Source organism: Solanum dulcamara, chromosome 5 (genome assembly GCF_947179165.1).
Source record: "Solanum dulcamara chromosome 5, daSolDulc1.2, whole genome shotgun sequence".
Taxonomy (NCBI): domain Eukaryota; kingdom Viridiplantae; phylum Streptophyta; class Magnoliopsida; order Solanales; family Solanaceae; genus Solanum; species Solanum dulcamara.
The window spans coordinates 74,294,229-74,364,763 of NC_077241.1; the positions used below are offsets into that span (position 1 = coordinate 74,294,229).

At 31.2% G+C, this 70,535-nt stretch overlaps 6 protein-coding genes across 7 annotated transcripts; 3 read left to right on the top strand and 3 right to left on the bottom strand.

Annotated features, from left to right (window-relative positions):
- Positions 1-608: 608 nt before the first annotated feature.
- LOC129888495 (expansin-like B1) lies at positions 609-3,652 on the bottom strand. The gene is made up of 4 exons (XM_055963459.1): positions 3,469-3,652; positions 2,741-2,850; positions 1,480-1,788; positions 609-1,024 (listed from the first exon to the last, which is right to left on the bottom strand). Exons 1-4 carry the CDS (start codon positions 3,596-3,598, stop codon positions 824-826), a joined length of 750 nt encoding a protein of 249 aa, XP_055819434.1. The 5' UTR covers positions 3,599-3,652; the 3' UTR covers positions 609-823.
- Positions 3,653-10,209: 6,557 nt separating this feature from the next.
- LOC129888497 (expansin-like B1) lies at positions 10,210-12,133 on the top strand. Its single transcript, XM_055963461.1, has 4 exons — positions 10,210-10,346; positions 10,468-10,577; positions 10,843-11,151; positions 11,759-12,133. The coding sequence occupies exons 1-4, from the start codon at positions 10,211-10,213 to the stop codon at positions 11,957-11,959; spliced, it is 756 nt and encodes a 251-aa protein (XP_055819436.1). The 5' UTR covers position 10,210; the 3' UTR covers positions 11,960-12,133.
- Positions 12,134-13,354: 1,221 nt separating this feature from the next.
- On the top strand, positions 13,355-16,247 carry LOC129888498 (expansin-like B1). Its single transcript, XM_055963462.1, has 4 exons — positions 13,355-13,484; positions 14,214-14,323; positions 14,987-15,298; positions 16,047-16,247. Exons 1-4 carry the CDS (start codon positions 13,355-13,357, stop codon positions 16,245-16,247), a joined length of 753 nt encoding a protein of 250 aa, XP_055819437.1.
- A 2,411-nt stretch (positions 16,248-18,658) lies between these two features.
- Positions 18,659-20,793, top strand: LOC129888496 (expansin-like B1). The gene is made up of 4 exons (XM_055963460.1): positions 18,659-18,820; positions 18,912-19,021; positions 19,360-19,668; positions 20,371-20,793. Exons 1-4 carry the CDS (start codon positions 18,682-18,684, stop codon positions 20,569-20,571), a joined length of 759 nt encoding a protein of 252 aa, XP_055819435.1. The 5' UTR covers positions 18,659-18,681; the 3' UTR covers positions 20,572-20,793.
- Positions 20,794-26,470: 5,677 nt separating this feature from the next.
- On the bottom strand, positions 26,471-29,874 carry LOC129888499 (uncharacterized). The gene has a single exon (XM_055963463.1). It carries the CDS (start codon positions 29,846-29,848, stop codon positions 26,678-26,680), a length of 3,171 nt encoding a protein of 1,056 aa, XP_055819438.1. The 5' UTR covers positions 29,849-29,874; the 3' UTR covers positions 26,471-26,677.
- Positions 29,875-45,499: 15,625 nt separating this feature from the next.
- LOC129889790 (GATA transcription factor 26-like) lies at positions 45,500-52,551 on the bottom strand. Of its 2 annotated transcripts, none has more exons than XM_055965239.1 (8): positions 52,033-52,548; positions 49,642-50,010; positions 48,701-49,130; positions 48,302-48,374; positions 47,795-47,898; positions 47,334-47,520; positions 47,105-47,225; positions 45,500-46,116 (listed from the first exon to the last, which is right to left on the bottom strand). In XM_055965239.1, exons 1-8 carry the CDS (start codon positions 52,070-52,072, stop codon positions 45,827-45,829), a joined length of 1,614 nt encoding a protein of 537 aa, XP_055821214.1. In that variant the 5' UTR covers positions 52,073-52,548; the 3' UTR covers positions 45,500-45,826. The 2 variants fall into 2 exon arrangements, with proteins under 2 accessions (XP_055821214.1, XP_055821215.1); XM_055965240.1 differs by having other exon boundaries at positions 46,032-46,150; positions 52,033-52,551.
- Between the last annotated feature and the right edge of the window lie 17,984 nt (positions 52,552-70,535).

The following is a 70,535-nucleotide window of genomic DNA, read 5'->3' on the forward strand; positions in this document are numbered from 1 at the left end:
TGGTTATACTTTTTCACAAATGATAGAAAATAACATTTTATTTGAAATTCTAAATATGAAGTAGTTGAGAAATTTTTCAAATTCATATTTCAACTTCAAATTTAATTTGAAATTTTCATGGTCAAAATAAATTTTTAAATAAAGTAAAAATTATTCTAGAAAGAAGATTAATTTATAATTTTTTTATAACCAAATGGGTCATATAGTTCTTTTACTTCGCGCGAAGTGCGGATAAGTTCACTAGTTATTTTAAAAACGTAAAAGCGTATCATTCTTTCTCCAACTCACTAAAAAAACATTATTAGAGAATATAAAATTAGCTATGAAATTTATCGGGAATCTCCAGTTTATCGTCGCTAAATAGCTCTTAGCTAATTGAATTCTTTTTTTATAATTTGTTGCTAATCCATAGCTAAATGAGATTAACATGAATATTTTACTGTTTAACTACAAAATTTTATCCGTCACTAATTCCTTATTTTTTTTTAGAATTAAAAAAAGTATCATATAAATTAAAATAGAACATAGTAATAACAAATCTAAAATGGTTAAAAAATAATAATCTAAAATGGTAAATTGACTTATACTACTAAAATGCAAATGGCGACTTTTTATTCATAAATCTCACGAAAACAGAAATACATAACATACACAACCCTTAACAACTTACAACTATCCATGCCAAAAGTACAACACACACTCCACAACTTGAAAACATATTTTTAAAGCTAAATTATAAACATGCAGTTTAATTAAGAAATCGCCCACATTAATTACTAGTATATAAGTACATATATAATATAAGTTGTACTTAATTAATTACTTAAGTAAGCTGAATGTCTGTTTCAATAGTAAGTCCAGCTTTCCACTGAGCAGGAATAACAGCTTTGTCTGATTGTACCCATTTTGTTTCAACACTTGTACTTGTTAAGAACCTTACTTTAAGGTCTCCACATGGTGGACTTGACATGTCCCACACTGCCCCATATGCCTTTCTCATTGATATCCACTGTTGGCTTGCTTCCTGCGTACATACGAATTAATAATCAAATATTATTAAAGACGAGTTCAAATAAATATATTATTTTGAATTAAATTAAATAAGTTAACATGTCAGAATGAGTCGGTCAAAAATCTAATATGATCCAACTTGTATCGTTATATAAGATCTAAAAAAGGGAGTTAACCGTAAGATAAATTGTCTACACATAATTAAGTTTTAGGTTGAACAATCTCAATTTTACTATAGGATTTACCTCTTGGATTCGGAATATATTTCTTATTCATTAGGTTATATTCTATTGTGATCCGATTTAATTAATTCAATAATTTGATTAGTTATTTCGAGTTCAAATGTTTGATTTTGCTACCTCGAATGCACACTCATTTCGAACCTAGGTATTAACACTAAATTAAATAACAACAACAAATTCAGTGTAGATAGGGTCTGAAAGATTAGAGTTTGCATAGATTTTATACCTCGTAGATTTCGACAGCATGGATGTCAGTGGTACCACCTTGGTTCAAAACAACAATAGCAAGGTAATCAGAGTACTTGCTGTGTTCATGAATTTTAACCATAAGATTTCCATAACCACAAGAAACTCTTCTATATTCTATGTCAACAACCCCTTTTCCACATAGATGAGCTGCCAAACTTGGGTTTTTAGCTAATTTTGCATAGGCTTTGAAGCTGAGAATTAAGTCTGTTTCTTGTCCATCTGCACTGTCTGTCACCATAACCTTTGTTCCCTGTTCACTACACAATGCATTGTTCTTGCACCTTACCTGTAATTACATTAATTAATTAATCTCCATAATAAATTGAACAAAATATACTTGTTATAACGTAATACTTTCCGTGTCTCAATTTATATGATGTTGTTTGACTTGACATAGAGTTTTAAGCAAAAATGAAAGACTTTTGAAATTTGTGTTCTAAAATAAGTTATATATATTTGTGAGACTATAAATCAATTCATTAAGGATGAAATATGTGTTTTAAAGTAAAATTGTTACTAAATATAAAAAAATGTCATTCTTTTTTAATCTAATTAAAAAGAAAAGTGTGTCATATAAATTGACACAAAGAAAATAAAACTAATTGATACTTTAACTTACAGTATATGACAGTGTTATGAATTTTTATATTGATCGACGTATAGTCTGTTTGGTCAAGCTTTTGAAAGGTCAAAAATACTTTTATTTTTTTCTTCCAAACAATGTCTATTTTAAGAAGTACCTAAGGTGTTTGCCCATGTTTTTAGGAGAAAATAAGTGTTCTTTTGATGTTGGAAACTGTTTTTCAGAATTTAATTTTTTTTTCTCCACAAAATAGTTTTTTAAAACGCAATTTTGAGAAAGTATTTTTGAATTTGATTATCCAAACATAAATTGTTTCTCACCAAAAATACTTTATTGAAAATATATTTCAAACTAAGCTGATTTTAAAAACTTGACCAAACATGCTATTATAATTAATCTGCTAGCTATACCAGGTTACTCATTACAATCAATTATTATAGGTTGGGAATTTGAACTATCTACAATTACCATTTAAATGACCTGATTGTCTACAAATTATATTTTCATATCGTTGGTGAAATTAAACTTAAAACTTTGATGGAAATATTAAAGGGGTCCAATTTCAATAGTCACTGTGACAGTATAATATATAATGTCATCTAAAAGATAACCGCTAACTAATATAATTGTGGATATAAATGAAATTAGGACGTACTTGATAGCATGCACCACAACCAGCTCCATTTCTGTAGAGACGCCTAGAGGCTGTGCACACCTCCCCATTGTTCACATCTTTGCCATAGACTCCATAACCACATGCTCCAGCTAATCATATATACACATACATCAAAATTAATGTTAAAACAATTGTAGTAATAATCGATGAAAATTTTGTATTTAATTTGTGATATTCACATGTTCTTGGTAATTTGGTGGAAAAAATAAACAACAGAAAATGATCAAAAATATCCTCTGACTATCCCATAATGTGATATTCAAGTGTTGATCATTAGTCAAAGGGCATCAGTGAGCCAAAAATTTAAGCATATGGGTATTTTTAGCAAAATAGGTGAATGAAAGGTATATTCAGATCTCTTGCGATAGTTCAAGGGTATTTTTGTCTCTTTTACGAAAAAAAATATTCCCTCTGTTTCAATTTATTTGTTCTACTTTGAATTGATACAGAGTTTAAAAAAATAAAGAAGACTTGTGAATTTTGTGGTCTTAAATTACAGATATGCCGAATATACTAAAATGTCATTTAATCTCGTGATTTTAAACATGTTATATGGAAAGTTGGAATTCAAGAGTTGTTAAAAAAGAAAAGAGTAGTCGTTCTTTTTTAAACGGACTAACAACGAAAGTAAAACAAACAAATTGAAACGGATGGAATACTCAATAAGTCACTTGAGGGAAATTTAAGGAGAAGGTTTGGTGGCATACATGGAGTTCCCATGCCATCAGAAGTACTATAAAATGATGCATTGGTAACTAAGCTTTGGCTGTAGGAAAACGCTGGCAGAAGCATAATCATGCACATAAAAATGCAAGAATATTTAAGAGAATGATCCATTTATTTTTTGTTCACAAAATGAGAAAGATCAGGAATTAGCAAGTCAAAAATTAATTAAAGAGTTCGTGTGATGGAAAATGAAGTGAAGAAAAGTCCAATATTTATAGTGAAGTTTCTAAGGAGTTGACATTCATATTAGGAGCCACGTTTCTTCTCCACTATGGTCAGTGGAAACCAAATGTAAATCAAAGAATAGCCCCAAATAATCATTGATGTTACACATTATTAATTTCATTTTGTTCATTTCAATTATTAAACACTTTAAATCTACATAAAAGGACTATATGAAAAGGACATATTCAATTTGTGCACTTCTACTTTTGTTTAAGCTTGTTGGTGCGTGAGTATATACATTTCATGTCTACTTGTAGGGTAAAAATGAAGTGTGGTGTTGGTGTGTTTCTGTTGAAGTTCTTATGCAATTCATTCATATGATGCCAAGTGGTGCATGCTAGAAGCAATTTAGCGATAGAACAAAATATTTGAGTAATAAATTAAAATTAGTTCAAGAAAATATGATACGTCTAATTCTTCAAATAATTTTTGGGTGAGTTAAACATACATATACATACATGTCCAATCACCAATGTAATATACAAACTTTATATTACCCTCATCTTGGGGGGTCAAGAGATTATTTTTAATAGACTCTCGACTCATGAAAAAACATATATTCTCAATTTATATACAACTCATATCAAAATAAAAAATATCTGACCCGCTCATTTATTAATTCAATCGATCATATTTTTTTCGCCCCCAACAAGTTATTTGATTAGGGTATCCACCTTAAAATTTTAGCAATCATCATCAATTTGGAAGTTTATAGAACCTAGCAAGTCATTACAATATTCTTGATGTTTACTTTGTAATGAACTGAGGCAAAGCAATTAAACCTAGTGCCTTTGCATTTCATATAATTTAAAAACACATGTAGCCATGTGTAGTTTAGGCAAAGAATTTGTGGTTAATGCGCTACATAATGGAGTAGTAGTAGGGAACTATAGTTTCACACTGACGTAGTAGCTTTATAATTGGTAGAATGTAACTACTGATTAGTTTTTCTAATCGGTACACATAAATTATACATAGATTATTTACGATTATACACATTTTATATTTGGGTTATATATATATATTACACATCTGACAATTTTTTAATTTAATGAATTGAGTGAATGACTATTTAAGTTAATTCTCTATTTTTTAAAATTATTTATGTGGGTATGCCTATGTGTATGAAAACAATAAAATTTTAAAAATATTGTTATATTCTAAATACATAACTTCGAAATGGTCTCGCGAAGCCGGTCAACGGTAGCCTAAGAGCAAGTCAAAACTACGAGAAGGGCGCGACCTTCTCTTTCATTCTCAAAAAAACTTCTCTCGCTCCATCCCCCCAGACACAGGAGCGGGATTCTCTGAAAAGCCAAGGTCGTGGGTGGCCAAGAGTGCCCACTTGGAGACTTGGGATCTTAGTTCTCCGACCGCTGCTGCTTCTGCTACAGCAGAGGATGGTGGAAAAAAAGACCGGTGAGATCTCTGCTTGAACGTAATCATTCTTGTTTTGGATCGTTTTGAGGGCTGTTTTAGATGGATGCACCACAAGACCTTGCTTAGCGAATTTTCTCTCTAAATCCCTTTCCTTACTGTCAAGTGGTTGAACGCCCCTCTCCCGTTTGTTCTGCTAGCTGGTGTCGCCCTCTCACTTACTTATCTATTCCCATCCAGTATAAGAAATTTAACGAAAGAGAGCCAAAAATATTCTTAACCTATTAAATGCGGATCAAAAATACCTTCCTTACACTTATTGGACTAGATCAATATTCCTAACTTATTCAATTTGATTACAGAAATGCTCTTTCCTCTGCCTATTGGACCAAAATGACCTCAACATTGGATGGATCAATTGTTTGATTCAATAGGTGGAAGGAACATCAATTTCTTGGGTCAAATTCAATAGATTAGAGATATTTTTTAACACAAAATTTTAATAATTCAAACCATTCAAATTCAAAACTTAGATATGCTTGTGTTCATGACATTTGGCCATCCACTTTGCCTCAAAGAATTAGAAGAGAAGTGCGATATGCATCCCATTCATATGCATTAGAGTATCTAGTGAAAAACGTATGGAAAATTCCGTAATTAAAGCAAACATGTGATATGATTTATAATGCACCATTATAGTTTGAAAGAATTATAATTTATAGTTATAGTTAGAAATTTATAGTTATTTTTCTCTCCTCTCTTCCTTTCTCCCTCTCTCTCCACTCTTTCTCTCAGCAATCTCTCCATCTCCTCTCTCCTCTCCCTCCCCCTCCCCCTCTTTCTCTCTAGCCTCTCTCTGCCTTCTCTTTTTTAATACAAATATAAATGATAGCAATCAATTATTAAATATAAATATTAGCAGTCAATTATACAAATACAAATGATAAAAATCAATTTATGGAAAACTACCTAAATACACAACTTATTTTATTATATTCTCTAAATTTTTCTATCATTTGGAAAAAATTACAAAAGTCCCTACTCTCTCCTATTTTCAGATACATCATTTTATGTGATGTACCAGGACGTTTTGGAGGTATCCGGATTCCACCAAATTTAAATTTTTTTTATAATTTTAAAAAAATAAGAATATGATGTAATTAGTTTTTAACACTATAAAATTTGTGTAATCCCTCCTTTATATATTAACTAGTCATTACAAAATGTGGCATGTCTTCTTTGTGTCTAATTTGAAGATTCATTAATAATGGCTCTCTCTATACTTGGAAAAAGTTGAGTATGTATCAATGATTGTATTTGTATATTGTATCACTAAAAAAGATCCGTATAGTTGACACTTCTAATTTCTATTTGTATAATTGATGTATAACTTACATAAATCTCATAGTGTTAAGAGACAATTACATCATATCCCTATTCTCTTTACAAATTACAAAAATCCCTTATTTTTTGAGAAATTCGATACATAAGCCATCTTCTCTGATACATCACTATGCCTTTAATGTTGTTGCAGTAACAAAGAAAAATTCATGGAAGATATGTTAATTGAATTTTTTTACATTTAAAAAAGGAAAAAAGTAAATAAAGAAAACATAAATTATGGGAAAACTTTATTGGCAATGGATTCAATCCCTGGCAAATTGAAACATGCTAGTACAATTCAAAATTCGTTTTTTCATTCTTTCAAAAAAAATCTCAAATTTTTTTGAATCAAAATTGTCGACAAATTGTACTGATACAACATGAACCTGTCTATCTTGTTGAGACATTTCGAAATCTGAAAAAGTGAGGTGAGGTATGAACGATACAAAAGTGATGAAATTATTGTTGGTCAAAATACGGGAGTTGGTGGTGTCTCCGGTAAAGACTTTGAGTCAAGATCCATGTATGGCGTCACTGTTGAAAGTGAAAAAAAGTTTTTGGAGCTGATACATAGCAAAGAAGAATGTGTAGAAGGATTTCGTCATCATGTTTTTTATTTTCAACAAATCAGATTGTTGATTATTTTTTTTGATTTTTTGTTGTTTATCTTTTTGTGATACATATTGGTTTAGATTTTTAATGTATCTAGTTGTTTTTTCTTTCTTAAATTATTGTATCATGTCTTCGTTTCAATATTATGATACATTACATTTTTATCATGCACAATATATTATGTTCAAATATTAGTTTTGATACATAAACTTAATTTATTGTTCATAGTTATTTATTTGATACATAACTATTACAAATTTCGTTATTTTTTACTACCAGATACATACACCTTAGCTTATTCAACTAGAAGGTCATGTATCTGTAGAAAATATCTAATTTAATTGTTGATATATAAACACTAATATTTTTATAACAATATCATTTTGTATCATATTCATAGTTATGTATATGACAACATTTATAGAACAACTAGTTGATTTTTTTTTATTAATCTTTTTCTGATACATATGAGTTTCGGACATGATACATAAATTTGAATTTATAATAAATGTATCTGTTACATAATGACAACCAGTAATGTATCTATCTCAAATATTACATCTTATGGGCAACAATTACCTATTTAATGTATCTAGTAGAAATAATGTACTTAACAATTCAAACAAGGTACACAAATAGTAATGTATCATGATAAATCTATACATCTCGAAAATACAATTCAAATGTAATGTATCATAATGTTGAAACAAAGGCATTATACATTAATTTAAGAAACAAAAACTATTAGATACATTAAAAATGTGAACTTATATATATCACAAAAAGATGAACAACAAAAATCGACCTTCATTTATATGTATCAGCAATTTTTTAAGATGAAAAGACTAAAAAAAAATTAAAAAAAAACTTAAGTGATGGAAAGAAATCTACCTCTTGAATAACTTGAAATCATTAATTGGGAAGAAAAAATATTTGAAATTCAAAAATAAATTAATGGATGTAACTGTGGAGAGATTTGTGGAGTGAAAAAAAGGAAGGAAATCATGAATATGATATTTTGAATTGATGTATCTGAAAAAAGAAAATGATGGGAGCAAAAAAAGAATTTTTGATATTTTTTGAAACGATAAAAAAAATAAAAAAATATGATAAAAAGACGTGTGTAGTTAAAGTGTCTCATTCAATCTATATATGCATGCACTAATTAATTCCTAATTCTAGATGAATCTAATCTTTTAAGCTTTCGAAGAAAATTAGATAAAGCGATAAAATAATGAAACGTAAAGCAATAAGATATAGACTAATCATATATATATACTAGTGTTTAATTGTTCATGGTTTTCATATTTTATCATTCATGTTCTATTTCTAGAAGGGTTTTTTGTTTTTACTAGCTCCGTAAACAAAGCATGTATATTATATGCGATACTATACTTTCACATTAAGTATGATTTATACATCTAGATGAGTTTTATTGTTTTCAGCTTTTCACCATTTCCAGATGAGTGAATTTTTTTCAGTTTTGGATAAAATGTTATACGTTCAAACCTTTCTATAACATGTTGATTTCGAAAAAAAATTGGCTTCTATAACGACCAGACGTTATATACCTATAATATATTTTCCATTTAAGTATTACTATTTGGTTGTTATAAGTAAAAAAAAGAAAAAAGAAAGAGAGATACATAAAATTTATTTCTTTATTTTTTAATGTTATGGACATAGGCACTTTAATGTCAAATCGTAAATTTAATCACACTTTATATAAAGAAGAAAAATATTTTAATGAAGAAATATATATTCATATAATATTCTTTGTCATATATAGTATATCTCTAGACTTATTATTGGTAATCTTAGAGATTCTACTTTGTATAAAATAGGTTAATTATTATATTACCAATAAAGAAGATAGCTTTTATAAAGGGTAATTTTATAAAGAGGTACTATTATAAAAATAGTTGTTGTTTTTATAGATAAGAAATTGATACAAGTAAAAAATAACATTAAAAATCAGTTTTAAAAAATAATAATTGTTATAATGAAATTTTATTATATAATGATGTTGCCATTGGGATGTATATGTGACATGAAAAAAGAATTTAAGTTGAAGAGTTCTTCTAGTTATTAAGATAATATCTACTACTAATTCTGTAAATCGGAATAAGATCTAAAATTAGCCTCAGATGCAGGAGAGCTATTGGATGACCCATCTACTTGCAAGGAGACTTGTTGGGATTTTCTCGTCTCAATTGATATGATATACTTTCCATTTTAGCTTGTTAAAAAAAAACGATATTTTTTTTCTGAAAATTATTTAAGTGTTGCATCCTCATTTTAATTTTTAACATTAATAACATAACTTGCCGGAACGCTCACCATCACTCCTTTAAATCAAAAGGCACGTGAAATTCTCGCCATCGTTCATTTTAAAGGATAATTTTGACACTCTTACATGTCAAAAATGTTCATTATTTTTTTAAAAAAATTGTGTACAGTCTCAAACGCTATTCTCTCCATCCCATATTAGTATTTCACTTTATTTAAAATAATTATCCCAAATTACTTATCAATTTACAAAATCAAGATAGAATTAGTAACATTTTTCTCATTGTACCCTTACAATGAAATCTTTTCAGAATTAGTGTAAATAAGTTTCTTAAGGGATAAATTAGTGAAACAACCTTTCTTGAGTTTCTTAAGGGGTAAATTAGTGAAACAACCTTTCTTATTTATGATTTGTAAAAAGGCATTTAAAAAAAATGGACAATTAATATGAAACGGAGCGAGTATCACATTAAATGGTACGGACGCGGCAAAAGAAGGTGTCATCCATTAATTTAAAACGGTGACAATTTCTAGCAACAAATATCGTTAATTAAGATTTAAGACCTATGGGATCAAAAATCATCTTTAATTAGCTATTTGCTGCTTCAAAGAATATGGTAATCAAATTGTAAACTTATATTAAAATGAGAAAAAAGAAGTTTGAATATTTCTGTTCAAATAAAATGAATGCTAAATTAAGACTAATTACAAAGTTGGCCAAAAATTTGAGCCGAGTCAATATCTACCCTTAGGAACTCAACTATAAATAGAGAACTTTACCTCTACATTTTTTCATCATCCAAATTAACTCTTCTTTACATTTTTAGCACAAAAAAAATGGCTATCTCCTTCAACAATTGTTCCACTTTTATGATATGTATAATTTTGCTTCTACCTACATTTTGCTTTGGTAATAAAAACTATTATTCGAAAGCTACCTATTATAAGACTTCTGATGGCAAAGGAACACCTAGTAAGTCACATTTGATGTAAAATTTAGATCATTATATTATGATCTAAGCTTCTTTTTTTTTCCTTTTAAGATAGATTGATTTAATGATCATTTGATTAATTTGCAACATATATCTGATCAGATGGAGCTTGTGGTTATGGAAAGCATGGCAAATATGTCAATGATGGGCTCGTTACCGCCGCGTCATGGAAGCTCTATAAGAATGGAGCTGGCTGCGGTGCATGCTACAAGGTACTTTACAGACAGACAGAAGCAGATTCAAAATTTGTACTTTATATGCTATATGTTACGTCTTTTAAATATTAGATATATGCTAGAATCGATATGAGTTATATATACATTATATTGATAGTGTAAATTACAAAAATTGCAAAATAAGTGTAATATAATTTAGCATATTATTATTGTGGGAAGTTTACCAATTTTAGTTGTCATATCATCAATTAACGTTTAGTATTAAATAATAATAGTACTAATTATGAACAATATATTATAGGTGTGGTGCAAGGACGAGGCACTATGTAGTGACGAGGGAGTTAAGGTGGTGATAACTGACAATGGTGAAGGACCCGGAACTGACTTCATTCTCAGTTTCGATGCCTTCGCCAAAATGGCCAAGCATCCAAAGCTAGCTCACATGTTGTTCCCTAAGGGAGTGGTTGATGTTGACTACAAAAGAGTTTCTTGCAAATATGGCAATCTCAAAATCAAAATCAATGAACATAGCAATTACCATGGCTACCTTGCCATAATTCCATTTAACAATGGTGGCTATGCTGATATCATGGCAATTGAGATCTACGACGTAAGTATATATATTTGCTTTTAAAAATATATATTTTTTCTTTAGTACTAAAAGAGGGTTTGATAAGCTTATAAGCTGGTCAAATCAAAGTTTATAAGTATTTTTTGACTTATTTATGAATTTAATAAACCAATACATTTATAAGCTGGTCAAATTAAAATTTAGAAGTACGCATACTTTTTGACTTATTTACGAATTTGATAAATAACAAAATGCTTATAAGTAACTTAGTCAAAAATCATAAGTTGGTCGTTATCCTCAACTTATGGTTTTGGAGCTTATGAACACTTTTGATTTGATCATTTTTTTTTATGTCTAATATATTTTTAAATCTTTAAAATACTTTTTCTAAAACATAATAACTCCTAATTATTTCTCTATTTTATTTCTGTCATTCGAACTTTCTTATGCAAAAATAATTCTTTATTATTTTGTAAATAAGTCAAGAGTCATTTCAGTCATTTTAATAGAGAAAGTACTTATCGTAAGTTTTTACCCAATACAGTAGTGGTTTATTATCAATTTTAACACTTCTATCTAAACACACAACTGATTATTTATAAAATCCATTTGATATATAATATTAATTTTGTGTTGATATACACAGGTAAAAAGCTACAAATGGATACCAATGAGGAGATCATATGGAGCAGTTTTTGATTTGGCAAATCCACCAAAGTGTGATATGAAAATAAAGATCCAAATAAAAGAAGGTGAAAAGACCAAATGGATTTACTCTGACAAAGTTGTCATCCCAGATTACTGGAAACCTGGTTCTATTTATGAAACTGATATTCAGATTCCTTGAACAAATATATATTAGATCTTCAAAATATGTGACAAATTGTCAATTTTTATATTATAGTTTGGAGTCAAATGAAGTTTATAATTTGTCTAGGGTTATGATCAGACGCCATTATGGTTTATTAACCAAAATGTTTGTGTGTTAATAAGGTTGATCAAATTAAATTCGTGTATTAATTATTGTAAAGAAATTTATTTATATAATTTTGGTATATTTGTGCTATATATCAATAGGTATGTCCGTATGTGTATGTTGTTTGTCTTTATGAAATTTCATTAAATTTCAGTACTTGAAACGTACATATGAATAGTAGAATCCTATGAACCGTTTTGATCATAAAGTATACCTAATATTCTACGTGTTCAACTGAAAGTCATAAATTAATTTAAACTTTTGTTGAACTATAATTTCAAAGTAATCATGAGCTTAAATAAAATAAATTGATGCAAGTATCTTTTTACTAAGCCACACTTACCACTTCTTAGCATTATTACATTACAACAACTAGAAAATTCACAATGGATCAAAATTCAAAACTAGTATATTCTTTATAAGTTTCTAATTATTCTCCAAAGACTTTAATTAATTATTAGGAATATTATATTAGTGCTACCTATAAGACCTATCATCATTGTGCCACCTGTAAGACTTGCCACTAATTAAGAACTCCAATGTTATGACATAATAGGTTCTATTGATTACGCTCTTTTATCTCAAAATATTTGTTATATATTACTTTTAAAAAATTAATTTTACTATTTTTTGGAACTAAATTGAATTAAAATTATTCAGTAATTTAAAATTAATATTTAGATATCTGAAAATTACATAAAAATATTATAAATTGCACTTTTTCTGTTCTTCGCATATAATCAATATATCAATAATAACATAACTTATCCGGTGTAATCTAAGAGTACGATGTGTATGCATATTGTATTTAATTAACCCTCGACTCAAGTGAAACATATAAAATACTAAATAAAATTAATATAATTTGATTTTCGAAAATAAAATTTGACTAGTATTTTGAGAGTACATGACTTCCCAGAAGCTGTAATCCAGCTGTAAACAAAAATAGAAACAATAGACATGTCATAATAACTACAAAACAAACCTTAATTAAGACATAATTGCCATTTTCTCTTATAGTGGTAGGATTTGAATCAATCATCAAGATACAAATAACAAATTCCAAAATTTTAAAATACAAAAGGCTACTAGTTAATCCCCACTTGGTTTCCACTGGCCATAGTGGGAAAATATATGTGGCAAAAAATATCACTTCTTACCCTCTTTAAGTATACTATAAATATGGCAATTTCATCTTTCCCACATTATAAGTCTTTAATTTCCTTTTTAATCCACTTGTTCTCTTCCTTAATCATTTTCTTAAAGATGGATTTCTTTCTTAAACATTCTACTCTTCTAATTTGCCTAATATTGATCTTGCCTGCTCTATGTTATAGCCAAACTTTTATATCAAAAGCAGGTTATTATAACACGGATGATGGCATGGGTAATCCAAGTATGTTTCTATCTTGTGTCTATTCATGTTTTCGTAATACTTTATAAATTTATTTTTTGTTTTATATTTTTTTTATAAAATATTTTAAAGTTTTTCCTTAAAAATTGAAAATAACACATCAAAAAATTTAAGAGTTTTTCTTTTATTTTTTCACCGCAAATCAATAAAAAAAAATTATGTACATAAAACATGATCTTTTCATCTCATTTTCACTGAACCAACTTGAAAAAACACATGATGGAAAAGATATTCTCATAAAAATATTAAGAAGCTTCTTAATTTTTCCGCGTGAAAACACTACTATTTTTTTCTTCTCACTGGTTCAACCAAAATGTCTATGTGCATAACTACTAGAAAATAGTGATTTTTTTAATAGTGCCAGACATACTATACTCCGTTTTTATATATTGAGAATAATTTGTATTCTTGTCCATGGTTAAATGAGTCATTTTTTGAACAGTATCGATCGATTACTAAAATAACGTAATCCCATCAGAACACTGTTGGTATTCCTAACATTATTATCAAGCTTAAGTAAATGATTTTTCACGCAATTAAATTATTTGTTATTCGCCAAAGAAACACTGAAAAATATTATATGTCTAGAAAAAAAAAACATTTTCCCCACCTAAAAAACAACTTATTTTCCTGAAATTATTTTTGATAGGATCGATGTTCTCTCTACATTTATTAAATATAATGATATATACATACATTTGATTTATTCAGAAGGAGTTTGTGGATATGAAGAATATGGAAGAACAGTAAACAATGGAGAAGTTTGTGCAGTGTCTAGGCGTCTATTCAAGAATGGTGCTGGTTGTGGTGGATGCTATCAGGTAACAATTACCTAATTATTTTGGGTATAATCACCAAACTTTATCCACTATAACAGTATATATAGTAACAATGCTATATTAAAGTAACTAAAACTTTATAATTATGGTATGTTTAACTTAAAAATTATCATAAAAACTCATAATTACCTTCAAATACAAGAGTCGTCTTTGTCGCTCCTCAACAATAAAATATCCGGCCGGTGTATAATTTCATAATTGGAGTCTCAGGAGGGTAGAGTGTACGCAGTAACGCAGACCTTATCCCTACTTAGTGGTAAAGTTGGGATTTTCACTAAGGAGTTCAAAATATGAAGAAGTAAGCACACGAACTATCCGAGCAACATCTAGTATATAAAAGGGCAGCCCGGTGCACTAAAACTCCCGCTATGTCTACTATATATACATTAAAAAAAAATTAACCATGTATAAATAGTGTTGGCTCGGTCCCTGGCACTAACTTAACTTGGAGGTAAAGAGATTGTTTCTAATAGACCCACACTCAAGAAAAAGCATATCAGAACAGATGGAAAAAATAAATAACGAAAGTGAAGAGATAATGGCAAAAGACTACAGAAAAAATGACAAAACATTCTAAAACAAAGGAACAATAACTACAATAAAATAGTGTGATAATCTGTTAATTACTTGTTGATGATTTTTCAGGTAAGGTGCAGGAATAAGGGATTCTGTTCTCAAGAGGGAGTAAAAGTAATGGCTACTGACTATGGAGAAGGGCATGGAACAGACTTTACACTAAGCTACAGAGCATTTGAAAAATTGGCCAAACAATCAAGCATGGCTCAGGTCCTTTTTGCAAAAGGGACAGTTGATGTAGAATACAGAAGAATTTCTTGCAGATATGGAGCAAATCTCATGCTTAAAATCCATGAACGTAGCACGTATCCTGATTACATTTCACTAGTTGTTATGAACCAAGGTGGTGCTAGTGACATCCTTGCACTCGAAGTCTACGAGGTTAGCTCATGAAAACATGATTCAGCAATTTGTGTAAGATTGGACAGATTAATAACTCGATCGTTTATATATTGACTTTTTGCCCCTTTTGACCTTCTCGATATAGTCCAAATTGAAAAGTTAAAGTTGATTTGGGCTAATTATATAACTAATCAAATTGACTATATATGGTCATAATAAATTTTTATTAATTTTGCTTTGTTATTAAACAAATTATAAGAAAACGAACAAAGGGTTGATTTAAGCAAACGTGTCTTTATTAGGACATCATTTCGAATTTGTCTCTATTTTTATTATTATCCGTAGAAGACAATATTAGATTATTATTATCCGTAGAAAGTGCATCAACCAAGATTCATATTGTCATATTAGAAGAGGGTCTAATGTTTGTTCTTATATTGCTCAAACCTACTGGAAAGACAAAATGAGATCAGGATATAACGTTTCCTCATAATTTTTTTAGTATTTCAAAAAAAAAAAATTTAGACCTTAATAAAAAAAAAAGTCCATAAGTTATCAGAGTAATAAAGTAGTAGTAGTAGTAAAGTTGAGGGGGGTGGCTATGAACTATCATTTAGCCCGATTTCGACCCAACCTTTCTCGACTCAAGTAGCCTTTGGATAGATTAACGATCTGCTTATTTATTAATTCAATTCATTTTAGCCGCCCTAATTCATCAGCCTATAACAAAAATTAATTTTATAACTTTAGTACAATATTATTATTATTATTATTGTGGTTGATGTAGGAGGAAACAAGTTCATGGATATCAATGAGAAGGGCATATGGTGCAGTTTGGGATTTATCAAATCCACCAAATGGAGACCTTCAAGTGAGGTTCCTAATTAGTGCTGCAGCTCAGACAAAATGGGTGCAATCTGAAAGAGTTGTAATTCCAGCTGAATGGACTGTTGGTGAAACTATTGAGACTGACGTTCAACTTTCTTAGGAAATTTAAAAATTACTAAAATTAATATTTATCCAACATATATATTATTGCCATTTTAGGCAATTATTAGTATTTTCTATATATCTAGTTATTAGTAGGTAGGAAAAACTTATGTCATGTGTGATGAGTAGGTGCTAGGGTCTTTGTATTGATTATTATGATGGCATTATTAGTCATATATATATATATATATATATATATATATATATATATATATATATATATATATATTGGTATAACGTTATATATAATGTAATAAGAATAAAGTTATTTCTTTTTTGTAATTTTCTTGATGAATATAATTACTAGGATGGGATGGATAAGAATATCTCATAGGTTGTTATTTCACCTTTTATATGGGATAATTAATCTCATAATTTTAGTACAAAATTTATCCATAGACTAACAAACACCCATTATCAAATGAAGATAAGATAATTTTGAAGTTTATCTCAAAATTGTTATTTTTCAGTCTCTCACCCCAAACCAAACGACCCCTAAAAATTAGAAGGTGGTCCACAGGCCCTTTTCTCACTTCAAAATAAATATAAGTTGTGTATAATTTTTAGACGTTTTATTTAGTGATAAAAAGTTAAGATCATCTAGTCGATGCACTACTAAAAGAATATCAATAGTTGTTCTCGGATTGAAGGTCAGTAAAGTTTAGGTTGAATTTTTTTTTAATTATACAATAATTAAAAATGCATTTTTATCACTAGACAATATGTAATTGTTGATTTAAAACCTTTTTTATATACTCTTAAAATTTATTTCATTGTAAGAAAAAATGGGTCTCCGAAAGGCAATTTTGTTAAAAAATATACATATATTTATAAAAAAAAATCAACGTCATTTTGAGGTCAGGTTTTGACTATTTTTTTTATATTGTGATAAGAAATTGAGGGGGGGGGGGGGGGCGGAATGTATACCAAGCAATTTTTACATTAAAATGTATGGAATTACTTTAGATGTTCTATTTTGTTATAATAATTTGAGATTGATAGGATATGAGAAATTTTTAATAATATTAAATTAATCTTGAATACCATTAAAATGTTACGTAAGTTATTGTGAAAAATAGATATGAGTGAAAAATGGCTCTAACATCACCGTTCTAGATAGATTGAGATAAAAACATGTAAGGGTCCACTTTGAATCTGGACCCGCACGATTTTAAAATACGTCACGAATATGTTTTTATATATTTTTACAACTTTAAAATTTAAATTAAGTATAGCGATCAGACAATAAATTAATAACAATATTCCCGTGTGACATAATTTAAATTCCCAAACAATGAGTTGTTGACCAGATTTTAAGATAATATATAGTACTCTCGTCCTAGTTGATGTGGTATACTTTCTATTTTAGTTTATTCCAAAAAAAATGACACTTTTTTCTATTGTGAAAATTATTTAGTTTTCCCATCCTCATTTTGACTCTTTTTGAGTAAGATCAGTAGGCGATAAGCTCACATCCGGCTCCATAGAAGTAAAGATCAGAGTCATCTTATCTTTGCTTCGCTCTATTACCTGTGTTGTAAGCTTTCCAGTCTTTGAAGTAAGGTTAATGAGCCGCAGTGACATTATTCGTCGGGATTTCCGTCACCATTTATTTAAATTAAATGCAGGTGAAACTCTCTTCGCCACTCATTTTAAAAAATAACTTTGACACTTTTACACGTTAAAAATCTTCATTATTTTCTTAAAATTTCATGTACAGTCTCAAAGCTACTCCCTTCGTTTCATATTAATTGTCCATCTTACTAAAAATAGTTGTTCCAAATTACTAGTTGATTTACAAAGATAGAATTAATAACGAATTTCTGATCGTATCATTACAATTAATTTCTATTTGAAAGTGTAAATAAGTTTGTAAAGTTTCAGTAAACATTTCTTAAGAGGTCAATTAGTGAAACGATCCTTCTTATTTATAATTTCTAAATAAACTTATAAAAAAATGGATCACAAATATAATACGGAGTGACTACGTATTAAATGGTACGGACGCGGCAAAAGAATGTGTCATCCATTGATTTAAAACAATGAGAGTTTGTAGCCTCTAGTATCGTCAATTTAGACCTTATGGGATTTAAAATCATATTTAATTAGCTATTGTTGCTTCAAAGAAGGTGATGATCAACATATATTTAAATCAGAAAATTGATTTTTTTTAAAAAAAATTCATGATGCGATCCATATTTTTAATTATATTTGGGTCAGAAGACCAAAACCGTATATGTATATGGTAACTTTGAATATTGCTTTTTCAAATAAAACTAATGACAAATTTAAGATTACTTACAAAGTTGGCCATGAATTTAAGCAAAGTCAATACCTGCCCTTAAGACATTCAACTATAAATACAGAGCTTCACTTCTACATTTCTCATCATCCAAATTAATTCTTCTTTACATTTTTAGCACCAAAAAGAAATGGCTATTTCCTTCAACAATTGTTCCACTTTTATGATATTCATGATTTTGCTTCTGCCTGCACTTTGCTTTGGTACTGAAAACTATTATTATTCTAAAGCTACCTATTATAAGACCTCTGATGGCAAAGGAACACCTAGTAAGTCACATTTGATTTTCAACTTTTCTTTTTCCTTTTAAGATAGATTGAATTTTAACATTTGATTAATTTGCAACATATATTTGATCAGCTGGAGCTTGTGGTTATGGAGAGTATGGCAGATATGTCAATGATGGGCTCGTTACCACCGCATCATGGAAGCTCTATAAGAATGGAGCTGGCTGTGGTGCATGCTATCAGGTATTCAAAATTTGAACATTATGAATTCGAGTTTTGAATCTTATAATACACTACCCCATTTGATTTACTGGATTACGCTCGAAATATACATTATTTGTATTTTTTTAAAAATAAATTTATACATATAAAATGAATATTCATATATAACATGTACACATATGGCTAGTTTAAAGCAAGTTGTAGACCTTTGAATTGTCCAAATGGATCACAATAAATACACATTATTTCATATAATTTTGAATCGCAATAAGTTATATATATAAATTTTTAAAAAATTACTTGTAATTACATGATAATTGACGCGCATGTGACTAGTTATTATCAACAATATATTACAGGTGAGGTGCAAGGACAAGGCATTATGTAGTGACATAGGAGTTAAGGTGGTGGTGACTGACAGTGGTGAAGGGCCCGGAACTGACTTCATTCTCAGCTCCGATGCCTTCGCCAAAATGGCAAAACATCCAAAGCTAGCTCACATGTTGTTCCCAAAGGGAGTGGTTGATGTTGACTACAAAAGAGTTTCTTGCAAATATGGCAATCTCAAAATCAAAATCAATGAACATAGCAACTATCATGGCTACCTTGCTATAATTCCATTTAACAATGGTGGCTATGCTGATATCATGGCAATTGAGATCTACGACGTAAGTATATATATTTGCGTGTTTTTTTTACAATTATTTTCTTTAGTATTACGAGGATGTTTGACTAAGTGTACTTATAAGATGGTCAACTTAAGGTTTATTCAAATATACTTCTAAATTTATTTATTTGTAAGTAACTCAAGGGACATTTAAGTCATTTTAACAAAAAATAAGATGGTCAACATAAGGTTTATTAGAACTCTTCAACTTATTTACGAGTTTGATACATAACAAAATGCTTATAAGTAAATCAACCAAAAGTCATAAGTTGGTTGTCATCCCCAACTTATGATTTTGGAGCTTATAAACACTTTGGTCTGATAAAAAATATTTCCCAATTTTATGTCTAATATATTTTTAAATATTTAAAATACTCTTTCTAAACATACTAATTTCTAATTATCTCTCTATTTTATTTCGCCATTTGTCCTTAATTTCTTATTCAAATATACTTCTAAATTTATTTATTTGTAAGTAACTCAAGGGACATTTAAGTCATTTTAACAAAAAAATAAGTTACTTATCGTTATTTTTTTACCAAATACATTAAATGAATAACTACTTATTGTCAGTTTCAACACTTTTATCCGAATAAAATATTGTACAAAATATATAACATTGTCAGTGAATACATAACATAATTCAATAAATTTTAGACATGATTTGATATTATAACATTAATTTTTGGGTTGATATATACAGGCAAAAACCTACAAATGGATACCATTGAGAAGGTCATATGGAGCAGTTTTTGATTTGGCAAATCCACCAAAGGGAGATTTAAAAATAAAGATCCAAATAAAAGAAGGTGAAAAGATCAAATGGATTTACTCTAACAAAGTTGTGATCCCATATTACTGGAAACCTGGATCTGTTTATGAAACTGATATTCAAATTCCTTGAACAAATATATATTTGTTCAAGAAAAGTGTGACATAAAATTATCAATTTCTATATTATGGTTTGAGGTCAAATGAAGTTTAATTTGTCTAGGGATATCATCAGCCATTGTGGTTTTATGAACCAAATGTTGTGTGTTAATATTTAATAAGGCTGATCAAATAAATTAGTGTATTAACTCTTGTAAAGAATATTATTTATAAAAATTGTGGTATATTATTGTGTTATATATATTGGTGACTTGGTGTATGTAGTTTGTCTTCATGACATTTCATAAAATTGCAATATTATGGATCATTTTGAACACAAATTGCATTTTTATTTGGCCGAGATCACATATTAAGAGGTGCATATATACGAGTTTAAAAAATTTTAATTTCTAACACTTAACTTATACTGATAAGAGTGTAATTGATTTTTCCAAATACTATGTTATAATGAGTTTAGAACTTTATAAGTAGCGTGCGAGGTGATAAAATTAAATCATCAAAGAATTATTGGAAGTCAATATATAGCCATAATTATAATTCTTAATATAATAAAAAACAATATAGTCAAGCACCTTGGGAATTATTCATGGCTCTATAATTGCAGCACAAACTATCGCCATTGTCGGATATAATTACGAAAATAGTGTTATTTATTTTCTCTATTTTCGGGTTTGCGTTCTTCCGTCATAACAAGTGGTATCAGAATCTTGATTATCTATCAAGGATTTTTTAATGAAGGGGAATATGAGCAACATGGTGTGTTTAAATGGGAGTAACTACAACATATGGAAGAGCAAGATGAAAGATTTACTGTTGGTGAAAAAGATGCATCTTCCCGTTTTCGCTGCTCATAAACCCAAAAATGTGACAGATGAAAATTGGGATTTTGAGCACCAACAAGTATGTGGATATATAGGGCAATGGGTTGAAGATAATGTTCGCAACCATATTGTGAATGAGATACATGCAAGAACATTCTGGGAAAAGTTGGAGATATTTTACGCTTCAAAAACTGGCAATAACAAGTTGTTTTTTGCTAAAGCAATTGATGAGCTTTAAATACAAGGAGGGAAGTCCTATTCTTGACCACACATATATGATTTTCAAGGTATTATTGATCAACTGTCAGGAATGAGTGTCAATTTTGATGATAAAATACAAGGACTTTGACTTCTTAATACTTTACCAGATTCTAGGAAAACTCTTCGAGTATATTTAATAAATTCTGCTTCCGGTGGTAAGGATACTATGAAATATGCAAAAAGTGGTGTGTTGAATGAATGAGTCAGAAGAAGATCTCAAGGCACATCATCACATTTAGACGTTCTCTTTACAGAAGATCGAGGGAGAGGTAAAACAAGAGGTTCGAGAAGTAGAGGTAAAAGTAGAAGCAAGTCAAGATCCAAGTATCAAAATGTTTCATGTCATCATTGTGGAAAGAAAGGACATATTAAAAGATTTTGCAATAAGTTGAAGCAAGACCTTAGAGAATGAAAGAAAGAAGAAAATAATGGAGACAATGTTGTTGTTGTTGTCCGAGATGACCTTCTCTTTGCTTGTGATAAAAAAAATCATCAATTTTGTATCTCAAGATACAATTCGGATAGTAGATTCTGGAGCAACATCGTATGTCACATCGAGGAAATACTTATTTTCATGTTACTCTTGTTAATTCCGGCGTGTTAAAAGATGGGTAATGCTGGTGTGGTTAAGGTACTTGGTGTTGACACGTTTGTTTGTAGACCAATCTTGGTACAACGTTAGTCCTTCAGAATGTCAAGCCTTCTCCAAACATTCCTTTGAATTTGATCTCTGTAGAATTACTAGATGATGATGGCTACCATAATGACTAGTTCAATGGCGAATGGAAGCTCACCAAAGGCTCATTGATTGTAGCTCAAGGAAGAAAGCATTCAAATGTATACGTGACAAAAGTATCAATTCTTAGGGACTCTATAAATTTGGTAGAAAGTGAGAATTTGTCAGAATTGTGGCACAAGAGACTCGGTCATATAAGCAAGAGGGGGATCACATGTTTGGCTAAGAAAAATTTGCTTGCTGGTGTGAAACAAGCAAAGGTGAAAAGAAGTGTTTATTGCTTAGTTGGGAAACAGAAAAAAATTTCTTTTCACATTCATCCTCCTTCAAGAAAGTCTGAACTACTAGAGCTAGTACACTCTGACTTGTGTGGTCCTTTTAAAGTGAAGTCAAAAGGTGGTGCACTTTACTTTGCAACTTTCATTGATGATCATTCTCGCAAGTTGTGGGTATATCCTTTAAAATCCAAAGATCAAGTACTTGATGTGTTTAGGGAGTTTCAAGCCTTATCTGAGAGACAAATTGGAAAGAAATTAAAATGTATTCGCACTGACAATGATGATGAGTATATTGGTCCCTTTGTGCTGAATTTAATTTAAAATAATATTATAGTTATTTTCTATCTATTCGTAGATTGTATAAACTTATATCATGTATGATTAAAAGGTGCTAGCAGTACTTGTATTGATTATTATTAAAGTGTGCGACGTTAGTCGTCTGTATATGTATTGCTTGTGAGCATTATACAATAAGAATACAATCTATTCTTTTCATCACTTTTCGTGACGAATACAAAACAAAAAAAAAAATTAAATGGTAAAGTTACCAAGTTTTGAGATAATATTAAAATGTGATTTGTGAAAGTCTTAATGGTGCATGAAAAATGTCATTTAATGTATTTTTTGGACGTATAGATTCAAACTTTTAGAAAAATCTCTCACATATATTTTTAAAAAATTACATTCAAAAAGGTGAGAAGATCAGAAGAAATCCCAAGTCATCTCAACATAATAAAATTTTAAAAAAATGGTTTAATTGGGTTTCGAGTCTAGGTGAGGAGTCGTGTCCCAAGTTGAGATTGGATCATGGTCTCATATTATGGTCAGGTGGTAAGGTTGAAAGTAAGTTTTAAAAAATACTTTCCTTATTTTACGTAGGAAACCATTTTTCTTAGAAATAGAAAACATTATCAAACACTAAAAATGAAAAAAAAAAAAAAAAAAAAAAAAAAAAATTACGCAACGCGTTAATAGATAATCATTACCCCAACAACGAAAATGAGCCCAGATTTTGAATTTTATTGAATATAAAAGTAGTTATGCAACAGATAAGTTAGGGTTATTATATATATACCTGTCAGTCATTAGTAAGAGATTTAAGGAAAAACACCATTAAGCAATCTGAAGAAAGTCAAAACAGAATGTACAATGTTCATTTATTTACAATGTCACAAAAATTATAATCTAATCTTTTTGTTCCACTTGGTTTCCATTGTCCATAGTGGAAAATACAAGGTGGCTAATAACCATTAATGCCTACCTTCACTGTTAACTCTATAATTTTACTATAAATACAGAACTATCTTGAGCTTTCCAAATTAAAATTAAGTCTTAATTTCTTATCATTAATTAACCACCTCTATTTTAGAAATGATTTGTCAACTTGAAAGATGTTCTTTTATTGTATTTTCTGTCCTAATTCTCCTGCCAATTCTTTGTTCATGTGATGGACTTGGTTTTGACACATCCATAACTGCTAAGGCAACCTTCTATGGAAGCATTGGCCACATAGTCAAACCAAGTATAATTTCTCTCGTGACTTTCGTTAAAGAGATATTGTCCGTATACAGAATAAGAAAATACAGACAAATCCCTTCAAGATACAATAAAAACCAGAATATATATATTTCGTAGGAAATTTATGTATATATATAGAGCAAGAACGGGCATTTACACACATGCTTTATTCCCTAAACAAATATTCCTTCCGTTTTCAATTTGTTTGTTTGATTTTGACTTGGCACAGAGTTTAAGAAAGTAAATAAGACTTTTGAATTTTGTGATCTTAAACATGCGACGTGGAAAGTTGTAATTAAAGAGTTTCCAAAACACGAAAAGACGTTCTTTTCTAAACGGACATATAAGACAGATAAATTGCAACAAGGGAGTAGTATATGTTTTATTCAAAACTTCAATTTTAAATAGAACTAACTACTTTTACATTCAGATGGAGCTTGTGGCTATGGAGAATATGGAAGAACAGTCAACAGTGGCGCGTTTTGCGGTGTCTCTAAGCTATACAACAATGGAACTTCTTGTGGTGCATGCTATCAGGTAATCAAACCCCTAAACTTACAACATTTTCTGGTCATCATTTTGCTTTTTTCGCGTAATGAATGCTCTTTTATCAGGTGAAATGCAAGCATCCAGAGTACTGCAATGAAGAAGGGACGGTTGTGGTGGTAACAGATTCTGGTGAAGAGAAAGCAGAGTTCATCCTCAGCTTTAGTGCCTACGCGAAATTAGCTAAGCCCTTAATGGTTGCAAAGCTTGTCGCGCAGGGTGAGGTTGATATAGACTATCAAAGAGTTCCTTGCAAGTATGCAACTGGTGCACATCTCCTGGTTAAAGTTCATGAGAGCAGCAAGTTCCCTAACTACTTAGCTATAGTACTCTTAAACCAAGGTGGACTAAGCGATATCACAGCTATTGAAGTTTGGGAGGTATATTTTCTTCTATCTCAAATCTTTCAAAAGTTTGACAGGAGTAATATGGTCAGTGATGATTTATATACACCCGACCCCAACTATGTATACATATTCAACAAGAAAATTCAAAATGTGTACATACATAATAAGATTACATTCATTTTGAACTCACTGACTCAAAATATTGTATTCATCTCAGCATAGTGCACATACTCATAAGTCAGAATCACGCACTCTGCCTATTATATCTAGACTACTTATCAATTGGATTGAGTTGAGGATCTATCAGATACAGCCTCTCTACTCTGCAAGGGTAGGGGTAAAGTCTGCGTACGTTCTATACCCTCCTAGACCCACTTGTGGTATTACACCGGATATGTTGTTGTTATCAGTTGGATTGACTACATAGCATGCTGCTTATTTCCTAGTCAAATGATTGGTTTAGAATCAAGCAAACATTATGTGTATGGCAATTGGCAATGTTAAAAAACTAACTTGTGAATTTGTACAAAAACAGGAGTCCCACAAGCAATGGAAGTCAATGGTGAGGATAGTTGGTGCAGTATGGGCCATTTCAGATCCACCAAAGGGAGCAGTGAAGTTCAGGTTTCAAGTGAAAGGCAGTGCAGGAGTGGTGTGGGTGCAACCCCTCAAATATATTCCTAGTAATTGGAAGGCTGGAATTCTCATTGACACCTTCATTCAACTTACTTAAACAACTCCACCAAAATTACACAACATTATACACTACTTGTACTACTGAATATATATATATATATATATATTCAATACTCTATGTAGCTTGAATCAATAAATTTGTTGCTTGTACTAGTGGATTTTCTGTAGCAACAGAGAATATATAAAATGCTTTATTTGCTATAAACCCAAAGTTGCTTATAGTTATACCAGAATCAAAAAGTGGGAGACATACAAACTCTGCAAAACAAGATTGTAATTTGTATCCATACAACCCACTCAAGGAAAATAAAAGTCGACTTAACTATAATTATTTGTCCACTCCAAAACAAAAATACAAGTCTGTTGGGAACATATGAACAAATGTTACCTTGATCAACGGGGCATATGAGCCTCACAACAAGCTTCTGTATTATCCATGAACGATCAGCATTCGACAAGGGCTGATTTTGGGGAGGGGTTGAAAATTATGAGAAATAACGTTCACAAAAAGAGCACCAAATTTTAGAAAAAAATTCTTTTACTACCATCTTCCCACATAGGCAGATCAAATCAAGGATTTAGAGTATATATATTGTCCGAGCCAAATGTTGTTCAGAGAGAAAGTAATGCAACTAGACTCACGCAAGGAGATGGGAAAGCAAATTAACTTGTTCAAACACATCTAAGATCACACAAAAAGGCTGAGTACTGGTGCAAAAAATTGTCAGTTCTGATTATAGAATCATATGAGTCAGCCCGTACAAGCTTATTCTTCCATGAACACACACCCGATACTATATAGTATATCAGACTAAACAAGAAGAAGAAGCATTACTATTTCAGAGGCGGACAAAAAAAAGACAATGAGATGTGAGTAACTCTTGTATTCAACTTCAACAGCTAAATTTTATAAATCCTAGTACATCCTACCAGAACAATCTGAAGATCCACAAAAGCACCTCTTCAACTTGATCTTGCCACCAGAATCATAAACCTGATCAACTGTATAGTTGTAATGGTAAGAAAGCTCCTTCAAAGGAGGAATATTATCTGCCGCAAAAAGCATGATATGGGGAATTCTCGTCTCCTTATGATAATAGACAACATTCTGTGCATACAAATTGGGGGAACAACTGTGGTTGATGAATCGTCCTACATTTCCATAGCTAGCTGCATCAATGGTATAACCACCCTCTTCTGCTAATTCATTTAGGTTTGCTTGTCCAGAAGAGTTGGCAGTATAACCATCATAGTTCTGGCCAATATCAAAAAGATATTCATCCTTGCCAATTCTTCGTTCCGCTTCTGTGTCCTCAAGAAGTTGTCCTGTATACTCACAGATAAAGGTTCCTGAAGAGATAGAAGTTAGAGCTCTCACACCCCAGCCCCTTCTATCTGTCTTGAATATCTCCAGTGGAATTTTAATACCATGTTGGCTCACTCTATTATAGCACGATGGAGGGCACTTACAATGAGGACCACACTCATATACAAGAGGCTTCACTTCAACAATAACTCCGTTACGGTTGTAAGGGATCTCACCTCCATTTTTAACTGCACATGAGCACCTTTTGGCATCAGAACATCTACCAATACAATCACAGCCTTCAGGTGGAGCAGGGCGGAAACCAACTGGATACATCATGTTCTTGATGTACTTGAATGGTGGGGGTTTCTCACCATCAATTGTGTTCACAGCTGTTATAGGTTGTGACTCCTTCCCTTCTGTAATATCAGGAACGCAAACACCATGCCGCACTTTGGAATTTTTTGATGACTGTACTTCTTTCCAAGTAAGCTCTGGTTGTCCAGGAATTCTCACCAACTTGAACATAAAAACCATCTTACCATGTGGCCCTTTTTCTGTCCAATAATTTTCAACAGTGTATAAGCCATCATACACATAAGTTGTCACCACATTAGGTCTTCCACCGGATTCGGGAGTCCTGGTCTCCTTAGATCCACGAATCACCCGTACAGGATTCCTTGTAGCTATGCTATTCTTCAAGGCTAAATTACCTTTCACAAGTTTCTGGTCTTCAGGAATTTTGACCTTGCCAACCACATTTCCACCTTGCCCACTATAAATCAGCTCATCAGCATCTCCCAAATCATCGTCATAGGCTCCTGAGGCAACAATACTAGTTGCAACCAGAAGTCCTCCATTGTTCATGGAATCAATACCAGCCTGATATAAGCGATGAACTCCCACAAGAGCAAGCTCAACCCTGTATTGGAATGCATCTCCTACTTCAACTCCTGGAACTTTTCCCAGTATCTGCGTTCCTGTATTAACTTCCTTCCCCTTGTCTTTGACAATTTTTGCTGCTTGAAGATCAATCCTTCTGATAATTTTATCTTCTGGCTTATTTTTTACTCCTCCAGGCCTTGACTTTGATTCTTCCCCCTGTAAGATTTTTCTAAAGTGAGACTGAAACAGACGAAGAGTCTCTAAAACTTTACTACGAGCATCACTGCGACTGGAACTTTTTGGACCAAAAGGTGGTCGAGTCATATCAAACTCACACTTTTTCTGTCCAATAGGAGAATCTTCATGTAGTGCTTCACAATTCAAGTTACGAATACCATCATTTCTGGCAACCGGTGCACTTGAATATTCTGGCAAAGCTTCACCAACAAAAGCTGATTTACTCCTGCCAAACAGTCTCTGTGGAAATTTTGCTTTAGGAACACTTTTTCTTGCAACAACTAAGGACATCTTCTGTCGATACATGCTAGGCTTTTGAACTTGGTTTCTACGCATCAGGCCATCAAAACTAGTTTTCTTCCTCTGCCTCCAGTCCCTGTTTGTCTCAGCCATCAGACCGTGCACAATTGGCCTAGGAGTTTGCTTCCTCTGCCTCCATGGAGAACAACGCTCATCCACCAACCCATGCACAATTGGTTTAATAAGTTTATCTCCAGAACCAAAATCATGTCTTGCAGTAGTCGCCTTTTCATGTTCATTCTGTGAATACACAATAATCTCCTTCTGCAAAATTTTGCCTGTGTTGTCATTCTCCTTTTTCGCCACTATCTCTGGCAACATTACAGTTCTTTCAAGTTGCCTCCTTCCAAAATAGTTATCTTGGACACCTTCAGGGTCTTCAATGTGAACTGTTCCTCGTCCCATTAAGCTGCATTTGGAACCAGTAACCTCAGTCTCACTCCACGAATCAGCTTCTAAACTTGCAGTCAACCCCAGGGGCCATGTCCCAGTATCCATAACTTTTTTCGACGTCTCAATCACTTCATTTTCTGTAACTCCCTTATCTAACACAACCACTCTCTTGCTTGCTTCACTACCACCCAAACGATCCAGTTCAGTTGGCTTAGGAGCATTTCTTCCACAAAATGGAGGGAAGTCGCGGACAGCAAAAACTCTTCCTCGGCGGTGCTTTTTCTTTGGCAAGGGAGAAATATTATCCTCAACACTTCCATTCATGATTGGCCACTGAGGCAGTGACAATGTTTTCGAATCACAAACAGGAATCGCCCTATCAGTCACACTGCCAGGATGCAGCACATGATCTTTGTACACACCGACTACATTTTCAACCAAAACTGAACATCTCTCTTCATCAACTTCCATCCCTAATTCATCATACCCAATGACTTTTGCTTTCTTGAGCAATGACATTGCACTATTTTTATGATCTTTAGACAACTCAAATTCAAGCGATCTGTCATGACTTGTTGGTTCTTCCAACCCATTTTCTAACACACTAGTGGTTCTGGCTGACGCATTCCCTACCAACTTATCCAATTCTTCATTCTCTTCCATGTCAACGAGACAGTCCACAACTTCAACAGAACAGAACTCAACCCCAGTGTTAGGACCATTGTCACCATGAGCCACCAGAGTGTCAGCCATATTTTCACTGATGGAGACCACATGATTTTCCTTGTGGTTCAAGTCAACTTTTGGAGCATCTCTACCACAACCTGGGGGGAAATCCCGCTCTGCCCAGACTTTACGAACTTTATGTTTTGGCATAATTCCAGAATCCAGCAAATGATAACCATTTACTGATGACCGCTTCTTCACACACTGATCGGATAAACCATCATTTGAGAATGATACCATTCTCCACCAAATGAATGAATCCTTGTTTTGGCAAGTCAAAATGCTGAAACGACAAACATTATATGTCAAATATACCAATAATGTCAAAAGCTTGACGTAAAATACTTTGATTATTTAAAAAGATGGATATCATCCTATACCATTTTTAAGTATGAGTTGTTTTAGGTACTTAAAACTGTTAAAATCTTATTGGTTGAGTATTTCCTACTAATTTGCTTTTATGTGGAAAATCAGAAGTGAGACAAAACTTTGAGCATCACATATGGGTACTCAAAAACAAAATATCACACTGGTTATGTGACATTTTCCTAACCAAATTCTGTTAATAACCTTGATGGACATTTTCCTAACCAAATTCTGATAATGACTGAAACTTCAATTTTCTCCAAGAGTATAAAGTATGAACTTGGTAATCTTCTTTTCTTTCTTTACGAAAAGCACCACAAATATACCAATAACAAGCAGTAAATGTCAGCTGAACAGAGCTCAAATTCTAGCTAACCCTTAACACAATCACAAACAAAACGAAGCCAAAACTGATGAAGAATGTAAAAGCACGTTAGGGTTTTTCATGCTGGAAACAACCAGAAGGCAAGGAACTAAATCATACCGATTTTGAGAATGACCTTCACGCTTCCCACTTCAAAGAACTATAGATGATAGTTGATCCTTCACCACACGCAGCTTTGCTGCAAAAACAAAAACAAAAAATGTAAAAGCATGAAAAACAGTTCAGCAAAAAACAGAGATGATATGAAGAACACATAAAAATCCCGAAAAGAAGAAGAACCCCAATGGGGGTTGCAAGCAAAAATAAAAATTACTAAAGAAATGAGTTAGCAACCAATTTAAGTAACGAGTAGAAAACTGAAGGGGTATTTGATTAGCAAGAATCTAAACGTGGCTTTTTTATGATTTTGAGTGTGTGCGACAATTTAGGGGTTCATGGATAAGGAACAAAAAACGTTCAGCATGAAGAACAAAAAACCCAAAAAGGTGGAGAGAAAAGGAGTAAGAAGTAAGAACCAGAAAACCACAAAATTTCACAGACTAAAACTCAGAGAAACAGTAATATCTTCAAAAGAAGCAAACAACAAAAATTACCAGAGGAAGGAAGCAATCCACAAAATAAGCTGAAACTTGAACAGGCATTTGATTAACAAAGAAACTGAACGTGTGTTTGTTATGATTTTGAGTGGGTACGGTAATTTAGGGAATAATGGATGAAAAAAAAACGGTTCAGCTTTCAGCAAAAGGCAAAAATGGAACTCCCAGCTAAGAATGAAGAACAAAAAAACCAAAAACTAGTAAAAAGCAAGAAAACCCACAAAGTTTATTGACTCGAACTCACTGAAAACAACAATATCTTCAACAAAAAAGCACAAAAACAAATGGGGTTCTTTCAAGCAAAAAAATTACCAGAAAAAAGGTGTAAAAACAGAGGAAGAAGGAAGCAAGTGAGTCAGCTACCGATTATCAAAAAATGGAATATGCATTTGCTTAACAAAGAATTGTGAAGGTGGGTTTGTTGTGATTTTGAGCGGAAACGACGATTTAGGGGGTTCATGCCATGGATGGAAATGGAAAATGGTGGTCTCGACTCTCTTCAGCTTACTGACATCTTTTTTGGTCATGTAACTGTATTTTTTTCTTGGAGAAAAATCCCCAAAAAAGGAGGTTGCCGTACTGTAATATTTTCTATTGTCACTTTTATCACATAAAAGAAATAAGTAAATTACAAAATTAAAAAAAGAAAAAAATTCTACTCCGATACTCAAATTGAAATCTTACTATTTTTGAACCGTGCATTATAAGGCCGATTTTGGGAGCAGTGCTCGAACATAAATTTTTTTCATGCGTACATAAATTTTTTTCATGCATAAAGTTTCTATTCAAGATCTTTAATTAAAATTAAAATAAATTTTAATCATCTCATCATAACTCACGCTAATAAAATTGTGCAGGTAAAGATACAAGGCGTGTGTGATATGAAAAAAATATTTTTTTACAAAATGAATACTTATTTTGTTTGTGTTTGATAAAATAAATAAAAAATATTATGTGATGGGTAATGTCATTTTGTCCAAGAAAGTTACTTTCTTTTTCTTTAAAAACTTATTTTTCTAAAAAAAATTAATTAATCAAAAATAAAAAATATTTTTCTTCATGACAAACACATTCATACCAAGTGACATTGATTTGAGATAATAGCACTTTTTATCCTCAAATTATTAATAAATATTGATTTTTAATTTGTATGATTTATTATATAACTTATTTAAATTAAAATTAATTTAAAATGTGTCTTTTTATCCCTTCAGGTAAAAAATGACGTTATTTTAATGACATATAGAACTATGTAATCATAAAATATGTAATAATAATATAAGCTTAACATAAAGCATGAGTAATTAAGTGATGAAATAATTAATAATTATAATAAGCTTGTGAATATTCACGAACAAAAGAATCAAAAAAAAGTAGAATTCAACTAATGAAAGATTCAACATGTATGTCACATATTGTAAAAATTAAGATCGAAATTTACCAATAAGAAAAAGTAAAAGGTGACTAATCCTATAATTTTGTAGGAAAAATGTAATATAAAGCGTAATATTGTCTTTATCTTGCATTAATTTCTTTATCTTGCATTAATTAGTTGAAATTATTAACTAACTTTACACTTGTAAAGACAAGATGGAGAAATGTTTTAAATGACGGGACAAAATAATTAGACAATAAATTATTTCTTTCCTAAATGGAAAACGCGGAAATTATGTGCTTCATAACACTGAAATTTTTGTTTTCTTTCTTATTTTGGGAAGTTGAGTATCATAAGTTGGAAAATGGAATTATAGCTTTTTTTTATTTTTATTTTTAAAGACCAGGAGCTGTATTTATTTGTGAGAATGCACATTATGCTTTTCACTAAACAAATTTAAAATACGAAAGACTAAACACACAAAAAAAAAACTAAAGGAAGTTCAAACATTTATAATATATGTAAAAAAAATATTATAATCATATATAAACAGTGTAATTTTCTATCGAAGAAAATTCAAATAAATCCTTCGACTCTACCTAGTTGTGCTCCTGATTGAAAGCCAACAGAAATTATAGGATTTCAGCGACTTATCAACTGGAAACAACTCATTAGAAAATAGTTCTTTCCCATGAAAACTTTCAATGGAAAAGAGTTCTTTACATACATCAAGGACTCACTAATCCCTTTGCGGAACTTTTTATATTTGGTATGTGATATGTAGAGACAGTAATTAAGATTTATAACAGTGTTTGTTCAAATATTTCTATAAATATGATTTGCAACTCGTGTACTTTATCCAGATTTGTTGTTCATCATTATCAACCATCACTGTCCATCACCTACAATCACTATCTTTAGCTATAGATATCATCACAGTCAATTATCATTATCATTAGCTATCATTTATAATTAAAGGAGTTACACAACTCTAAGTTTATGCATCTAATTGGACCCTTAATCTACTTCATAAGATACCATAATCAAGTGTCATCTTCAACTAGAAAAAAAATTATAAAAGAAATTAATACACCATCACATACCTATTTTTTGTTGAGAGACAAGAATTGCTTCTCTATGCTTTCTGGCTAAGCTACAGTTGTTATTGTTATGAGCATGGCACCAGACTATCACAATATAAATTAGGTTAGGGAGAGTTGAAAACATTTCAGAATTATTCAAAATAAGTCAAATTTATTCTCCGTTACGTTTTTTCTAAAAATGTTCATATTATCAGTCACCTAGATTAAGAATTCTCTCGAACTAGCCAAATAGCTCGTAAATATCCTTTCTATTATCGATTTCTCCAAAATAAGAAAAAGTGTCAATTTTAACTATTTGAAATGCAACAATTTTACCCTCCATTTAAAATTGAAACAAGTGTTTTTTAGTTGTAAGAACTTGAGCAAAATCTTACATTGGAGATTATGAGACCACTTTGACTATTTTAAATTATAATTTAAGGTGATATAAAGCATAATTGTCTGTATAATTTTCAATTAGACGTTTACTCTATTGAATTTTTTTAAAATTATTATATCTTAGACTGAAATCTTTGATGACTTAAAGTTACTATAGTATAACTGGATTTATTTTGGTTATAGAATATATATCAATTCGCGTGCATGGTTCATTTAGTTTGTCACTTTGTTTCTAAGTGATTTTAAATTAAAAAAATTATGTAAAATCTTAAACAATTAAATCAATAACAATAAATAACCGATAAATTATAATTGATATTTCAATAATTTTATATCAATTTATCATGTCTATAAATTGATAACCACTAAATCAAATTAATAAATTTTAAAATCAAACTAAATTGATCAATACGCAGACCTAATAAAAAGTATAGTCAGATTCCATTTGTACTTAGTTCTCTAAAGGCTCACATGCTCTTGTTAAGGCTTTGAGTGCTTAATTTTTAAATAAGCTAAATCAATGATCAAATTAATAAGATATTTTTTTTATTAATTTTTAATTTATCAAATTTGGCTCTTAACGTTCGATTTTCGGCTTAACTAATAAGAAAATGTTTATAAAATAATTATATAACTTCTTCAATAATTTGGTGTGAGAAGATAATAATTTAACTTTATGGAATGCTCATAAAATAGAAAAAATAATAACTAATATGAAAAAAAGTATACAAGTGTAACACAAATAATAAAAATTAAGACAATAATGTGTATTGAAGGCTAAAGGATAAATGTAGTAACCAATAAGGTATTAATATTAATATATAAAATATATGTAGAGGTAAAGTAGTATATTAAATTTGTCTTAATAGATTATTAATTTACCCAATAACCCAATATTAAAAATTAATATCGAACTAATAACCAGAATAATATTTTTTTATTAAAATCATTAAAAATACATTCCCAAATAACATTTTTCCCATTTCGATTTATTGGTCAGCCCATACTCTTTGGTGCATTTAGTTTCTTTTGTTGGTATGGTAATGTTTCACATTAAAAAAATGTTTTAAAATAGTTATATAAGAAAAAGGCACATGATTCATGTCCAAAAATAAAAACTTAATGTATAAGGAATCAGAAGGGATAAAAGTTATATTCCATTGTTTTTTTATTTGAGAAAATAAGAAATTTATATTTTATTTATTATCTTATGATTATTATAATTCTCACTCAGTCAATCCCCCACCCAAGAAAATAATGATAATAAAGGCAAAATTATCTCATTTAAAATAGTTTAAGGTAAAATTGATTTTCTTTTTTTGTTTGTTTTTGGAGCAATTGGTAGTACAAAAGATTTTTTTGGGGCTATTTATTAATCGAAAGATATTTTTGAGCTAGTTAACTAATGACAAGAATAATTTGAACAAAAAATGTAACGAAGGATAAAATTAACCTATTTCAAATAGATTAAAGATTTTTTTAAACCTTTACCGTATATATTACTATTATAGAACAATTTCTCTAAAAACAGTTGACCAAATCCAAGTCATAATGACCATGACTTTTACTGCATAAAAACTAATATAAATCATTGTAAACATAATACCTAATTCGTTCGATTTTATTCTGAAAGATCAAACAGAATCAGATATACATAATCGGGAGTAACATTATACCTATACTCACAAATCACAATAAAAATTTTGTCAAAATCATCCCTATTATATTAGTCAGAATTGTATGCATATTTTATTACAATTCTATATTTTATTTTATTAGAAAATAATTATTTTGAACAGTCAAATAATAAAATATTATTGTGAGCAATGTGTTATATATACTTTCGTTTATTTTAATTTTACTTTCGTATTTATGAGGAAAAATTATCTATATACATTACTTTATTTATCATATTTTTTATTATTCTCTACCATTTCAAAATATTTCAAAAATCTCTTATTTTATACCCAAAATCCATTCCACCGGATACATCCACTCTCTCTCTATCCTTCTTTTCCACATTTCCCTCTTCCTTTTCCGCTCCTCAAATTTCTTCCTATTTTCAATCCCACAATTTAATAATTTTACAAGTTTGAATTTTAAATCAATTCTCTCTCCAGTCAATCTATATCATCTTCCTCAATTTCAGTAGTTTATTATTCGATTTTTTTGCTTCAAATTTTTAGTTTTTCATCCAAAATTTTCTGATACATATGGAACTTGGTCCATCCTTTAGTATTGGACAAATCAAGATCTAGTACGTAGTATTTTTTATTCTGATAATGAGGGATTTCATGAAAATATGTCTAAACAAAGGAATGACCCATTATTCATGAAGAATTTGCAAATGGAGAAAAGTAAGAAGGATGCATGTTCTAGTTTGGATTCGAATGTTGAAAAAGCTTCTGAAAAAGTTTCCAAAAAAAGAGGAAAAATTGAATTTGTAATTATACGCCCTAAACTATCAAAGTTTCAATTTTATTACGTATCTATTTAATTTCAGTCTAGATATAATGTATCATGAATACCTATTTTTTTGGAAAGTATTGTAGTAGATTTCAATTTTATATCGGATACAAACATGTGATGTACTTGATACATAAATAATAGATGATACATTTTCATTACTTTAAATCTCAATAAGTATCAGATACAAACATATGATGTACGTATTTTCATTATATCATCTTTAAATGAGTATCAGATACAAGTTAGGATCCCTGTGTATTAGATATACATATAGGATACATTTATAGTTTCTTTGTTGGCTTAGTTTGTATGTATCATGACCATTATTTAATTGATGTTTTTAAGATACTTTTGTTGAAGTTTTTGAGTGTTACTCTTAAAACTTGTATATATTTATTTCAAAATTTGAATATACTTTGTTGTTCATTCCAGCATGTAAATAGTTATGTAGTATTTTTCTGTAACTTTAGTGCGCTTGATACATAACACTGCATATGATACTTAATAATATATATGATACATTAAATTGAAATAACCCATAATTACATATTTTTCGCTCAAGGCATACAATATACCTCCGTCCAGCTTCATAAACTGAAAAAATAAATTCAGACGATGGAATAATCTGCAAACATTTAAAAAGTTAGTGATTCATTATATGAAATATATTTTTTCGAGTCTTTGAAATAAAGCTGATCAAACACACCACTGGTACGTCATTTCAGATACATAATATATTTATATTTTGATACATACCTTCATTCTCAAATATTTGGATGCGTTTATAATCAAAATCTATTCAAATTTTCTCCCTAATGTTTTCTTTATATACGAGGCTATTTTCCTGTTTTTATAGTTTCAAGTACCAAATAGAATTCTAGCATTTTCCAAGAAGTTTAATATAGGTAGCTATCATGCCTCAACAAAACAACCATTGATACATTCCGTGATATTACAAGTCATCAATTCCAATCACAGTCATCTGTAAAACATCCTAATACATGGCTACATTATATGCATCAGATACATTACAAATCAACAATGTCTCTTGTATCACTACGAAATAAGCTACAATAATTCACAAAAAAATAACGATACAATATATATTAATGTATTATGTCCGTTTTCTTGATCAGAAATTTCACTTTTAAATAAATACAACATGTGTCAAATAACAATTAATCGACACTCTTTAATACATGTATCGGATATACTTCATTAGCCATGATACATTGCATACAAATTATTTAATGTGTCTGATACTTATTAATTACCACATGACTATGCACAAATTAAAAAACAAAGGCATCACCAGCAACCTTTATTACTATGTATCATTTCTTATATGTCTATATCAAAAACATAAATTTAAAAAATATATAGTCATGATACATTCGAAAAAAAATATTTGGCTATGACACATTGTAGATTCCGCGGTGTTGCCTAAGGGCGTCAACAATTGAGCCATCATACTGCTGCCAGCAGTGGCGGAATCAGGAATTTTATGAAGGGGGTTCAAAAAAAATTAAACACGCTAATCAGAAAAAAAAAATATGCTTATTAGGATTCAAACTCGCGAGCTGAGACAAGCTAAGACAAAATATTGAACCCCATTTGCCACTGAGCTAGTCTTTTGACTTATGTTCAGGGGGTTCAATGTTAAATATATACGCATAAATTAAAAAATTTATCTTATATATACAGTATAATTTTTTAACGAAGGGGGGTCGGATAAACCCCTCACTTGCACATGGTCCGCCCCTGGCTGCCAGCTTCTTCGAGTCCCTCTAAACACGTCTGCTGATTCGTCACCACAACACTAAGCAATGACTGAATTTTCAATGCACTAATTTTTTTTTTGAATAGCAATGTATCTTCTTTTTTTTTTCATTAGAAAGTGATAACAGATGCAACAGCAAAAGTAAAATACTCTGAAGTCTGAAGCACAAGATTAGAGCATTGGATGGTTTTAGAGTCTGAATGTATAAAGCATTTTCTTCAATTCGAGCTTATTTGTCGAGCTTCAATAAATTGCAACATACTAACAGGCTAGCGACAAATCTAAACAAATTGCTCCAATAACCACCCCACACCATTTTGCGTACTTGCAGCATCGCAGCCTCCAAAATCACAACCAGAAAGACCAACAATACTTGTTATAGACCACTGTTCATTGAGCAAAGTGGAGCACAAAACTCTATGATTAACTGAAATCATACCGTCTAGAATCAGTCCCCCTCCCACCCTACCCTCCCCCGCTCTAAAATGAATTTGACCAGCCCGCCTCACTGCCTTCGCCTAAGAACTCATCTGTCCTTCCTTGTTTATGCTTTAATAGCAATGTATCAGTACTTATGTATTTCGACACCACAAATCAAAAATTATAATACTCAACACAAAACAACTAATTAGATAACTTTTACTATTAGATCTCAATAGTCTGCCCAACAGCTAATTCATCACTTTTGCATTATTCATATCTCACCTTGTTTTCTCAGAGTCCTGAATGTCTCAACAATATAGTTATATTCATCATGTATCGATTTCAAATTTTTTTGATTTGTTACGATTTGAGAGAGAATTGAGAGAAGAAAATTTGAATTTTGAATTGCTGGTTGAAGTTGATACGAGTTGGTAGAGATTCACAACAAACTGATTAGCGTGATTAGGGGAACTCACATTCAATCTTATGTTTTCTTTCCTTTTTAATCGTAACTGCAATTTTGAACTGATGTATCAGACCAATGTATCCGCGAGTCTGGAATATATTCAGATATCCAAAAAATTAAGAGATTTTTGTAATTGAGAAAAAGATAGGGATAGAATATAATTTAATCCTTACACTATGAAATTTATGTAAGTTATACTATTTATAATGGGTTGAATTTGAATAACTCAAATTCAGACCGTCATTAAATGAAAAAATCACTAGAAAAAATATAAATAACCATAAGAAACAAATTAATTACACACACCACTTTAATTTAATGCCCTCTTAAATAATATTACTTCCGTCCCATATTAGATAGGCACTTTCAATTTTATACGGTGATTAAGAAATTATTAATACATTAAAAGATTTTACCATTTTGTCCTTTGTTTATATCAATGCAATATACATAGAATATAGAAAAAGCTAGTATTGAGAATTATTTATATTCAAAAGACCATATTAATTTTAGGGATAAAAAAAAAATTAATTAATTCTATCTTGATTTAATAAGTGATCAAATAATATGAGATAAATATTTTTAATAAAATGTCCATATAATATAGGACGGAGGTAACAAATACCCACCATTTTCTTTTGGGCTAACATTCTTAATTTGTCAGTTGTCACCGTCTTGATATTACTTTATTTCTTTTTATCCTTCTTACTTGAATTTCTTTACTCCTTTTTAAGTTGGTTTAACTTCTTCTTTTTTTTTTACTATTTTTAATCCTTTTTTGTATAAAAATATAATAACTAACTATAGACTAATAAAAATATAGAAAAATTAAATAATTATACAACAACAAGATGTAATTTAAAAAATCAACCAACTTATTTATTAAAAATATATATATATATATATATATATGTGTATATATATATATATATATATATATATATCTTTATAATTTTTTATTCATTTTTTCTCAAATCATTATTCTTTATTTTTGTTCTATAATTCATTTCTTGTCCTGATATGGAAGTTACGTCCAATTCAATTCATTATCTACCCGATGTTAAGTCTCACGTCTTATTATTTATTCTTTAGATGTTTGTTCCTGATCACGAGGGGGTCTCTTTATATGAGTTTTGACTATCTATAAATTATAAATTAACTTTAAAATTTAAATCATGTATGAGGTTCATAATATTTTTTAAATTCATGTTTCTCATCCCCCAAACCCCACCTCCACCCCCACCCCAATGATAGTTATACTAAATCACCGTAGATCAATTAGCAATGAAATAATAAATTGTAATAGTCGTTTGCATAGTTATTAGTGCTCAATTATCACTAATATGGTGTCTACCATTTGAGCTATATAGTAATTGGACAACCTCTCTGTAGGAGGTATATTCCCTTTTAGGGATGGGCATGGTGTGCTAAATATCAAATATCATTTCAAAATCAAAATTTTGACATTACGGTTGTGGATTATTATGATATTTGATATGCATTTTTAAATAGTTTGATAATTAATATGATATTTAATATTAAAAAAATTGAAATATTAAATATTGTATCGAAGTATATAATTATATATAAAATTCATATATATGTAACTATATAATATAAGCAAATATATAAATTAGTAATTAATTATTTAGATGTTGAAACTTTGATTACTCTATCTTGATTGTAATGTTCTTTTGGGGTGATCGATTAAAAAACACAATTGTTTGTAACTTATTTTGAATATTTTTACATGTGTAGGGTATTAACATGATATAATTGAAACGTTTCTTGAAAAATTAAAGTCATAATTCTTTATCATATGAATATATGTAAGTTGAAGTGGACCAAACTATGGTCATCAATTTACTATACTACATAATATCGAAAAATCAAACTTAAAAATATTGAATCATACTGCATTAATTTGGTATGGTCGGGGGAGGCTCTACAACTTTGAAAGAAAAAAAAAGGCAATTGACTTTGGCCCCTAAATTTGAGGGACCTCATTTTTTACAAAACTAATAGGTTATACGTATTATTATTTTTATAAATATTGAGTATAATTTGTAAAAAAAAAAAAAAAACTTTTCATATTAGAGGAAAAAAGTAATATAAGTTTGACAAATCTTGAATACTATATCTCAAGAAAGATTAAACAATTGACTATAGTAAACTTCATGAAAAATATATATTTAGAATTTAAGGCTTCCATTCAAATTTATCTTTAGGCCGTCAATTTATTTGAGCCTCCCCTAAGTATGATAATGATATAGTGTTTTTAAAAACCATAATTCGAAATTATCTAATCCAAAATTTTTAATATCTTAACATACCCACACCTAATTCTTTTGATGGGCACTTTTAGGATGAATCAGAAGTAGTTGGATCATTAAAAATTTATAAAATTATATCCAATGATCTTGTAAATTGTCAGATTGTCTGTATTATTTTGTCATAATTGTCTTTATTTATGTTTTTTTTTTAATTTTATTTTAAACTGCTTTTTCTTGAATTGAGGATCTATCGAAAATGATCTCTCTTTCTAAGATAGTAATAAAATCTGCATATATTCTACCATTTTTATGCCCTACTTTATGGATTACACTGAATTTATTGTTGTTAGTGATTTTGTAAATAGACATCTTGAACTTTTACCTTTATTTGACCTTTGAACAAACCTTTAAAGTCAAAATTGATTAAACTTAAAATTTTATCAATAAAACAAGTGAGCTCGAAAATTAAAGATCACTTATCTCTAAAAATCATTCTTGTAAATCCCATGAAAATTTTGAAAAAAAAACACCCAAAACGACATCGTTTTACTACCCCAAACAACTATCAGCGACCGTTGATGTAAAAGGCGGGAGTCGATAGAAAAGGCGGGAAATATTTTAAGAGTTAAATAAAACCCTCTACTAAAATAACCCCCCAACTCCCATAAATTACACTCTCACCCCGCCTTCTTGTCTTCTTCCTCATTCCCACCCCCAAACTCCCACAAATACTCACAGAGAAAGCGAGTTTTGCAAACATGAAGGAAGTAAAAGACGTAGAACTACTCATCAAGTATTGCGAACCTCATTCCGATGCTGAGGAGGAATTACTAAACTGCCCTTTTGAGTATGAGTACGAGGACACTCCACAATCCTCGCCGTCGGTGGCAGTAACGCCATCAGAGCCCACCGGAATACTGATGTTATCTGTTCCCTCTACTGATTCAGATGGACAAAGTTCCCCTCAGGAAAACGAAGAGTTCGAAACCCCGCCGGAGCAAAACAACTCCTCGCAGCCCTATTTTTCTGGCTCCGATGAGCAGAAACCGAGCACGAGTGCATGTGTAGATTGTCCACAGAATAATAACGGAGATACTGACGCTGTGAATCGTGATATTACGGAGGCTGTGGATTTGGGAAATGATTCTGATGAACTAGGGTTTTCAAATCGCCGAGAAATTGATGTTCAGGATATAGGTGAGTTTGAAGAACAACTGCGGAAGAGATATAAGATTTCTGAGGAGGATTTGGATGTGAGGAACTCAGTTCCGAGAATGGTAAAAAAAGAACCAATTGTGATTGAAATTGATCAGACTCAGACTCAGGAAGTAGATACGGAGGTGATTGAATGTGGAATCGAAAGAAATGCAGATTCTTCTACTGTGAAAATGTCTGAGAGAGGTGAGGAGGAGGGAGATGGAGATGGAGATGGAGGAGAAGTGCGCAAGAATCGTGAAAGAGGTGCAGATGACAATGAGAAGTTGAATGGTGGTGGAACTGGGGAAATGCATCTGAATGGAATAAAGTATGGTGTTGGTGATGGTGAAAGAGGTGTGGTGAGTATGAATTTAGATGAGAATGAGAAGTTAAATGGTGGTTGCGTGAAGGAAATGCATTCAAATGGGATAACAACAAGGGTTGGTGTCGATGGTGGGGGTGAGGGAAGTGTTAAGGGAAGGCGTGAATTGCCATTATCAATGAGGGGAGGAGACAAGAATGTTGGATCATTGGAAGAAGTTGGGAGGAGGGCAATCAATAATGGGAGGTTTAAGGATCTAGTGGAGGCCTTGTCTGTGATTGTCGGGGATGTGAGTCACGATGATAAAAATGCTGCTGATTTCCTTGAGACTGCCAAGAGACGCGGATTGAATTTTCCTCAGCCTAGATGGTGGCCACCGGAGGGATTTGCTGATTGATTCACTATTAAGGGAAGTACACCTTTTGGGGAGACTTGGCAATCGTCAATATATACAGAGTGTTTAAGAGTTCAGGAGATAGAAGGGTTAGCACTAACTGCTTATTTGATGGCTAATTGTCTGTTGATGGTTCGGATAGAAGTGTGAAAGTAATAGCCTTATGTAATGGTTGCCTTGTCGTGCTATCTTTGAGCTAAAATTGATCGAATCTTTCTCAATCATCCAGGCTAGAGCTACACGTTCAACGGTTTGACTTCACCATTTGCTGAAGCTTTGAAAAACATCAGATAATACTCCAAACTGGTACATTGCTATCAAGTTGATGTTATTTATACAATGAATATAATATGATTGTTTGTGGCATTGCTGAATCATAGAGATTTTGGATGCTAGACAGATTATTTTTTGTAGGCTAAAACAAAACTTTTAGATTTTCTGTAGCAAATGCTGGATTGGTGGTTTGTCAACAATATAGAAGAAGAGATCTTTGAAGTGTTTGATCACCAAATGTTTTTCTTCTGATTGGCACCTGTGGTAGTTTTGTAGTGCTGCTTCTTAAAATGATGGTTAAGTTGCTATGTTGCTCGGACTCTTTAAAAATGGCAATGGTTGCGTGTCGAATTCTCCAATATTTTTGGAGAATCCGACACGGGTGCGAAAGAGTCCGTTAAGCTGTACATATTCATTAATGCAGTAACCTTAAAGTATATACTTACAGAACTTTTTTTTTCTTTTATGAAGAACTGGTCCATGCTTGAGTTTTATTTTTATAACTAAAAGAGTGAAGGATAAAACACAAGTATTTTGATAAATAGTTGGTAATAGTTCACCTAGAACTTGCAAAGCTGATAATTTTGGTATAAAATTAAAAAAATCAAGATATTTTACGTGTGCTTTTTATCCTTAACTAAAACTAAAATCCTATTTGTACTGTTATCATATTGTAGAATTACATTATTGTAGTATACAAATTACAACCTTAAAAACATTGAACTCGTGCAATTCAAACATGCAACTTGATCATAGCTTCGATGGACAAGTGTTGGCCAAGCGATAAATGAAGTGAGATAAAAATTATGAGTAAATCAAAGCTCAAATTGCATAAATACAAAAAATGTTAGGTGATTTCTTTTTATTTGTCCATATTTTGATGGACAAAATTGTTTGATACATGTACAAATAAAAGATAACAATTTGAAATAGTCAAACTGCATACAAGCTCAAGTGAACAAAACGGTTGTCCAAAAGGCAAGCACTTTGTCCAGTCCAAAGTTGGCCTTGAGCAAGAGAACATACTCAGCAAGCAACCCTCCCCCACCCCTTCAACCAACCAAAAGAATCCATAATAACATTATTTGCCTATATGTGGTATTTTTGTCAATCGGCGGAACACACTGTTATGTCAAAAAATGATGGTTTAAAATTAATTTCAACGTTTTAGAGAAAAAATTAAGATAAAAATAATTAAAAATAACATGAAAATATTTTTATTTTTTTATAAAAGCTAATTATTTCAAAAATGTTCAAAATTTAAAGAAACTTGATAGCTAATTTATGTTGTGGAGGGTCAAAATTGAGTGTCAACAACTTAAGGGATGGAGTCTTGAACCGGCCAACCACTTGCTATTTTTATAATGGAATCCAAAAGACCATCATTAACATGTAGTAGAGTGGCACAAGTGCGTAAAAAAGGTTGGTAGTAACTTTTCATGTGTAGGATGGAAATTAGGTGGTGACTGATTAGGTAGTTCATAAATTTTGAGCAACTTCAAGATGAGATCTACCATTGCCTAATCTCAGTTTGTTACACTTTTGTTGGTGTCCTAGAGCCCGTTTGGATGGACTTAAAAAAAATAATTTTTATGTATGAAGTGCTTTTAGAACTTTGAAGTGCTGAAAGTTATTTTTATAAATAAACAGTTGAGTGTTTGGATAAAAGTGCTTATGTTGAAAATAAGTGTTTGAATTTTAGGGTTAAAAGAATAAAAAGAGTAGTTTGGGAATTTAGTTAAAATATAAGAGATATAAAAGTAATTTTCATGGTCAAACAAAATGGCTTTAAGCACTTAGGAAAAAAAAGTTAGAAATCCTAACTTTTCATTTTTGACTGACTTTAAGAACTTTATGGCTTAAAGTTAGCATTAGGCAAACACGTCCAAAAGCTAAAAAGAGGCTTTAAGTTGGTTTTGACCAACTTAAAGCCCATCCAAACAGGCTCCTAGATACAAATTTCCATCCAACAGTATTGAAACAATTCATGATGTCATTGTCTTAAGGTAACACCACTATTCAGCCTTCAAGCCAGTGTATCAGACACAATAGACTAGTTTGGCAAGAGGATAAGCAAGGTAAGACTCATCATCAACAAAACTAAAAGCCAGAAGGGTGTCCTCAATATAAGTTAAAAACATCAGTGCATACAAAAATCTCTAGACATCACCACCTCTGCATTTTCAGCTATATTGTACAATTTGTCAACCTATACAAAAGGGTGAAAAACAAACATAATATCCATCCGCTAAATCCAAAATTTCATTTAATATTAGGTTACCTGCAAAAAAGGCAACCATCTGAATCCCTTCGCGGAACTTTCTATATTTGGTATGTGATATGCAGAGACAGTAATGTGGCTTGGCCAAATAAGCTTGTAAATACGATACAGACAGAAAGCCAAGTTTGATAGTGTTTCTAGGGCTGGACGAGGTGCGAGTATATGGAGCTACTACTTGTGCTTGCTTGAGCTGCAAAACTTGCTGTTGGTAGGAGGAGTTCTGCCTGAGGGAAGGAGCTGTTGGATGGCACATCCAGCAGCAAGTCCTGATCAGAACTTTCATTTGCAAAATGGAAGGAATTCTCAGATGGCAATGCGAAAAGGCTTTTGGGACTGAAGCAAGAGCCATCATTCTCTATGATTTCCTTCTGTTCGTAGCTGCTTTTCATCACCACCCTCTTGGGGCTCTTCATTGTTGTGTTTACCCCTGAAGCAAAATTCAATTTAACTGTTATTTCCATCTGAATTAAAAACAAGTTGAAATCACACACTACACAAAAATGGAGGTAGGATACGTTTGATTTCTTGTATACAAGCAATCAACTAAGCCTTGATCCCGCTGCAACAGGTATAAAAAGCTCATTCCACGGGAAAACAACAGCTTCTGATTTAGCTTCACAAATGTCCAAGATATCAGATAGAAAGAATGCTCGATAAAATTTACGTACCACAAAAAGACAGTATCCTATCCGTTATCACATCTTTTATATTCTCCCTTCATGGTAGGATGGAGGAATGGGGTGGGTCATGTGGTTCAGAAACACTGATTTTCCTATTGAACATTTTTTAATGCTTACCTAATCATAGAAAGTTGTGATTTTTCGGAAATAGTTGTTTTTACTATTACTAGGTATCTGCCAGGATGAAGAGAAAAATATAATAGCAAAAGAAGAAGATAAATAGAGAGATAGAAAGAGATGCTAAGATGTACTAATTCGTTCACCACCTCTTTATATTGATTTCAGTTTCAATTAGTGCATTTCCTCCTAAACGTCAAAATGCACGAACCAGGCTTCCTTAGTAATCATCTTTAGAAGAGAATAGGCCGTTGTATATGATAAACATATTCTGTTATTACCAGCTAGATAAAGACCGTTGTGTAGAATAAAATAGTTCAATAATTCAGTCACCTCAGTGCCTCAAAAGCCAATGGATACAAAGATGCCTACCATGCTCACGATATTCTTATTCTCCTTCCCTAGCTTCTACAACTTTTCCAGATTACCACAAGACGGACTCGAACATTTTAATGAAGATAAAGTCCCTAGATGTAAATATCTACTACACTCTATCCGGAAAATTTGAAGAACTCCAAGTATCTTAGGGTAAAAAATTGTTATAAAAAGAAGCAAAGCTACCAGACAAGAGGATTCGTAAAATGACATATAAGAAATAAAAAGAGACGTGCAACAAACCTAAATATTTTGGATGTTGCCCATCGCGTGGTCTCTTCATGTTCACTGAATGACCTGTGCCGATAACATTGCGCCCTCCTGTAACTTCAGAACTACTGCTACTATTTTTACATTTCATGTCCTGACATAGAAGGAGACTAGCTTTAAACTTCTGTCTAGCAAATGTAGCATATAAGGGGGTGGATAGTTCACTGAATTTTCATACGACAAATCATAAGCAAAGCCTTACCTTAAGAAGATTAACTTGTTCCACCCACTTTGACTTCATTAAATAGCACAACATAAACCTCTTCAAGGTTCTACATTCTTCTACTGTCACCCCAGATAACGAGTTATCTAAAACGCCTTCTGCAAGAAGATTCTGGAAGGAAGACAAATTCTCCTCAAATTGAGAGCTCTCGAACATGCTCCTGAGACTGCAGAGAGAATAAAAAATGGGAATAAGATCAGAGATAGACAATGTATTCTTCAATCAAACACCAGCACTTTATGGTCCAAGTTCAACATAACCATCAATTATTTTTTCAAAAGCCTGACTAGCACAAGTGAGAGAGTGAATTAAAAGAACAAGTAGTAAGCCCCTGAAATGCAGTTTCTCAGTCAAAAGATATGTTCGTTCCTCCATTTTTCTGAAAGGTTTTTTTAGTCAAATGTTCTTGTAAATACATAATACAAAGAGATTGTACAAACCTCTCAGGTGGTGAAAAAGAATCAACAGGAGGTAAGTACTTTAGTAGCTGCTGTTGTTCATCACTTGACAGATGGCTTGTGAATTCTTCATAATTAAGTATATCCTGCATAAAACATTGCCCAGAGTCACATTAATTTCTGCATATTACTTATATGGGAAAGTTTAAACAGTAGAGTCATGTTTATATCTAAATACCAACTAAAAACATGGTGAAAAAACAAGCTCCATAATGGTTCTTTACCTTTATAGGGAAGCTTATCCATGCAAACTACCAAGATGTAAGAATTTCAGACCAAAGTTTATGCATATGACAATTAAAAGTAGAAGATAATTGTAACTCTACGGAAAGAATCCCAACTCAAAAACCTGAGAAGTAGGAAAACAGTGTGGAATAGGAAAATGTTCCATCTACACAGACAAGTGGACCTTGTATGAAACACGCTATGGTTGTACAACATGAAGCAATCAAAAGTTATTTGTATGAAATAAAAGAGGCAGCAAGATACCTTAAGGTCTATGTGGCACAATGGCGAAGTATGATGTCCGAGAATCTGCAATTTTTCAAGCTGGTCCTTACTCCTGCAGTTCAAGATGAAATCAGAAAGACGGAAAGTATACACCATCACTAAGAAAATAGTACCAAAGCTCTTAAGACTATTCAATCATGTATCTGAAACCACCACAAGCATTCTGTTATGACATGTTGCAGGGAAAACGTGGACCATATCATGTTAACACAAGTTTCTGTTCCACATATCAGTCTATTTGTGTAGTCATACCCTGTCAACCAATAGCAGCACAGTTATGCATTTTAACACTATATCCTTTTTGACCTCTTTTGGGACACGTGACACAGTATTTCATTCTCAAGGCTATATGCTATCCAGCTATAATGAAGAAAGCACCTTTTAATCTGTTCATGTTCCACTCCTAGACCAGTAGGCTTCTTGGTTCTCTGAGTTACCAGGTTTGATGAATTGACACCCTTACTAATATTTACAGGTGGAGTAGTCAATTGTGAATAAGCTTCATTGGAAGAATGATGCTTGTTGTCAACCGAAAGAGAGCTGGCTTCTGATTCTTCTTCTCTACCTATCGAACTTGGATGCCGAATGAGCACACTTCCATGTCCTATTTCAACAGAGACCATAGGCTTGTCACTTTCAAAAAGCAAATCTTCTTCAGAAGATCCAGAGAAGTATGAACATTGTTGTTCATGTAAGATGGTATACAGGTCTTTGGTAAGCTTTTCAACTGAAGATTGCTTTGGACGATTGACACATGTTCTCTTCCTTGAAGGCACCGTTGCATCCCATATATTTGATTGGGCGGGGCCTGAAAGCACCATAAAGGGGTAAATATTTCATGCAGCTACTGGTCACCCAAGAGTGAGAATTCAGTAAAAGGTTTATAAAACAAAGTCAGGAAGGATGGATTGGCAAAAGATACCAAATACAACTTAGAAGACAATTAACTCCTTGAGTTTAGGAGTTCCGTTGAAAGAAGAAATACAGCTTGACCACTATTGAAGGTGCAGTAGGATATATTGGTATAACTGATTACAGATGTATAGAAAAAGGAGCAGGTAAAACCAACAATGACCACCTGTATGATTTCTCTGGAAGCTATACAAGATTGTATTCATGTATAGATATATATCTTGAGGATACAAGTCATTAATTTCTATCGAAGAGAATGACCTTCACCGAAACTGAACACAGACCTTTTCAGAGAAGTGGAAGAGAGTTGGTAATGTTTTTGAAAGGTATGAAAAATTGGCAGTTCAATTGAGAGAGGATGCAGCTTAAGTTGCCGTTTGCAAGGCCTGCATTGCAAGAGAATCTACCTGTCAAATCACTTGCTTCAGCACTACCAAATTGTCCACAGCTTTCAGTGTTTGACACGGCTGAGCCGGAACTCGACCTATTGCTTGTATCTTCATCTAAACCCTTACGGTGGAAACCCTGATTATATGCAGGAAGAATTCCGATTTGAGGATTATCATGATTTTTCTTTCGTTTCAGCATCTTCACCTCTTTGTTCTTAACAGGAAAGTTTTTGAATCTTGAGACCCTGTAATCTTCAAGGTCATCTGGTTCAGCCCTTGCATGCAGAGGGGTATAGTTTACCAGTGTCCCTTTTGTTCTCCACCGAGATCCACATGCATTGCAAAGTATTGGCTTCTCTGGTGGTCCATTACGCCAAAGAGGAGTGCCTACAGCATGAATTCACCATTTAAGACTGTAATCCAATTACATAATGTAGGAAGAATGAGAGGCATCTAAGAAGATGACAATCCGGAAATGAATGTTATTACAGAAACATCTTGCTCATCCCATGACAAAATAATAGTGTAAGCATGTAATAAGAATTGTAACAAGCATATTTGTGGCGGGGAAGATGAAAGGACAATTGGACAGAGTGGTGAGTTGAAAAGGGTAAGTAGTGGTTATATACACTGCAGGATGCTCCCACATTCCCCAGCATGGAGAGAAAGAAGATGATCCAATGAATCGAAATTCAAAGCTGAACAGAGAGATAAATCGAGGTAACTCAATAATCAGTGTTAGAAGAGAACTGAGGGAGGTGTACAGAAAACCTAAATGAAATTCTCTAATCAGGAATGAAGCTGGAACCAGAACAGCACAATGAGGAGCTAAACTAGACAGATTTGCAATTAAGCAGTGGCATATCACAGACGTCTAAGGCAATTTACTTGAAAACATTTACATTTCCTCGAAATGTGCCATAATTAAGTATCTCCTATAAAACCTAGCCAAGTTTCAAATTATTATTCAAACCAGTTTATTAACATTCTTGAAACAAAATGTGCTAGACCAGCTGATGAAAACATAATAGAGTTTCCAATTTAACAAGTCTTTGCAAGACAACTTGAATTGTTAAAGCGACAATGCGAGTTACATATGCAGCAAAAGACAATAGGGTCAAGAAGATATTATCCAATGCCTGGAGGATCTTGCTGCTTAGGACTGTAGTGCAGACATTAGGAGTTTTCAAATGAACAGATAACAAGAACAAGTGAAGCAGGATGGTCTGAGGCCATATTAAGTTGAATACAACGAACTCGGCTTGTGGGGATAACTAAGATAGGAGAGAAAACCTCAACCCTTTTCTAGTGACACTCATTAAGAACATGCTACTAAAACAAGGGAGCTGAAGCCAGAGTTGATAACGTATAAGTTTGAAGCAATGAAACACAAAGGACCCGGAAAGAACATCCTTTAATCAAATGGACTGGTGGTTTGCTTATACGGACTAGGGCAGTACTCTCCTTATGAGCTAGCTTTTGTGGTTGAGTTAGCCCACGTGTCATATCTTTACATGGTATCAGAGCCACGTTCATCCCTGTTAAGGCTCCCGGTCCACGCTTCAATCGGGCCCTGGGCGTGAAGGGGTGTTAGAGTCCCACATTGATTGGGTAATGCATTGGTGGTTCGCTTATATGGACTTGGGCAATCCTCTTGCCCCAGGTTTCATATCTTAACAAATCATAAAGATCAGGTTAATGGATTTAGAACTAGACCAATCAACATTTTCAAGTCATTTTTGTGCTGCTTTCACTCCTAAAAGAACCATAATAATGCCTCTTTCAGCAAGAGATCAGTCTTCCCAAACAATACATTGCTCTAGAGAAAGCTTATGTCTAAACTTATAAGGGTATTGGAAGATAAGAAATGAAGGAAATGGATGTTGAGAATACTGAACACAATTAAAACATCCCCCAATTGCATTGGCATTTGAATGGAATTAAATTGAACTCTAAATTGCCCAGTTACTTAGAGACTCTTGAAGATACTGGAGAAGTCAATGGGCAATGGATAAATTATTGCATAGGAAAAAAGAAGATTGGAAATCAAAAGAAATCCCACTTTCAGAAACAAATTCCAACTCAATCCCACATTGAATTTCAGAAATGTATTTGTAGTTCAGCTTGTCAAGAACCCAATAATACAAACAAAACAAAATTCAAATCCAAATTGAATAAGATGAATAACAGCACATATTCCTCATATTTTTCCCCTTTTCAGAAAAAAAAACCACCATATGGGGACATCCAGTATTTTCATAATTGAACAACTAATCTAAGCAAATAACATCATATAAAGTAACAAAGAACAATTCTATACTGGTAACAGCCCAAAAGACTCAATTTTTCTTGAAAATTTAAAAACTTTATGTTGAAAAAATTAAACACAATCAAGAATCATTAACTCACTTGTAACACCACAGTGATAGCAAGGCCCTTGCTTTCCCATCTATCCAATATATATATATTTTTCACCCTTATAATATTTTTACAAAACTGAAATGCAAAAGGGAAGAATTTATTTTTTTCTTATACAAAATAAAACATTATATGATTGTATTATCTAGAAGTTTTGATTATTTCCTTCAATCCCTTTATAGCAAATACATAAGGGTTTTTTCCCTTCAATATGCCCAGAGAAAGTTATACAGAAAACACCAACAACAACAACACAAAAACAAGACTCAAAGAAGTCTGTATGTATCTTAAAAGTCCCAGAAAAACCAGTGAAAAGAGCAAAAATTATGAAGTAATTAAAAGATTGAGATGGGGTTTGTTGTTTTTGAGGAGAGAAACTGTACAATAATAATATAGTGGAGAAAAGAAAAGTCCATTAGAGAGGAATCTAATAAATGGTTGGAAAAGAGGAAGGTGAAAATGGGGAAGAAGAGAAGGTGGGTTGTGTTTATTATGTATGACCTCTTTCTCTTTGTTCTTGTACCTTTTTTATTAATTATTTTTTGTATTTGAAGCAAATGTTTCAACTTTTCTTTGTTTTCAATTTTTAATTATTTTTTTTGATAAAATAGATCTACTTATAATGCTTCAATTCCTTTTTGTTGAAAAATTGTATTATCAATTTTGTGAGTTTGAAGAATATTATTGCTAATATCCTTGTTGACCATAGACTTTATTGATAACTCCCTTACATGTGCAATTTTTCTTCTATCACCATTTGCTCACTTCTTCATAATTAATTTTCTTATTTAAAAATAAAAAAAGTGATCACTTTTTGAGGGAAAAATTGATATTGGTTTATTTAAGTTAGGTATATTGTGAGTATCAAAATATTATCAAGTTAATTTTATCTATTACAGCGTATAATCCATTTTTTAAAAATTATGAATATGGTTTACCTTTGTGCTGGATAGATCCAGCATATTTTGTGCGGATTCACGAAAATTTAATAATTTTTGATCAAATTATATATATGTATTAAAAAATTATTAAATATCTATAAATATTCAATCGTGAATTAAGTAATCATCTTATATAATTTTAAAATAGTTACAAAAACTCATAAATTAATTTCTATTTCTAGATACTTTCAAGATAATCTAACAATATAGATTTTTTTTGGATTGAAAATACATATAACTTAAACTTGAAAAGAAAATTCGAATTTTAAATTAAATTAAATTTATTACTATTACTTTAAATGACATAATATATCCTAAATTAAGTGGAATTTGAAAAGGCAAGGGCAAGAAAACAACAAAAGAGGAGAAAGAAACGAAAGAGAGTTTGTTTCAACCTTTTTCACAATCTTTTTTCTCTCTCTCCTTTTCCTGCCTAGTAATATTATTGTTTTTTATTTTCAGGTATAGGATGAGTGAATTATTTATATTTTGATATAAATTAGTAGGTCTTTTTCTTTGAAGAAGTTTGATTTGGTGCAAATGTGTGTCACTCTTGTTGGAGAATAGAACAGAATCCTGGCCGTTGATCTATTCCATGATCTTATTTTGGGGCTGGAGGGCCCCACTATGACATGGTATGCACTGACTAGGGTTCTCATTTTTTAACTCAAACTTTTTCTTCCAAAATTGGCTGTCACTATTTCTGAATTATAGTTACAGTACAGAATAGGTGAAATGATTATCTGCCATATAAATTGAGACAGAGTGAGAAATATTTAAATCACAATTAGGTTATAAAAGTGATTTAGAGTTTAAGTAAATTGAAGATCTAAACTTGATTGATTCAACGATTATGATCTCATTATACATATATGTTTTAATTTTTTAAGAGATTTTATACATACAGTCTTTTAAAGTTAGCATCTACTATACATTATAAATTTGGCGATGATCAGATAAATATCTTTACTTGACATTTAACAAGGCGTGTCTCGAGGACATCCATCTCTATTAAACCTCACGTATGAGCTATAATTGAAAGTGACGTGTCAAATGAACAAATTAGACAATAACGAGTTTAAAAGTTTATATGTATCCACACCTATATTTAATTTCTTGTTGCTTTTTAGGGCAAAAAAATGTTCCCGATTATAGAGACTGCTTGAGAAGTGATCCTTACTCGTATATATGTTTCTTTCATTATCATATTTCTGAACAGACTCCTCGATAACAAGTCTAAAAGGAATGTTAGGAATTATAGTCTACATCGCTTCATTATTTTTAACATCTCTAACTCAAAATCGAATATGAAACTTTGATTTCATTCAATTTCTTTATGAAGATGAGTCAATTTTAGATATAAGATATGGATAAAATTAGGAGAGAAATAGGAATTTTACCAATAACATTTATGTCGGCTTGGATGGCAAAATGCAATTCATGCAATTCATCAAGTTTAATTAAGTAGTGAAAACAAGGGTAGGAGAATCATGAAAAGAAATGAAAGGTGGAAACAATGGGCGAAGGATATTCATAATATTCAAAAAGATTTTAAGTTCATCCGCTCTGCGAGCAAGCAAAATATTGAAAAAATGAAACGACTACCTTACTTAAGATGACCTTAGTTGGTGATATAGATTCTTTTCCTCTCGACGATGAAACTTATCCTCCACCATCTTAAAGCCGACCTTACCCCTTATTATTTTGAGGCCATTTTTAGCATTGATATAGTTTGGTATCGCTCTCTCAACCCCCACTGAAATTGTGTTTTACTTCTGACTGTAATGACTAGTTATGATTGTTGGTTGTGTTGCATGAACATTCTGATGCCTCGACCCTAATGAATACGTCCTTGTCACCATCCAAGTTAAGACATAGGCCCGACACGATGATTAGAATCTCGGAGGACCCCAACCAAGCCTCTTAGCATATTATTCATGAGCATACATAAGGTAAATAAGCAAAATAAGCTAAAACATAGACACAAAAGCATAGTCTCAAATTAGAGCATAAGTCTCAAAATACAGAATGGAAAACAACATAGACTCTAAACATCCAACATCCTTCTACTAACTAGATGGGGGCATAAAACAAGCTCCTAGCTCACCCATGACAACGTAATAGAAATAAAATAGTCAAACGACGCAATAAAAATAAAGTGTCTTATTCTCGAAACATGAGGACTCACCACAAGAACAATTGTACTAAGCTCTAGCCACGAATAGGAGAATGAGCGTGATCGTCGGATCCTACATTATGATACAATGTAGGCAAAAGTATGTGTTAGTACATGAAATACACAAGTATGTGAAAGTATGAATAAACAATAATCATATGACATAATCAATATGAATCATGGGATGCAAGACCAAGATCTTAAACATGAGTAAAACCATGAAAATATTAAAACATTTAACTCATTGGTCAATGCATCAAAACATCATCATCATGAGAACTTCATAACTTTTCTTTAACTGGTGTGGGATAGGATCTTAATCGTCACTTAAAACCATGCGAGCTATTACATGGAATCCAATGATCCCCACATCAAGAAGGGGGAGACTCTGTCATGGTACTTTCTTTAACTGGTCTATACGTGGATCCACTAGTTTTTTCATATTGGCATTTTTAACCCTACGCGGGCGACATAGTTAGAAACTAAAGGTTGCTACTAGAATTTTCTTGGGTAGCTAAAATGGCTACCGGACCGAACCCTACCTTAAAGTCCTCTCGGTGTTAAGTCATTATCCTAACGGAACTTTCATGAAAACATAATCAATAACATTATTAGGAGAGATAATAATAAATATTAATCCATCTTTACAAAGATAACATAAGAGTAGCTCATCTGTCATCGTCATAGTAAAATCATAAGAATAACTCATTAACTAGCTTGATTCATAAAGAAGACATGAATTGGTGAGAATTGTCCTTATCGCCTCTTTTAACATGATTGTGCAAGAATTATCCTTATTGCACCATAACTTCTTTGATTATAGCATCATTGAAACATCATTCATAACTTCTTGCTTAAAGCATCTCTGGACATCATTCATAAAGCTTTTATTGAAATAACTTGAAAATCATGATTATAACTCATAAATCATGCTTGAAACTAGCATATAGCATAGGTCTTTGAAATTCATCCTGAGATCATGCAATATAATGTGGATTATGAATAATTAGGCTAATAGCATTGAAATATATCACAATTAAGGAGATCCAATACAAATAATAAAATTAGGGCTTTTGGAAGAAGAAATCATAAGAGATTTGAAAAGAAATCTTTGGGATTCCATGGGTTTTCCACATACATTGTCCTTTAAAAGCCCTAAGTTGCAGAGAATTAAAGCTTCACCTTGAAGAAATCTTTAGAATTCACTTGAGGAAAAAGGAGACTTGAAAGCACACTTTTATAGAGAAGATTTTGTCTTAGAGAGTAAGGGTGAGAATCAGAGGGTTAGAAGGGCTTAGGGTAGTTAATATGTTAGAATAAACTCTCAAAAACCGTCCACATTCATTAATGAAAATATAGAAAATGACCAAAATACTCCTAATTTAAAACTAGATTCGGGCACCTAGACGGAACTCCACCACGACGTGTGAAACCCAATACGAATCGTGGTCATGATCGTGGAGAAGGACTTGGATTTCTGGAAAAATAGGGGTTCTGAGGGGTGACCTTCACGAAAGTCACCACGGCATGTGGTATCCACCATAACTCGTGGTGCCTTCCCGTGATAGGCACCCTGAACAGGGACAAATGGAGTTGGCTTCAAGGACCACACCACTGCTCGTGGTTCGCACTACGGGCCGTGAAGCCATCACTAGTCTCTCCTCTAGATTTTTTCCTTTAACTGGTGATCTTCACGGCTCGTAGAGTGATCTTCACGGCTCGTAGAGAGCACTACGGGCCATGAAGGATCACCTGATGTCAAAAGCAGAGATTTTTTGAGAAACTTCTTTTGAATCTTATTTTTTTTTTTGATTTTTCATCTTCCGGGGTCTTACAGTCTTATTCTTCCTTGTTCGCTTTCGTAGATCGATGAGTATGAAATAAAATGAATTTAAGGATGTTATTAGGCTAGAGAAAGACTTGTCTCATAAGTTGACCCCCTTAAAACTAAGGTTTCTTAATTATGTATAACGCTTTGGCTTATCAGATATCGATTTTTAGATATACTAATCCGCTAGCCAAAATAAGATATCGGTTGGTTTGATAGAAAATTGGTAATTATCTGACAGTTAACGGACAGTGTATTGGCTCAATCATTTCATGCTTTCTGTTTTTACCTTTACTCACCAATATATTAATCTCTCATCCAACAAAATAATTATCTAGCTCTACTTAATCTCGTAATTTTGTAGTTATAAATTACAATGAGAAATACATGAAAATCTAAATTTTGAGGGTGCATGAACATAAATATTTATTTAACAAATATTTACGTGTACAACCACTTAATATTTCATGACTAAAATATATTTCAAATATACACTTTTATAAACAAGAAGTGAAGATTCGTACATTATGATCAAGACTAGCTAGCTACTAAACTAGTAGAAATTCAACTCACAAATATGTATCAAGTCATATAAGGAGCGGAAAAATACTAATCGGGACTTTCGGATTAATAATATATACTTTATATACAAAGAGGTAAAAATGTAAGTAGATAATTCCTAATGGGTTAACAGTTTATCCAACAAGGAATTGGAGTAATATAATTCGCTCTCATACCAATAAATCGTTGCGTATAAAATTTTAATTCGTTCACCAACCGTTAATCTAATAACCCAATATCAATAAGTCAATAAGCCAATTTTGCGGTTGACTTATCGGTTACGATTTGATTTTGAACAACCTTACTTAAAACCATCGACAAGATTAAAAAATCAGTTATTCACAATTCCTGATGAAAACTTCCTCAAAATGTTAAAGATTAGTAAAAAAAAATTAGAAATCGGATGAATTCAGTCTTATACATACGGAAGGAAGGTAATCAAATAAGAAAGAAAATGAGTCTATCTTTCTTTTATCACTCAAAAGTCGTGTGAGATGAAAGTCTCGTGAACAAATTTGAATTAGAGTTTTGAATTCACATAGATGTAGTGGGCCTTCTTGCGTGAACTTGAGCTTACTTACTGACTTTGCTGAGGATGAGATTCCTACTTGATGAGTCTGGCTAGGCTATTAGGCACAAAATTCTTCGATTTAATAAAATCAATAAAATTCGAATGATCAAAATAGCAACTTGATCAACTTAAGGAAGAGTTTTGTAGGTTTATGAAGTCAAATTCTTACATAATTTAAATGGAAAGTAAATATGAGGGATTATAGTAAGCATAAGATAATAACATAATACACAAAATTCTCTCATAACTTATTATATATTCGTTATGTAAGTTTCTAAATTGCAAATCAAATATTATATTAATTTTATATTAAATAACTTATTTTTCTAACTAACTATCAAATATGATATAACTTATACAAAATTAATACATGAATAACTTTCTTTTTATCGAACAATCCCTTATACCATGGCGTAAAGTACCTAGGGCTAGTAGTTAGTATTATTGTACGGCGCCTACCATAAAATTGAATAAATACAATTTTCTTAAAGAATCAAATTCAATTTTTAACAATTATCAGTTCGAATCTTTTATAATATTTTACATTTGTGAATCATCAAAATAACTATGAGTGTAATATATACCCATAAGAACAAATTTAATTCTTGTATTTCATTTTCAAGTGGTTAATTTTACTAAAATGGAGTGATGCTTTACTAAAAAAATGGAATTAATTTTCACATTGACATTTTGATTCAAGAAGAGGCTCAAATTTATAAATTTCGAAACATCTTGATGCTTCAATTGACATATTTTCCAGTGATATTCGAATAAATATAATTGACGGCTCAAGTAAAATCTAGTATAGTGTATGTATTATAAATCTAAATTTTCTTAAATATACCTAAGCATGAAATAAATTTGTGTCTATTAATTAGGGTACATTAAGGGTGTGTTTGGTAAGAAGGAAAATGTTATTCATGGATTTTTTTTAAGGAAAATATTTTCAAGAAAATAAGTGGGTTTCTGATTTATCTTTTTGTGTCATCTTAAAATATTTATATTTAATCTAGATAAATACTATTGGGGTGGAGTCTAGGGGTGTGGAATGGGTGCTACGGGGTGAGTTTGAAGATGAAATGCGTTGAAGGGTGAAAAAAACACGATCAATATAAGTTGTCACTTGTAAAATTTGTTTTCTTTATTTTCACTGAGAAAGTCATTTTCTTAACTTTAAAGAAACTTATTTTTCTAAAAACATATTTTCTAAAAATTTTAACCATCAAATTAAACATTAGAAAATATTTAACTCCATACCGAAGACATCCTAAGTCTAAATTCTGTATCCACATTAATGCTTAAGAATTAAGAAAAATTATGAGCTGTTACATCCTACATTTAAGTATACGCTTTTAAGATGCTAAATTAGCTTATACATTATATTGGTGAGAGGGTGGAAAAGAAAATAATGGTTGAATTACTAAATTTTATGGACATTGCATCACATCAAAGTAAATTTCAACGAGATTTGTGGCAAAGTGAAGTGTACTTTTTCATTATTAATTAGAATTTTAGGTTTGAGTCTTCCTAATTAGATATGGAGTAGCCTAGATTAGGGAATGATTTATTTTTCAATGTGAAACTTTTCAACGTAAATTTAAATTTAGACGAATTTTAGTGTATCGAACATCAAATAAAAATAAATATTAATGTCAAATATGTAGGTACAATTCACCTCCCTCTATTTGTACTTGTGACTAGTCCCTTTACCACACTAAATGGGACTTATTTATTCGAGAGATAAGTGTCAAAAACACACGTAAACTACTAGAAGTGTGAGTTTCATATCTAAACTATCACCTATTAGTCTGAAAAACACATCTCAGTAGTGTGTATAATACACACTCTCTACTCTCTCTGTTTTTAAAAAAAACCTTGTCACATTCATAGATAAAATATTTCACTTTGACAAAAAATTAAATAAACTATTAATATTAGTAAAGTCAAAGACTAAAGTATTTATATCCTAAAAAAAATATTTTTTTAAAAAAGAAAATAAAATAAAATTTAAAATATTTTTCTCACCCACTCCGTCACCACCCTCCCCCTGACAATTCCCCTTCCTTTTATTTTTTATATTTCTTTTATAAACTATTTTTAAAAAATTTCATACTTCACCTCCTCCCCCACTTCTTCCTAAAAAATATTATTATTTTTATTTAAAAATAATAATAAATTATATCCACTCCATCTAATCTTCCGCTCTTAATTTTTATTTTTTTTTATATTTTTCTCATTTTGTGTTATATATGTACATATATTTTTTAAAAAATATTTTTTCTACTTGCGTACCGAATATAACAGCAATAAAAGTCTTGCGACAAGTAAAAAATACTTTCCTAAAATTATATGTAAATATCTAACATAAAACGAGAAAAAAAATTGGAAGGGGAGAGGTAGGTGGGGCGGGGTAGAATTTTTTAAAAAATTAAAATAATATCTAAATTATTATTTGAAAGTGGGGGGGGGGGGGGGGAGAGGGGGGGATAAAGTAAGATTTTTTTAAAAAAAATTATATAAAAAAATTAAAAATTAAAAATAAAACTAAAAAATTTGGAGGGGGGGTTATGGTGAGAGAAAGTGGTGGAGTGAAAGTAGAAAAATATTTTATATTTTTTTTTTGGAGGGGGGAAGATAGTAATATTTTAATCAATTAATTTTAACTAATTCTAATATTTTATTTAATATTTATTTTTATCCATGTGGAGTGGGATGTCACAATTTTTTTTTACATGAAAGAGAGAGTGTAGTAGATACACTATAATTAGAATGGAATAAAAGAGAGAGATGAGTTTCTCAAACTAATAAGTGATAATTTAGGTATGACACTCACATTTCCAATATTTTATGTATGAAACTCAAAAGAGGAGATAATTTATATATATTTTTAACACTTATCTTTATTCAGTTATTGATTTGAACAAAGAACCTGCTTTGCCCCTAGCCCCCTACCAAAATCCTTGCCCTCCTGCTGGGTTGGTCAAATGGAATTTATTATTCAAGCCATATTCCAAGAAATAAAATAAAATGAGACTAAAGTAGTAGACACAAAACTTCAAGCCATATTCTAAAAAATTTCAATTTTTCATGTTTAACTGGTTAATCTTCAAAAAAAAAAAAAGATCATTAAATATAAAAAAAAAAATGTTCTCTATTAAAGTAAGAAAAAATATTTGTATAAATAATATTTCATATTGATTGTCTGTCCCCACCTTCAAACAAACTTTGCCATGTTCGCTCACTCTTGTTCATAGAATTTGTATAGATTATATATAAATATTGGTCTACATAATTATTAAATTTCAAATATTAATAAAAAAAATTATTTTTTTTTGAATTTTTTTCATGGAAAACAATTCCTTAATTTTGTACCAGCATGAGCAACATAGAAAAGCTATGACCTATTAGTCAATAAAGCGGTTGAGAATCGTGAGATTTTTAGTTCAATTCCAATCACAAGCAAAATATAGTGAAAATATTTTTCAATCTATACAAGCTTTATAGAGTTGTATGTATGATACTTGTGTTGATGAGCACGGGTGGATCCAGGGTATTGGGTGGGGTTCTCGAAAACCCAATAATTTTGTGTGAACTCTTATTTCTATTGATTATAATTCGTTAACTATATAAGAAATTGATAGTTGAAAACTCATAACTAAAAGAGTTGTTGGTTCAGTCAGGGACGTATCTAGGGAGTCGGGAGGGTGTTCACCCAAACCCCCTCGACAAAAAATTATACTAGATATATAAGGTAATTACTTATTATTTTTAAGTATATATAAAGATTCTGAATCCACTTAACACAAGACAAGTGGTTGATTAAGTGATTGAAAGGGATTAGAAATTTACTTTGACGTTTTATGTTCACATCCTAAGCTCTACATTTTTATTTTTTGAATTTTCTAAGTGAAAATCCTCAATTCATCACTGAATTTAGTGCCATAGAAAGAACTCCAATTCCGTGAAGAAGAGAGTTTAACAAGCTACTAAAGTCTCATTGAAAGTAATGCATGTGCAAATCTCACCAATGGTCGTAGCTTTCTCTTAAAAAAAGAAAAAGAAAAAAAGGGAAAAAGGACTCAAGAAAATGAAAGATTAGGTGAGAAGAACAATATGGGGAAAAGGTATCCAACTTGGTCGGCTAAGGCATTTACCTTTGAGTTGGATTCACTTATTCATAATTTTATTCTTTTTCTCCATTTTTAGTAAGGTAAAAATATAAATATATTTTACTTAAATTAATAAGTCATCAATAGAACTAATTTAAAGTCTAATTGGCCGGTAAGATGACTTTGCACTATTTTGTGCTTTTTTACACATCACATGCTTTGATACATTGCATAATATTGAAGAATCTAGCAGACTTGGTCCACTTAAGCTTGCTCCTTATATGACACTCTTTTTATTTTTCTTTCACAAAGGTAATATATTATATATTATTTAATTAAAAATATTATATTAGTAGGATAATACATAGTTGCTGTCACATTTAGCTAGCTGATTCAACACAAGTGTTTTGGTCTTAATGTCTTATAGTACCACTTTCTACTTTGCATGTATTGTTTTTCACTCCCTTTATTATCATATATATATTTGTTACTTTGTCCATCATTATTTATTATTTAAGCTTCCCAAGATAGTATAATCACATATTTTCATAAATAAAACACACACACATATATGAAAAAAAATAAGCTCACCATAGAGCTATATATCATCTATGTAACCCCCCCCCCCCTTTAGTCCTACCCATTGTGAAAAAAATACTCCTTCTGTCCATGTTCGATTTGACAAATTCCTTTAAAAATACTTGCTCTATTTCATATTAACTGAATCTCTAAAGTTTTTTTCATTGTTCAAAATAGTTGAATTGTTCAAAGTTCAAGAGAAATGTTTCAATCTTTTGCCATGTTTACCATTTGTATTAATGAAGTGTGTAATTTTCTAGTAGTTAAACTACACTACTTACAAAGTTATACTCTAATAAGGGACTATTTGTATTTATAATTTCACGTTTAATCATCTTTATGAGGCTGATTAAACAAAAAGGTAATAGAAGAAAATATGAATCAAATTTCGTCCTTAAATGCTTTTCTTAATATGTGTGCATTACCTTATAAATTCAATTAATATGAAATAGAGGGAATAATAAATAAAATGATAATTTTATCATATCACTGCTAATTAATGAATTGGAAATAATTATAGCACTAGTAAAAAATAGGAAAAATTACATCATACGTGTATTTAAGAGTCAATATTTCAAGTTTTATATGTAGTTTTAAGTATGTTCAAGTTATAACATTTTATTCTCAAATCTTAACATATCGCTATTTATTTAAAATTAATTTAAATTAAATTCTTCACAATTTCTTTTATTTCTCTCCACATAATTAATGGGAGTCATAATCACAAAGATAACACATTTATTGAAACAATCCAATCACTACAATTAAGGGATACTAACAGTTTCTCTTTCAACTTTACCATCTCTCTTCAACTTCATTCAAAATATTTTTTTCTACACCATTTCAATACCTTTATTTTCAACACGATTTCAATGGTTTATCAGAATGCATAAAAATAAAAAAAAAATTGTCAAACACCAAGAAAGATTCCAAGATTTATAGAAGATGAATATGATGTAGAGATTGAGCCACCGGCCTTCCTATTCCAGTGGGAGAACCATTTCTACAACCCAACTTATCAACTTAACAAATAAATATTAAATATCTTACAAAAGCAGGAATATAACCAGAAAATAATATTGAATTCCTATAAACTCAGCCAATAATTTTAATAATTACGAAAATGCAGAAGACAACACATTCTAGTAATTGCAAGTCGTCCGTATCAAAACTCTAACCAGTGTCAATGTAAGAAAAGGAGAAACAGGTCCCAAACAAAAGTCAAAATACTAAACAGTGTCTAAACATTTGAGTCCCGAAAGAATGATTGAATTAATGGAAAAGTCCACGGTAGCATGATAGTATAACTCACCCTTGGACATTGAACAAACTTTTAATCTTCCAACCGAGTTCTCTCCACAGTCGGCTGAATATGCCCTCTACTCAACAAAGGTAGAGCAAGAGTAGTATCAGTACACAAAAACAATGGTTTAATGGTAGGATCACGCGGTTATCCAATAAGCAGATCATAAATAAGTAAATTCAATACAATAGGCATATACATATATAGAATAAGTCAATAAAATATCAATGTCATAACTCAATGTCTTCCACATGCTATAATTTCACACAAGGGTCCTCTCAAGAGACCTACAAATAATCAACTTTGTGTCGGAATATGACACCCAATCCAAGTATGTATCGGAACATGACATCCGATCCAAATACGTGTTCAAACGTAACATCCGATCTAAATTATGTATCGGAACGTGACACCCAATCCCAAGATATCACAATCACAAGAACATTCAATGTTTACAACATTTATACCACCAAGAACAGGTTCATCACAATAACAGGCCAGCAAGTGACCATTTCACACATAATCTAGCATATTTTTTTATTTAAATACACACATGCATATCATGAAGCAATTTAACAAGTATATGAAATACATACGAGAACTAGACCATCACCTACCTCAAATTCAAGCTTTCACAACCTTATAATGCAAGAGCCTTCTTTTTCCGAGTTCGTTCTTCTCGTTCTTGGTCTAGAAAATATCAAATACATACCAAGGATCAATACAATGGCCTAACTATCAAGAAATGTAAAACAATTTCACTTCCTAGGACAAGCCCCCATTTCTCAACACACCTCTTTCAAAAATGCATTAAAATTATACCATTCACACTAAATTTAATTTTGAGAGTTTTACTCGTCCGAATGCAATTCTGCAAAGCCATAAATGCTCCATATTGTCTTGGCTATCAGTCTGTCTAATAAAATTATAAATTTGACCTTCCATCATTCATGTGATCACCCTAGACTTCGCATGACTCAAAATTTGTCCAAGTCTGGCCTAGGCTCAAATTTTCTGAAGTTACTACTCGAGTTTTTTAGCTCGAAATCCTTCTCCATTGGCCTATCTCTAACGAAGTAAAATAGGTCTTTACAGTGAGCTTTCAAAACCATTGGAAAAAAAAGATCTAATAGTTCAACATTGAAGGATTAAAATATCCTCAAATCAAAAAATGTCAAACATGTTGTGAAGGTATTTATTTAACAATTATTTTTGAACATATGCTTTTTAATTTTTTTATGCATACCTCTATTATAAAAGTTGTATGAAATTACTATAAAATTGATATACTTTATGTCTTGGCATTTTTTGAAAAAATAGGATGATTTTGATTTACCTTATGTATATTTTTAAATTATTTATTTGTTATTATAGACTACATTTTTTATTGACCGGTGGAGGGGACGCTGCTCTTTCCCTGGCTGGCCCAGCTGCCTGGCCCCTACCCCTAGAGGACTTTCTCCCACGACCTCTACCACAACCTCTCGTTGCTACTCCTCCTCTAGCTATAGCCCCAACGGTTGGCTCAGGTGTTGTTGTTGCTCTAGTCTAACCATCTGCGAAAATAAGCTAAAGAAGATCAGATACTATCACCTAGATACCAATTGGATTGAAGTAATAACACGAAAGAAAGAAGGAATGGAATTTTTCTAAAGCCCCGTAGCCTCTCGAAGAAAAGTAAAAGCGTTTTCGTACCGTTCCGCAAGACTCTATTAGACCTGTCCTTGTGTGATGAGATCATCGAACCTAAGGCTCTGATACCAAGTTTGTCATAACCCAAAATGGGTCATGAGTGGCACCCACACTTAACCTCCTAGGTGGAAGAACCAACGATACAAACCCCAACTTATAAAATATGACAATAACACAGAAGCTTAATTAGATAGATTTTCTGAAAACCTAAAAGTCATCACTTCAAGGACATCTAATTCTAAAATACAAAATCTGAAAATATCAAATAACAGAATAAATAAATAAATAATGTGTCCAAAAACTAGAGACATCATGCCATGCCCGAGAGAATTCAACATGAGCTAGAACGAATAGCTCACCCTGGAACCTGATGTGATGGACACTGGCTAGAGCTGAGGTCGAGTCGAAGTTGATGGAACACTCGCTGCACTCCACAAAATAAAACAACGAAACATACAAGTAAGGGTCAGTACAAGACAACATGTACTGAGTAGGTATCATCGGCCGACTCAAAATAAAAATCAATATGCATAAAGTAATAACGAAAAATCAACCATAACACTTAACAGGTGGAACCAACAAGATCAAGATCAAACGATAACACAATGAACAATTTCATAACCAGTCAATAATATCAAGATCATACGTGAGGACTTAGGCCTCCACATCACGCTCTTTTGGGAATTGAGTTATTGAAGATTGGGTAGCATTAAGTCATTTTAATTTGTTTTTATTTAATATTACCGTGCCAGAATGTGACACCCGATCAAAATATATCGTGCCGGAATGTGACACCCGATCCAAATATACCATGCTGAAATATGACACCCGATCTAAATATTCCATATCGGAATGTGATACCCGATCCAAACATATTGTGTCGGCTCGTGACACCCGATTCAAATATAATTATTTAATCATTCTTTATTATTACATTTCACTTTATTAACAATATTTCATCAATCCTTCTTTATTCAAGGCACCATTTTTGATAGGGCAAGTTCAAGATTATAGATTTCACGGTCTCAGAATTTCAAACCAATCACAATAACACATCAATCATCCAAACCACATCAATTAAATGCATAGTAAACTTCACACATTACTCAATGACTATCAATCGCTATTAACAGTATATCCATGATATAAAATAAACCATAACCTACCTCCATCGAAGAACCAAAGTCAAGCAAGATAATTTACTGGTGATTTCCCTTTCTTCGATGTTTTAGAACGTTCCCAATCTATCACGTATGTAATATTCATAAGTAAACGAGTATGTAGACACCCATATTACTATACATCTAGCCTAGACCCAAAAGCTCACCCAAATCTATAATCAATTTCTAAATATCAAGCGTAGGGTTAAGTCTTAATTTCTCCAAGTAGAATAACTCTAATTGTGTTTATATAATATAAACACCTATTATTTAATTATCTATCTCAATATATCAAAACTTGAATCAAAATTTGATAACCAAATAAATTAAAAATCAATCCTCTAATTTATGCAATCAATCACTGCACTGCAAACACAATTGAAGCTTAACCACTTCCTAAATCTATTCAATATATATACTACAATAATTGTTATTACCCAATGATTGGCATTAAAACTTGTACCCCTAGCTTAATAGACCAATGCACAACATATTAAAACTCAAACAATGAAATTCGTGCTAATTCACTTTCTCCCTCCAACAATAAAATAATAATACTATTTTAGGTTACTCTACAGTTAGGTTATCACTAACTTATCCCCAATCCCAAATACACACACGATCACTATCCAAACCATTAATTCACTTCACAAACCATTAATTCTCCCCTCCCTGATTTATATTAATATACTACTATGCTTTATCACATACACAAGCTATAATTTAATGTTAAAAATTTAATGGAGGAATTAAAGGTAAAACCCTCACCTGTCGTTGCTTCTGGTCGCCGCACTTCGCAATAGGTAGTTCCTTCTCCTTTTTTTTTTTCTCTTTTCTAATTAATTAAGTACTAAAAGTGATAACCTACTAATTATTTTAATAAATATGGAATAAGTGGTATAGGGTATTAAATATATTACCACTTTAGTCCATTAATTAAATAAATTATCTAAATTCACCCTCAATTAAAATAACCATAGTTATCGAATAGTCTAAAATACTCATTAAAAATTTACGGAATGAGTCTTTTATGAAATATAAAAAAAACCTTCTACTCAAAACGACCTAATGAGTCGTTACAAAAACAGATTTAAGAAATAAGTTTCGATTTTTTTAAAAAAAAATGATATCAATTTTCAAAACAATAAAAATAATCGTAGAAAGAAGGAGGAAAGAGAAACTAAAACATGATATTGATACTATTAATTCGGATATTAATTAGGAGATTGATAACAACTAAAATAGTCCAACTAAATGGAGAAAATCAAGGATTGATATATCTGACCATTTATAAAATACTATTTAAGGAAAAATATATTGTTATTTAATTACTTAATAAAATGTAATCAATTAATTTATAAATTAAACCAGAGTCTGATTAAATGGTAATTCGGTATTGCCATTAATACATTTATTACTTTTTTCTTTAATTAATTTATTAATAAATTGATTACTGCATTATATTTTAAATTTGATATAACTTGATAGAGTTTTATTGCTACAACTTGAAATTTATAAAATTCTGTTATAACTCAAAATATGATATCTTGATAATGATATTGCAAAAACATTTACTAAAAAATAAGGATAAAATAGGTTTTTAAAAAGGGTAAATTATTTCTTAATTTTTACAAACTGAATAAGTAAATATAGATATTTATTTTTTAATATGGTGAATAAATAAAAGTGGACGAAGAAAGTATTTTTCAATGAGTATTTACTTCTAGATTGAATTCATGGATATGTATATGTATAGGGATCAAAACATATCTAGTTTTGCTTTCTTTTCAATCCGGTCTATTTTGGAAGGTAACATTGGATTTGTCACCCTCACATTGAAGTTGTAAATGAATTCAAATAGCTTATAATTTTTTTATTTTTTTATTTTAAAAAGAGTTATATGATGGATTGGACAAGTCAAGATTGAAAAAGAGTCGTCCTACCTTGGTAGAAGTAAGGTCTGTGTACGTTTTATCCTTTTCAGACCCCATATTGTGGGATTTCACTGGATTGTTGTTATAGTTATTGTTGTATATTATATATATACACTATGTATCTTAGTATTAGTAGGCGTTTGACTCTAATTTTCTAATATTTTTTACTTTATTTGAAATTTATGAAGTAAAATTGGAGTTTGAGTTATGTTTGATTATACTTTTTGCAAATAATATCGTGAAATATATTCATGTTTGAATATACTTATATACAACTTCAAAGTGAAAAACGGAGTGGAAAATAAATTATTGTATAAGTTAGTTTTAAAATTTAAAATACAACTTCAGATTGAATTTATAATTTTATTGATCAAACACAAATTTTTAAATAAAATGAGAAATTATTTCACCAAAAAAGTAAAATAGTTTTTAGAATAATTTATATAAATAAGAAAGAAATCTTAGTCATATCAATAGTCACTGTCGCATAAGACTTGCCTAGTGCGATTTACATTTTTTTTTACGTGGTTTGTAAATTATTACGCAATGAAAAATGTTCACCATAGTACTCACCGGCTACAGGTGGGTTCAAAAAAAAAAATGTTGATAGTGACTCAGCAAATGCCACCTAACTATCTAGAAATTCAACAAAACTATAAAGAAGGTACACACATATGGACATTGAAAATTAATTCAGGGACTATTATTAACTTAAAGAGTTAATGCAGGGGCTCGAAAGCAAATTTTAGAGGTGGAGTCTATTTTTTTTTGTTGCTAAAGCTAGAAATTAGTTGGGTGAAGGGTTCTTTTTAACTTTTTAAGTTTTAAGTCATTTATTCTTTACATGATTAACATGGACAAGTAAAGTTTAGAATTTAATTCTTTGTTTCTACAAAAAAAAATAAAAAAATTGGAGGAAGTATGTAATCAAAGCTCGTGTTATATATCAATAGGGTTTCCTTTTCTCCCCGTGCATATTTTTAACTAAATATTGGTATAAATTTCAAGAGATTATTAGGTGCCGTTTTGGCCCAAATAATTTTTTCTTAAAAAAAGGGGAATTAATGTTTGGCCATATAACTTGTCATTATTTGGTAAATATCTAAAATTCTAGAAAAACTAGAACTTGAGAAGTTTTAAAAATTTAAAAATTACCCTAATTTTTTATATTTTATAAAAGCACTCATTATTTATTAATTTTAATTAATATTTATTTACCCAACTTACTCCACTGATGTGACCAACCAACATCATTAAATAATATCTCTATCTATTACTCCCTCCATTCCATATTAAGTGAATTTATGAGGCAATGCACACATATTAAGAAAAACATTCAAGGATATAATTTGAATCATATTTTTCACTATTGCCTTTTGTAAAATCATAAATATAACTTTGCAAGTAGTGTGATTTATCTCCTAGAAAATATAAAACTTCAATAAATGAAAGAGCAAATATGAAAAAAGTTTCAAACATCTATCTTGAACTTTGAACATTCAATTATTTTGAACAATGAAAAATTCCTCAAAAATTCACTTAATATAAAATGGAGGGACTAATAAATAACCGGACTATTCTTTTCTACTATATCTATAAAAAAAAATGGCCCAATCAACCCTCTTAAATATCTATTTCTT

Bases quoted from the DNA above. Each gene is read 5' to 3' on its own strand.
- LOC129888497 (XM_055963461.1), top strand. From the start codon at position 10,211: ATGGCTATCTCCTTCAACAATTGTTCCACTTTTATGATATGTATAATT. The intron at 10,578-10,842 runs GTACTTTACAGA...AATATATTATAG, and splicing joins GCTGCGGTGCATGCTACAAG to GTGTGGTGCAAGGACGAGGC. The intron at 11,152-11,758 runs GTAAGTATATAT...TGATATACACAG, and splicing joins TGGCAATTGAGATCTACGAC to GTAAAAAGCTACAAATGGAT.
- LOC129888496 (XM_055963460.1), top strand. From the start codon at position 18,682: ATGGCTATTTCCTTCAACAATTGTTCCACTTTTATGATATTCATGATT. The intron at 19,022-19,359 runs GTATTCAAAATT...AATATATTACAG, and splicing joins GCTGTGGTGCATGCTATCAG to GTGAGGTGCAAGGACAAGGC. The intron at 19,669-20,370 runs GTAAGTATATAT...TGATATATACAG, and splicing joins TGGCAATTGAGATCTACGAC to GCAAAAACCTACAAATGGAT.
- LOC129889790 (XM_055965239.1), bottom strand. From the start codon at position 52,072: ATGGGAAAGCAAGGGCCTTGCTATCACTGTGGTGTTACAA. The intron at 50,011-52,032 runs GTGAGTTAATGA...TTCATGCTGTAG, and splicing joins CTATCACTGTGGTGTTACAA to GCACTCCTCTTTGGCGTAAT. The intron at 47,899-48,301 runs GTATCTTGCTGC...TGTTTTATGCAG, and splicing joins TGTGCCACATAGACCTTAAG to GATATACTTAATTATGAAGA.
- LOC129888495 (XM_055963459.1), bottom strand. From the start codon at position 3,598: ATGGATCATTCTCTTAAATATTCTTGCATTTTTATGTGCATGATTATG. The intron at 2,851-3,468 runs GTATGCCACCAA...ATATATGATTAG, and splicing joins TGATGGCATGGGAACTCCAT to CTGGAGCATGTGGTTATGGA. The intron at 1,789-2,740 runs GTACGTCCTAAT...ATGTAATTACAG, and splicing joins GTTGTGGTGCATGCTATCAA to GTAAGGTGCAAGAACAATGC.
- LOC129888499 (XM_055963463.1), bottom strand. From the start codon at position 29,848: ATGGTATCATTCTCAAATGATGGTTTATCCGATCAGTGTGTGAAGAAG.
- LOC129888498 (XM_055963462.1), top strand. From the start codon at position 13,355: ATGGATTTCTTTCTTAAACATTCTACTCTTCTAATTTGCCTAATATTG. The intron at 13,485-14,213 runs GTATGTTTCTAT...TGATTTATTCAG, and splicing joins TGATGGCATGGGTAATCCAA to AAGGAGTTTGTGGATATGAA. The intron at 15,299-16,046 runs GTTAGCTCATGA...TGGTTGATGTAG, and splicing joins TTGCACTCGAAGTCTACGAG to GAGGAAACAAGTTCATGGAT.